General features: G+C 40.0%; 1 protein-coding gene across 1 annotated transcript; it reads right to left on the bottom strand.

The window, feature by feature from the left end:
• Positions 1-25999: 25999 nt before the first annotated feature.
• lgalsla (lectin, galactoside-binding-like a) lies at positions 26000-70485 on the bottom strand. The gene is made up of 5 exons (XM_028820568.2): positions 70111-70485; positions 69635-69718; positions 69441-69529; positions 62158-62335; positions 26000-37397 (listed from the first exon to the last, which is right to left on the bottom strand). Exons 1-5 carry the CDS (start codon positions 70141-70143, stop codon positions 37254-37256), a joined length of 528 nt encoding a protein of 175 aa, XP_028676401.2. The 5' UTR covers positions 70144-70485; the 3' UTR covers positions 26000-37253.
• Between the last annotated feature and the right edge of the window lie 1604 nt (positions 70486-72089).

The raw sequence follows: 72089 nt of genomic DNA, 5'->3' as shown, positions 1-72089 counted from the left end.
ATCATCTAGCATTATCCTTTATCACTGGGGCTTGTAATATATGGGGCAACCCATCTAGTCTCAGAATAATTGGAAGGACATCAAAGTTAAACACATATGGTAACTTATACACAGGGAAAACACAAGTCTTTGGCCATCAAGTGTTACATTTATAGGCAGACACTTCAGATGCAGACTGCTGAGAGAATGATGAATTTAGGGCTTTCTGGTTAAAAAAAAAAAGTTTTCTTTTCAAGATGTATTTCATATTTGGTGTGGAGTAACTAAAATAAATAAATGAACAAATAATTAAATAAATACTTAAAGAAATAAGCAACCAAAACATCTCACACTGCATTTAATTATTTATTCTCTCATATCATTATGCTTTTATTTATAAATTGTTAAATTTTTTTATTTGTGCATTCATTTATTTTATTTTGTCTGAAATATTCCTCCTTGTAAGAATTATAGCGGGGCAAATGACGAGGTGGAGCAAAAGCCAAATGCCTGGGGTACCAATTGGCAAAACCTTGCTTATTTCCAACAAAAAATCAAGATAATAACAAAAATGATGTGGTCGCAGGTGCTCTCTGTAAGGGACAATTCCCTTTAGTTAGTGCAGTCTTCAGTCACACTTTCTTTGTTTCTCAATATACTTGCTATTGTGGTCATGACCGAAATGTGATACCATCTTTCGTGAGCATCTTTATTTTATACCAGGAGAGGCGGTGTGAGGGGAAAAAGAAGACAAGACTGTTAGCAACAACACCCCTTCTCGTCCCCGGGTGGTACCAGATACCTTAGGTGAGCCTGGAAGGTGACAGCCTGGTGGGCATGAGTGACAGGGTATTAAGAAAGTATGAAAATGGATCAATGGATGTTAGACTGAACTAATATGGCTGAGAATTCTAATGTATAGTTTCTGATACATCCAATGATGCACTTGGGCACATTATCAGTGATGTTACGTGGGGGTTTTCAAACATTAGATGCCTTCTCCCAGGTAACCCATGCAGGTGTGATTTTGTTTTTAAAATATGAACTTAAATAATAAACTTTAATAATGATCAGTCCTGATGTTAACTATATAGTTGCCTTTGCCATTAAATTCTGATTTATTTGAATGCTATGCATACTAATTAAATATGTTTGAAGGGTTAATACTATTTGCCATTTTTATCTTTTCATATTCTTTTCCATGGACATCTTACTTTAATTTTTCTATTGTTTCTTATCCAAACAAAGTGCATTAGAGTGTCTGGTGATGTGATTAGCATTGAAATAAAAACGATCATGGTTATTATCATGAATTCTAGATTCAGCCCTGTTCATTACACAAATAAGAATGCCAGGCTGCCAATTAAAAATATCAGCACTAGATTTACTTTCTGATAAACAGAATACATGTGGTAAAGAATTTTATAAATTAATTACCGTCTGTCCAATAGAAGTATAGAAAAGTTTGAATGAAAGTATAAACAACAATGCATGCTTCCAGTGCATTTACCTTGTAATATTATTTAGATTTCAAATATTATAGTGCATAACAATACAAATAAAGAAATAAGACAAGAGAGGTTGTGTGGCTCATGTATGTGTACATAGCTGAGGTCTAGCCCCCTAGACTTAGTTGGTTTGTAATAGTAAGTGGGCTGGTACCTTGGCAAGAATAAAAGGAGGAATTCCTTACATAAAAGAAAAAAGTTTAAATTGTGGTAGGAAAAATAAGCCATGGGAGATGAATAATAGTAAGTCACTTCTTATCCCTTTTGAAAAGGCATCATAAATCCAAACACATCAGCTCTTCCAGTGTATCCTACAAATAAAAATATTACAATGCATATTCTGTGGAACTTTACTTCTTGTCTCTAAAATGTGTAAAGATTCTGTCTGTAATTACATATAATTCGCCGATCTTTAATTGCCAGCTCTTATAAAATTTTCTACTCAGCTATCCATGGTTCCTCAAAAAGAGTGTGAAACATTTTACCTTCTTCATGTCCCGTATATTTGTGTTTTTTATCAACTGTGTCATATCTTAGTTTAATTTTTCTGAAGTGTTTAAATGCTGCTTCTTTTGAAGTACAGTATTTCCTGTTGCTTTTGCCTTTCCTATCATGGTGTAATACATTACAACTCATTTATAGAATCATATAATGCCTATACCATGAGGTTTAATAAACTAAACCATGCTCATGTTTTATATTGATGAATACATTTCAAATCATTTTTTTAAATAGCTGATCTGCTGCTGCTCTTGCTGAATTTACACAAGAAAAATAGTGCAAAAGAACACATTACCATAGTTCCTTCTTTATGGTTTATTAATACCATTTGATTTTCACATTTACTGCGGTGGGCTGGCACCCTGCCCGGGGTTTGTTTCCTGCCTTGCACCCTGTGTTGGCTGGGATTGGCTCCAGCAGACCCCCGTGACCCTGTAGTTAGGATATTGCAGGTTGGCTAATGGATGGATGGATGGATTTTCACATTTATTCATTGTTAAGGATTTGTTGTCTCCAGGTTTCAAATATTGTGAAGAGAACATTCTCCTTGGCATTAAAGACTTAGGAAAGTTAAAATGTTCATTTCTGCTGTGATAAAGATTAGACATCATAAAGATTTGGGACAGCCACCCATATTTTGTTTTCCTGGCTGCAAAAGTGTAGTTTTATAGAAGTACGATGTGCATAGAACAGAGTCCAAAACAGAATTGACTATAGAAGACAAAGATGGAGGTTTTAAAGTCCCATAAAGGAAGTGACGTCATCAAAAGGGCCGGATTCGGAAGTGATGTCTTCTGGTCCGGATGTGACATCAGCGAAGGGGCTGGCACCGGAGGTGATGTCATCTGGTCCGCAAGTGACGTCAGAGAAAGGGCCTGCACCGGAATCGATGTCTTGTGGTCCGGAAGTGACGTCAGCGAAGGGCCCAACACCGGAAGTGATGTCTTCTGGTCCGGAAGTGATGTCAGCAAAGGGGTTGGCACCGGAAGTGATGTCTTCTGAGGCGTCGGAACCTTGCAGGATTTCCCAGGAAAGGTCTGTAGGGAGCTGAGAAAGACAGTCAGCACATTCTGCCGCCCCCTGGTCGGATGTTTTATTACAATTACTCAGGCCCTTTAGCTGCCTCCTACTCGCATGTGTGTGACACTGCATAATAAAGTTTGATGTAATGCTTGACTTTTCATCCCATGTTTAATCCGAAAGGATCCTGACAAACTAGGAAATGTGACACTACTCCATTTCTTTCAGTGTTCACTTTGCCTTAAATGACTTATAGTTACATTTTTATAGAGTCCTAAAATGCTAATTTTAAATTATAATGCTGTAGACTTACCTTACTGAATTTATTAAAATTGCTACAAAAACATGCACTGAACACAAGAGAAAAGCTACAATAGGGAGCAGTTCTTGGTAACTTTGTCCTAATGAAGGTCAGATCTTTGTTAGGTTCCTTATGTCAAAATTTCCAGATAGGTCGTTGGTGCAAAAGCAGTAGTAATTGGTTGTTAACGTTTTCCTTAATATAATGCTTTCGAATGCTGCAGTCAATTTTTGAAGACTCATGGAAAGCTGAGTGTCTCTGCTTGTCTGGCGAGCTTTGCAGTGATTCATCAAGAAAACAATTATGCAGTCTGAGAGGATTTTGAGATCGGACTGTCAAAAATGGTCTGAAGAACTGCACTCTTTAAACAGCTTCAAAAGGAGCCTTTGTCTTAGTTAAACAGAAATGTGCCTTTGCCAGTTGGGTCAGCGCCATCAGTCAATTGTGTAGGTTTACTAATGCCATCCTTCAACTTCATACAAACCAGGAATTCATAAAATTGCAGAACGTGTGCTCCTTTGCTAAATTGTTTTCTTTTATTGGGGTTTTATGAAGTTTGTAACCTCTATCACTGTCATACAGGCTTAGTTTATTCTGACATATTAAATACCCAACAGACTGTTCAGCGACCTCCGTATCCTCTTTGTGGAAATAGCATCGTGTGCTTGACAAGAGGAAAAATGAAATAACTCCTTCTGAATATGGAGGTCACTACTTAATGTAAGTAGTAAAGGTAGACTAGTTCAGCATTTTGTTTTTCTTCATCTTCCTCACTTCTGATTTTTTCTTCCTTTCTGGTATCTATCAGATCCCAAGTGGATTTGTTATCCATCATTCTTTGTGCGACCCTTGTTTCCATCCTGTTGCTGCCCCTGCACTGTCTACAATGTTGTTCTTGAGTATTAACCATAGTTGTTCTATGTAACCAGTTCTTTGCAGTCCATTTAATTTGTTATCGTTATCTTATAGTTTCTTGGAGTTTATTCAATTTTAAGATCTTGTGCTGAAACCATTTGCTTTAATGAATGTTTTTGATGTGTGGTGTAGAAAAACAAAATACTCAGAAAAACTAATCGAATGTAAAAGTGTTGCAGAAGAGCCAAAAGGTAACAGTTGGAAGACAAGTCTATTGAGGTACAGGCAGCAGTGCAACACAATGACTCCAAAACACTATTCAGAATAGTATCCATACACAAAAAAATAATCATAACAAAGAGAAAAAGCACATTGGATGAAAATCAACCCAAACCCAATACTATCTACATATACAGTATGTGAACAGCTGAAAGTCAGTGTTGAGCAGATCCCAAGTATAACAGGACTCCTATTTTAGACTAGGTAACCTTACACTTCTCAAAACACAGTGGTGACATTATAGTTAAATGGTTGATGCCAATAATCGACACATACTTGTGAAAAGAATCTGACAAAGGGCATCAAAGTGAAGTACTAAAAAAGGCATCATAAGTGACTACAATATAAGGAGAAGCAGACAGTAAATTCATCTATCAACCACAGGAAAAACATCTTACATTACACTGAGCCCTTCTTATTTTTTGTCTTTATGCAGGTGTACTTGTATGTGTATGCTTAACACCTAAAATGAAAGAATACAATATGGTAATTTAAGGCCTGAAACCTTGTAGATATTGTCAAGTGTGCGAACAAAAAAAAAATGAAACACTGTACAGGACAAGTGTATCCTCACACCAAGAAGGTAATAACTCTGTTCATTTCTGCATTAATAACAACATTGCTTACCTGGAGGAAGAACCCAGACATACTGCTTGACTCTGCCCTTGGTCTGCCACCAAATATTTTCCCACCTCAGAAGATATAAGTCTGAAGACCTAAGAGAGTGTGAATGTATGAGAACATCCAGCAGCACCAAAATCTAATCTTTATAATTATGCGTTTGTCATGAATACCATTATGAATTCTTATATTTTGTAATTTTTGGAACTGCAGCTCAATTCCTCAAAATATCTGAAGTGATGTAAAATTGAAATCACACAACTGTTAGGAAGATTGAAGGAGGCAGTGGCATCAGCAGATGGCACAAAATGGATCAGATGAAAAAGTCAAAGATGCAGGCAGGAGTCTTTTAACAGGGCGCAGGACAACATGAGCTGACTATCTAAAACACATACCAAAGTCATAGTGAATGAAACAGATAAACGTCCTAGCACTAAAGTCTTCTTCAAAGTGGCTTTTAGCTTTTCTTAACACTATGAAAGGTGCTAAAGGACACAACAGAGCCTGGACAAGGTCTGGGAAAGGCCAAATAGTCAGAATACCAGGAAGAAGTCAAATGTACCGATCATCAGAAACCCAATTAAAGTCGACAGAGAGTCAAATAAAATGCTCTTTAAACTATCTAGATCTGTTTCCCCTGACTAAACTGTTATGATCAGCCATAAAAAGCAATGCCTAGGGGTAGGGGGCAAACCATCAAATCCCTGACCCAGACAAACGCATTTTGTTGTTTAATTAATTGAATTTATTTATTAAATTAGATAAAGAAAATACAAAAAACAAACCAAAGAACCTGGCAGATATTCAAAATATCAAACATTTCCAAAAATAGAATAACCTAAATACAAAAATATTCAAAAGAAAACCAAAGTACTGAATAACAAAAATAGCAAAAGAAATACAAAAGAAGAGTAAAATTCAAAAATCCAGGAAAGTCAAACAGACAGGCAAAGGTAGAACACAGCAAGAAGTCAGCTGGTGCCTTACATTAGTCTTAGGAAACACATGAGTATGGGGAAAGGGACTGGGCTACATTTAGAGCTAATACGAAAGACATATACAAAGGGAAACAAAAGTGTGGAGACAAAAAATGACAAAGAAATGAAAAAGACCAAGAAACAAAAACAATGTTAACGACTACAAATCTTATTTCTTAAGTGAATGCAATTTACAATATACACTTCAACTGAGTCGCCTCTTTTACTTTAAATGAAAAAGACAGTTGTTTGGCCCAGAAACATGTAAACAAAAACAAAGTCTCTTCATACAGCCTTACTGAAGAATAAAGATATGTCAGAGCTCTGTCCGTCTCAAGCGTCCCCTCAGTCTAAGGTGCCACCTTCCAGAAGCTGCTCAATTTTATGGAGTCGGTGTTGGAAGGGGCGAGGCCTCCCCAGGTTGTTGTGGGCTGTGCTAGGCATTGTTAAAATGACTTTTTGGTGCTATGGGGTAAAGAGAAAATGCTGTTAGCATCAGTGCCCCCTCTCATCCTGGGGTGGAACTGCTTAGCTCTATAGTGCCCTGAAGATGTCCCCAGTGACAGTAGATGATTTGAATATGAATGAAATGGTCCTAGTTTGCAGTAATCCTGTATACCACACTCTTTGATTACAGATACTAATATAAGTTCCATGGTATTTAACCATTTGGAGAAAGTTTTTAGGACTTTAAATGATATGTTTTCTTTTCTTTATAGAGTTTACTTCAACCTCAGAACAGATTTGCACTTCACAGTGAGGTGAACTTTGGAAAGTGTAGGGTTGGATAAAGTGCCCTTAGAAAACCTGTGAAAGTTACATGTCTTGGATGAATTTAAGAGTAATTTCAGCTGTCGTTTCTGCTCCACAAAATTCCTATAATCTTAATGTGTAACAGGTAACACTTTTATACTTTTCTGCGTTCACATTGATTTGTGCAAGTGAATACAAAGTTCATCTCCACATTAAAGGATAAATTTGTTATTTTTCAAGTTGAACGTATTTCTTTACAATCATGATTGCCTCATAAAACTGTGTCCTAAAATAATTTAAAAAAACAACTAGCTTGTTCTAGCATTTTAAAATGGAGGTGATGGACCCGGTGTCCAAAGGTAATAACAAAGTTCTTACAACATTCATTTTTTAAGCCAATGGTGTTGTCAAGTATTGTGATTGCACACATAGTGCATAACAGCATATCCATGTTGTTTTAAAATGGGAAAAAAGAAAAATGCAAAACAATGAGAAGAAATAACAACTTTAAAAATACTAAATTTATCCTTTTAGTATAAATCAGCCATTTTTTGTCAAATGAGGTTTTTTCCTCTATTTCAAAAATTAAATGTTTCTTTACCTCATTAGACAAAACCATCCAAGCAAAATTACAAACAGCGTGTTCTTTAAAGTAACACATGAAGACAAGATATCAATCTGAAAGTCCTATATTGTTGCATGCTGTAATACGTCCCTGACTTGAGTCATTCATGATATTTTTGAATATTTATACTGTAACAGACTTTACAATATATTGTCACACACATGCGCATAGAGGACAGCTGAAAGACTCTAGTGACTGTAATTCTACTGCTGCTCCAGAGGTTAGCGTGGTGTCCTAATGCCTTTTTCTCTTCCTCCCTTTGCAGACTGGATGACTGATGGCTATCACACTTATGACATCACTTCCAGTGTCTGTCCACCTGGACCCGCCTCTTCCTGATGGATGGACTCAAAACCGAAAGGTCCGCCATTTTTTGTCAGTCCTGTTGTGAACTTGCATTTGTAAAGATGTCTCTACAATTATTGCATGTTTTTCCTTATTTTTGTAATCCAGTTATAGGGTGACAGGCTGGTACCCGAACTCTTCATCATTTCTGTCTCATTGTCTTACAATATACACACAACATTGGAAATGAGGGGGCTATTTGAATATGAGTGAGATGGTCCTAGTTTGCAGTGATCCAAAAAACTTGATGTTCATATTGCAAATTTCAGCTTATAGACGGCACGGTGGCACAGTGGGTAGCGCTGCTGCCTCGCAATTCCCTTCCCAGGTCCTCCCTGCGTGGAATTTGCATGTTCTCCCTGTGTCTGCATGGGTTTTCTCCAGGTACTTCTGTTTCCTCCCACAGTCCAAAGACATGCAGGTTAGGTGCATTGGCGATTCTAAATTGTCCCTAGTGTGTGTATGTGTTTCGTGTGTCTGAGTGCCCTGCGGTGGGCTGCGCCCTACCTGGGGTTTGTTTCCTGCCTTGCGCCCTGTGTTGGCTGGGATTGGCTCCAGCAGACCCCCGTTAAGATATAGCGGGATGGATAATGGATGGATGGATGGAAATTTCAGCTTACTATTCTCTGTAACATTGCAAAAAACAAATTAAACTCAATGTGGGCAGAGCATTTTGCACTGGAAACTCTTTAGCATGCTAAATAATTTACCATCACTGCTCTTGCAGAAGTATGGCATAGTTATTAGCAAGCTATTTCCATTCTTACAAGATAGAACTAAGGCAGTTTATAAGTAAATCTTTTGTTATTTGTGTTCTAAAATACATAAAAAATGGAAAACTATTTGCCCAGATAACCATCTTTCCTATATGGAAGATAGAGTTAGGTGAAAAATACTGCAACACAATACTGCATTTGATTTTTCCCCACTGCTAGTGCATTCAGTTTCACGTATTCAAGTGATGGAGTATTTGCTGTTGCTGTATGTCAGCAAATTCCGAACCAAATCACCAACCATGTCTAGTCTGCATGATCACACCGTGTTAAAGTGTGTTCACGTGGGAAATGCTTCAAACATATTGAAAATGTTACGTATTAAAGCTATCAAAATAAATGGAATAAAATCTCAACATGTGTAGAAAGTGTAGGCATTGAGCTAGAAAGTCATAAAAATGCATCCTTTACATAAATTGAGGCTCCTTTCGCAATGTGTGACAAAGAATGTGCCCACCCTCTTTATTTGGTTCACTAAACAAAAAATTGGCCTGGCTGACAAACTCTGATGAGTTCTTTAAAATCCGCCATCAAAAGGGACGTTACATTGTTCTGTAGTTGCACAGAAATTCTTGTGTCAGGGTTTATGAGAGTCTGAAACTATTGGTTGTTACCGCATTCTCACTAAATTCCACTTTTTCATGGTTGTGTTCCCGGTTGGACTGGTTTTTCAAGTTTCTCTGCCCAAAGACACAAACAGCTGGGGTGTGGGTTTGTTCCATGTGAGACAAGGCTTCTCCTTCTGTTGTAAAAGGCAAAGTTTCCTCCAATAGCAGAACGCCATGTATTCAGACTGGAGAATCTAAAGATGGCTGGTTTGTATGAATGAGTAAGTGAGTGAGGGTGTGATTACTGGGATGGAATGTAGAAGTTTAAGGCTACTCCCTGTCCCAGCAGCACCAGGTGTATGGAGGGAGCCAAGCTTAGATGACGTGCCAGGTAATCACAGGCCACATTCACACACACAGCCACCGTCACACATTAGGCCCAATTTAGCATCATTAGTTCACATAGTGTACATGCAGACTTCTTTTGGAAGTATAAAGAACACTTGAAGAATGATGCAGAAGATTTTTAAAAAACAAAAAAAAAACATTTTTGTTTGAATTTTGTCCCCAGAGTATTACCTGGATAAAAAAAGTCCTGTCTGACATAGCTTTTGTAATTTTTAATGACTACATTCATCCATCCCTTCATTTTTTTGAACTCGCCTTTTCAATTCAGGAAATTACGGATTATTTAAAGTGTGGGAATGGAGACAATGTGGAGTCACAAATTAACCTAACCTGCTTGAGTTTCTGGTGTGATGGTGGAAAACCAAAGTTCTCAGGGGAAAAAAAATTAAACAGAGGCAGAACACGAAACTTCCACAGGATTTGACTCTGGTGAGGCAGCAGCTCTAACCAATATGCTACCACACTGACTAATCTGTGACCACGGTTTAACTTTTTTGCTTCTATAAGTTGTCATGGAGAAACTGGCATCTCAGCTGAGATGGACCCTGCTCCACTACCTGGCCAGGAGACCAGTATAATGGATGGTCAGGAAGGGAGGTGTGACTCTGTCCTGGCCAAGAGGTGGGCATGAAAGGGCACTGTGGCAACTGGTACTCTGGACTGGCATCCCAGTAGCAATGGATGTAAATTCCTTACTGAGCTGAGAAGCCTGCATAGTGGATGGACTACTTAGATGGTGAAGCCTCCTGACTGGGATGGTTAGTGGTTCGTTTCCTGGTCAGGAGGTCAGAACAAATAAGGGACAGTGGGAGACTGCCTCTCAGGCTCAGGTCATCTCCCTATACATTGGGTAGCAGTATTCCTGGCGATGAGCTCCTATTTGGACCCCTATGGGGCAGCATGAGAATTGTGGTTCCATCAGGTTTCCCTGTTGGGTTCTGTGGGGGCCACCAGAAGTAACTGTCAGGAGATGAATCCCCTGTTCCAGGGTAGTTCCGCCTGAACCAACATTTCTTCCTGGAGACAATGGTTTGGGCACAGTAAGAACTCCTGGGGATGTTTTAAAGGGGAGCTCGTCGCTTTGCCCAGAGAATCAGAGTTGGGTGTGGAGGAGAGACAAAGCTCACTGGGAAGGAGTGAAGGAAAAGGAAAATTTAAAAAAAAGAAAACAAGAAAAAGAAAGGAAAAGTACACTGTAACAGTGTGTGACAGATGTATTTTCTGTTTAATAAAAAGGCCAATTTCAACCCGGGACTGTTGCCAGTGTAATTATGTCTCAGTTACACCCACTATTTCCATTTGCCTGAATTTTGGAAAAAAAGGTTTTATTTGGCTTCAAATTTCATTTCTTCAAGAGCCATTTCCAAGATCTAGTAGGCTTGGTTGCATCCCTCTTTTGCCTGCCATCTGGCATTGCATCTGACCCACACTCTTCATCTTGCAGATGGTAGCTGCTTTGGGACTGGCAGTCTGGAGTGATAGTCCACATTTTTAAAAAGGGGGACAAGAGGACATGTTTCAGTGGATCACACTCCTCAGCCTCCCGGAAAAAGCCTATGCAGGAGGCTGTAACAGAGACTTTGTCTGGTAGTTGAACCTCAGATCCAGGAGGAGCAATGAAGGTTCTTTTGTAGATATGGAACAGAGGACCAACCTCTTTGTCCTTGTACAATAGCCGAGGGAACATAGGAGATTGCCAATGCTGTCTACATACACGTTGTAGACTTGTAAAAAGCTTCTGTTATTTTCTTTGACATATATACAGTAAATGTTACTAATTTAACCCACTTAATTTGAAATGTTAATCCATCAGCCCATTTTGTGAATCCAGTCAGTAAAGCGCAGAGACGCAAAGTGCAGAGCAAGGTCCAGCTCCTGACAAGTGCCGGTCCACCTCAAAGGACACTTGCATGTGTAATAATTACATCTTCCGAGTCCTCACTTAACCTTCAAAGATCTGGTACTTTTCTGTTCATTTTCTTCTGTGTCTTTTTTCTTTGTCTTCTGTTCCCTTTATTATTTAATTGGTTTATTAAAGAATTTTAGTTTGGGATGTCTGCTGCCCTCAATTCAGATTAAGTGATTTAACTATGGTTTTTGAGATTTCAGGGTTTAGGTTGGATTTAATTAATTTGATCTCTTTTAGGTTGCCCTGGATTTCAGATCTTTACAGCTAGTCACCCTTTTAAAAAATACATACGCGGTAAAACCTGTAGAATATTTACACATATTGTATGCATTTCGTTTGCTGAGCTCTCATACTTTTTGCAGTTTTCTCACTTAAAGCCTCTGATCTGTTGTGTATATCAGAAATGCCCCCCTCAGACTCAAATCGTGCTTATTTCTTTCTTGCTGCTCCTTTAGTAAATATTTGATTTTGTCTGGGGTGGGAGTTGACTCATAATTCTAATAGCTCAACAGATCAGAATCAACAGCAGAATAAAAGCAGAGCAAGCAGCACCAAGGATAAAGTAGTGGAGATTAAAAGAGGAAGGGCTTAAGAACACATTTAGGAAGAATGTTTTAAATGAAGTGCAGTCATTTGAGAACATGGAGGAATGGTGGGAGAAGAATAGCAAAGTCTTACTAAGAGTAGCTGAAGAGGTGTTGGGTAGGATGACAGGAAGGAGCCCAAACAGAGACAAAGAGACATGGTGGTGGAACACAGAGGTGCAGGATGTGATAAAGGCTAAGAAGGAGGCCAAGGACTAAAGGTGCCAATTAGGGAAGGAGGAAAGCCAAGTAATGGCAGGAGCCATGGCACAAGCTTTGGAAGAAGTGTTTGAAAAATTGGAGACAAGACGGGGAGAAGTAACAACTTTAAGAAAAGAATTAGAATAGTGAGGACTAGGAACAAGACTGGAAAGGACATTAGTCAGATAAAGCAGATGAGCAAGGTGTGGTCTTAAATGAGCATGATAGGGTCTAGAATAGATGGAAGAGGAAATATGGAAAACTGTTGAATGAAGAGAATCCAAGAGTAGTATTTTGGGATGGAGCCCCAAATGAAGGGCTAGTGCCAAGAATAAGGAGGGAGGAAGTAAAGGAGACATTGAAAAGACTAACAAATTTAAAGGCAACAGAACGGATGTGTGGAAGAGTCCTGGAGAAGAGGGAGTAGATGTGTTGTGGGATCTAATGCAGATGGTCTATGAACAGGAGAGAATACCAGAGAAGTGGAAGAACAGTGTGATTGTACCCATTTATAAGGAGAAGGGAGATATTCAGGATTGTGGAATCTAGAGAAAGATAAAATTGATGTCACATGCAATGAAAATTTGGGAAAGGTTTATAGAGAGAAGGCTTAGGGAAGAGACCACCATAGAGGAGCAGTTTGGTTTTATGCCAGGGAGAGGAACAACTGATGCAGTCTTTGCATAGAGAAAGCTCATAGAGAAGCACTGAGAAAAACAGAAAAGATTGTATATGGTGTTTATTGATTTGGAGAAGGCTTATAACACAGTGCCTTGTCAAGAGGTCTGGAGGTGCATGACAGAGAAAGGAGGACCAGAAATGTATGTGAGGATTGGCCGGGATATGTATGAGGGAGTGAAGACTCGCGTTAAAAGCTGTGTCAGGGTAACAGACAAGATCCCAGTTAGAGGAGGTCTACACCAGGGACCTTCTTTAAGCTCTTACCTCTTTGATTTGGTTATGGATGTGTTGAGTTATGGCATAAAAGACAAATCCCCCTGGTGCACACTTTTTGCTGATGACATTGTGTTATGTAGAACCAGAAAAAAGGAAATGGAGAGGAATTTGGAATATGGAGAAGGACTTTGGGAGATACAGGATGGAAGATAAATAGGAAGAAAACAATACAGTTTAATAATGACCAGGATTCAGAAGTTAGCCTGCAGAGAGAGCTATTGAAAAGAGTGGATAAGTTTAAATATCTAGGATCAGTAGTAGCCTGAGATGAAAAACTAGAAGCAGAGATAACTCACAGAGCGCAGTGTGGACGGAACAATTGGAAGAAGGTATCAGGAGTGTTGTGTGATTGAAGAATTAAGGCAAAGGTTAACAGTAAGGTTTTTAAGACAGTAGTAAGACCAGCAATGATGTATGGAACTGAGACGTGGGCAGTAAAGGGAGTGCAGGAGAAGAAGTTAGAAGTGGCAGAAATGAGAATGTTGAGATGGATGTGTGGAGTTATAAAAAAGGATAGAATAAGAAATGAGACAATCAGAGGTACAGCAAAAGTGGGAGAGATATCTAAAAAAGTTGGGGTGAAGTGATATAGACATGTAATGAGGAGAATCGGTGAATACCGAGGCAAAACTGTGCTGGGAATGAAATTACAGGGGAAGAGAAAGCGAGGGAGGCCAAAGAGGAGGTGGATGGATAAAATAAAAGAAGATCTGAAAGAAAAGGGTCTGACTGGTGAAGAGGTGCAGGACAAAGCTGTTTGGATGAGGCTGAACAAGCACATCGAGCCCACATAGAAGTGGAAGAAGAAGAAGATTGTGTGTTGAATTTAGTATTTTTAAAGGCTTACAGCAGAAGTGTCAGTTGGACTGGCTGCAGTTTTTGTTTCAGCCAGTTTTCTAATTAGTGCTCTGTTACTGCTGTTACAGGCTATTCTTCCCATCATTTTCACTGACCTGCCTTTTAAGTTACAATTGTTTTATTGTTTCCTTAACCAGTAGCCAAACAATAATGAGATGCAAATAAGCCAAAAAAAAAAACAAAAAAAAAAAACAATTTAACTCCAGGCTTTCAAACTCTTCTGGACGGTCGCCATTTTCACTCCAGCCAGTTTCCTGTTCAGCTGTCAATGAAATGCACTTCATTCGATGTGTTCTTAGTGCCCTCATGGCACCACAGCACACGTCTGCAGCAATGTTGCTTTGCTTTTTCTTCAAGGACACCACCAAAATGTTTTTTGGAACAGAGCAGATCATTATTTCTCAGATCATTACTTTTTTATTTCCGTTTAAATATTTTCTTGTGACAGATGTTGTGTGATGGACACTTAGTTGCAAAGTTGTTCAAAGTTAGTTTGCTTATCTTTTGGATCGCTTTGTATCTCCTTATTTTTTGGCTGCTGGTTACAGAAGAAAGAGACAATTAAAAAGGCAGTTGAAATGAAAGCAAATATTGTAGTGGCCCACTTACTATTCTTTAGGAAGGAAATCTCTGGCTCCAGGTAGTGGGTTAAAAATGGCTCTTAGGCTGCATTATTGTCTGCTATGTATAACGCTCACTGTTAAGGGACTATTTGTTTTGTGTAGTGCTCTTCATGGAGTTCAGGAGCAGAGCGCAGTGACAAGACCTCATGAAAAAATTCAAATGCAATGTTTACAAATTACTAATGAATACACATAAAACATACATTTCCTTAAAAGGATAGCAAAACAAAATAGTTTAAAACCGATTAATATAAATGGAGACCAGCACTATCTGTTCATTAATTAATTCTTGAACTTTGTCCATTTGACAATGGAGGAGAAAAACAAAAACTCTAGTCAGCGTTCTCAATGGAGAAAGTAAACCTCTGGAGGGTCCATAGTCACTTATAACAAAAAAAGTCAAAGACAAAGTCAGACACAATTACAAGCCTGGAGACCTCGGTCAACTGGCCGCTCACATCCTCCTAGGCAGTCAACTGGCTGGGCCATCTAATCTGATGACAGAAAATGTAATCATCAATCTATATCCATTTATGTGCCTTGTCTATTGCTGGCATCACGGCCCTGGTGTGTTTTGTTTTTTCTCTTGCAACTTGCTTCAATTTGCAGTGCTAAAGCACATCTGCTGATGGCACTGTGATTGCTCCAGTGTTGTGACTTCGGAGTAGGCTGTAAAGAGATCCTGCTCTCAGATAAGCTTGAGTTGTACCTCTCGCAGCCAGCGTCGCCACTCACACAGGTTCCCGTGCCACTCACCTTCCAGCTGACTGCTGTCCTGATTCATTGTTCTGTGACTTGATCCACTGACTGCATGTTACCCACACATTCAGGGCCGGATTTTGCTATAGGCTAACTAGGCTTCAGCTAAGGGCCTCAAGATCAAGAGGGGCCTACATTCAAATTGTTAGCAAAATTAAAATTACACTATTCTAAAAACAGTGAACACTAAAACACTGAACCGAAAATAAGGAGAAATTCTACGCATATGACTAATAAACAAACATAAAAATGTATTGGTTAAGATGAACGAGTTCGGCTCATTGGGTCTGTTCGTTTGTATATACTAGATTGCACCAAAGTATAGTTCATACGTTCACTGATTGCTATGGCAAATATTGACGTGCCTTATGCTACTAAGCTCTGGTTTGTTCTTGCATAAATAAAGTGCAGATTGGTGCAGATTGGAACAGACAAACGAACAGACCTATTGATATCCCGACGTTCGGTTATATTCGTGTTACTTCGATAATATGAAACACGTGTTAATGTTATTAGAAAAGATTCTTATTTTAGGATTGCATACACGATCATTTGATTCTCGCCTTTTGAGTTCAGTAGGTTCAATACTTTAGTGAAGTGTTTATAGACTATTGAAAAATTTTTTGTGACAATATCTTCATTTCGTGGAATTCTAGGTAAGTTCTTAACATATGTTTTAATTTGTATAGTTTAAAATGTATATTACGTGCTTTATTTTATATTTTCATGATTATATATATATATAATTCATTATTCATAATTGCTATTTTTTTCAATGAGACAAAATAACAGTTCCATACAATCTTGATTGAAAAATGATAATTTAGTTTCATTATTGAATTAAAGATATTTTGGAAATATTTTTTAAATTGATTAGTGTTTGAAATTCAGAAATTATGAAATTAACATTTATTATTTTATAAACAATGACTATTATAAGAGACGCGCTATTCACAGAAATGAGTTTTTGTTTTACTTCAATTTATTATTCGAAAATGAATTGTTTATCGAAAATTTCGATAAACAAAAGAAAACTTACCACAGTTCAAATACGTAAAATGTTATTTTTTGTATTAATAATAAATAATTAACTTTTATTTATGCACAATAATTAATAACTCAAATATTTTGTTCTAGATTCTAATCTAAGAATGAGTAAAAGATTTGAAAGTGGCGCTTGCAAACGCAAGAAAAAGAAAATATGACCATTTTTATTGCGTATTTTATTTTCGTAGTCAAAGATTTTCATTATTTGAATTTTGTTTCTTTGTAAATGTTGTGTGTTATGTTTGATTAGTTATTGTTACAAGTACTATATATGGTGCTGAGAATAAATGTCCAAATAAGTGTTCTCGACTTTTTTTTATTTATTATCCGTGCCACATTTTTTATAAAGGTTAGTACCAATCACAACATGTTTCATTTAACATATTGATATATATCACAGTAATGATGTATTTTATTATCTCTCATGTAATTTACAAACTTAAAATTGGAAGGTGAAAGGGCCTCATAAGTGGAATAGCCTAGGGCCCTGCACACATTCATCAACCAACAACTCCCAAGTACCCCTTGCTGCAGCTCTCTTGTAAGGTTTGGCTCCCTGAAACTATCAGTAGCACAACTCTGGACACATCCATCAATTTGATTGGCTAAACTGAACTCCACCATTTATTGCATTTGACGGTCCAAATGTTTTGGTCTACAGCGCTCCAGCCTGGCAGGCTTGCTGAACCCCCCCCATGGACCTTAAGCCATAATCAGACTCCCCACACCCGCATTGTAAAGGATTACTGCCAGGCATTGGTGTTTTTCCCTTTACCGGCAGTAATTGGTTACTAATTACAAAAGTGGCTGGAATGAAACCTGCTACTACTGCATCCTTCAGGATCTGAGCTTTTCACCCTTGGCCTACAGAATGCTGAACCCACCAGTAGTCATTACTATATGTTACAGGGGGTGGTCAAACAGCTTTGAATCTGAAAGATTAGCTGTGGACTACACATTTCTACATTTGTGGTTTACAAAGTGTGTTTCTTAAATTACAACCAAATCAATATGGATACCAAAAGTAGGAAAGTTAAGTATTTTGGCACGACTGAACTTTTAACACTAGATAACTTTGGAGATTCATTCTATCTTAGTTAATGTGTACCAGAGCAAGTCCCTTCATATCCAACAGTCAGTGATACAAGGTATTTGATTCTGCACTTTTCACCACCTACATTGACTTATTTTGTAACAGGAAACATACAAACAAACAAACAAGTGATAGAAATATGCAGCTCACATATTTTAGTAGGCCGGAGCTAATCTTTGTCCACTTACACAATCAGCATCTTTTAGGTTCAAGTTCAAGACTTACATACGACGATTTGACCTACACCTAGTTCTGTGCAGTGCAGTGTGGTGGTGCGGTGGTTAGCAATGCTGTCTCATAGCTCTGGACGCTTGGGTTTAAATGTCACTGTCTGCATGGAGCCTGAGAATTCTTCTGGCTGTTGTAGCAGTAGAGGCGTGTGTCCACCTCTTGAACCCTCAGGTACCACTCCAAACACAAGGTAAAAGTACAATTCTTCTTTATTGTACAATAATCACGTGCACAAAGCACCCTCCACTCCACACTACTCATATAAACAATATACTCACTATAATACTCTCTCCTCCTCGCCCAGACACTTAGCCACCCGACCTCCCAGCTCAGCTCAGTGTACTGGGCTTTCCCAGAGTCTTTTATACCCCCTGACCCGGAGGTGTTCCTGTTCCATTACCCACAAGTCCTTATTCCTTCCGGGTCAGGTTAGAAGTCCTTTTCTTCAACCTGGAAGTACGTCATCTCTCCTGTTCACGTGACCAGGACGTACTTCCAGGTTATAGGGCACATAAGAGTCCACGGGCCTCCCGACAGCGACTCCCAGTGGTCCCCAAGGTATCCAGCAGGGCTGTGTATAAAAACTACTTAGTCCATGAGGCCCTGCTGGAATTCGGGGCACGTCCATGCTGTTGGGAGAGCTCCTCCTGGCGGCCTGGGGGTGAGGGCCGGAATATGAAGCCGGCAATCCATCACACTGTCTTTCAAAAAATGTGCAGTGTTGGCTTATTCCTGAGTCTAAATTGGCCCGCTATGAGTGACCATCCAGGGCTGATTTCTCATTTGCACCCAGTGTGGCTGGGAAACGGAATCGGCACACTTCAAAATAGAACTTTTTTTGTCCCCAGTGTGAAATTTGGCTTTTTATAGAAGCTCTTTAAACAAATAAATATATAAATAGGTAGATAAGTAAGTAAATAAATAAATAAATATAAACACAGACTTTAGTCTGAACACACCAGAATAGCTATAAAGCAAGAGAATTAAGAAAAAAGAAAACTTCTGACTTGGCTGTCCCAGTCACAGTGAGGCATTATGCAGGCATATTGTTGTTGGTATGAAGAACCCCCAGTAGTGTTTCTTGACACACTTCTGCTGAGTAATTTGTTGGCTGAAAGGCCTTAGCGTGTCAGAAAGGGGTTGTGTAGCATTGTTTATAATGGCAATCAGTTCTGTTTTAAGTTCCTCCTTTACTGCTACCTCCGGGGGTCTTGAGTGTGTGCCATAACTGAACCTACCCTTTTAATTAGCTTGTTGATTCGGTGGGCCTCTCTAGAAGTGACGTCACTAGCCCAGCACACCACAGTGTACAAAATTGCCCTGGCCATCACAGAGCGGTAGAAGATGTGAAGAATGCCACTTCTAACATTAAGGGAACGCAGTCTCCAAAGAAAAAAGCCTCTTCTATAATTCTGTTGTGTTGTGAGACCAGTCCAACCTGTCATTGATGTGGACCCCCAAGTACTTGTAGGAGTGGACCACCTCTACATCCACTCCCTGAATAGTGACGAGGCATGGAGTCTATTTGGTCAGGTGAAAGTCAATGACCAGTTCCTGGGTTTTGCTGATGTTAAGATGCAGACTCCTCTTCTTCCGTCTCATTTTCTTTATCAGTACAACCCCATAAGTGCAGAATCATCTGAGAACTTCTGCAAGTGACATGACCTGCTGTTGTATTTATGGTCTGTAAATCTTTAGAGTGCTCTAAGCAATATAAAAATGAAAATGCAGGATGACATATAATAAAGTACCCCCTATGCACAATAAGGAGCATTGTGCTGGTTCTAACAGCAGTAAATACGGTCAAGTGAGTCTAGTGTATGTGTACCTGCATGTACAGCCACTTTTAAAATGGCTTCTGTAACCCCCATGTTAAAAAAATCTGGTCTTGATGGTGATGATCTTTCCCACTTACCTTTTCTGTCAAAACTTCTTGAGCGTGTTGTAGCTTACCAGCTCACCAAATACTTAACCTCTAATAATTTGATGGAACCCTTTCAGTCTGGTTTCAGGGTGTGGCACAGCAGTGAAACTGCTCTGCTACGGGTAGCCAATGATTTTCTTATGGCAGCAGACTCTGGACAAACCAGCATATTAATTCTGTTAGACCTCAGTGCAGCATTTGACACTGTCAGACATGACATCCTACTGTCCAGAATGGAGAACATGCTGGGTATCTCTGGCACTGCCCTCCAGTGGTTCAAGTCCTTTCTGACTGATAGGCAAGAGTTTGTCAATCTTGGCAACAGTAGATCCAGCTCAGCGCCAGTCACACAAGGAGTTCCTCAGGGCTCTGTCCTCAGCCCTCTTCTCTTCTGTATTTATATGATTCCCCTTGGCCATATTATTCATAGCTATGGACTGGGTTATCATTTTATGCAGATGATACTCAACTCTATTTCAATGTCAAATGTGCAACTTCATCAGAGTTTTCTCAGCTCACAACTTGCCTCAGTGAAATTAAAATCTGGATGGAGCAGAACTCCTGCAAATTGGCACTAAAGCGCTACTTAAGAAAATGAGCTCCTTTTCAGTCACTCTTGACGGTGTTCTCATCAGACCTTCTTGTGATGCATGGAATCTTGGTGTCATTTTTGATTCCTCCCTTTCTTATTCCGCCCACATAAACCACATTAAGAAACTTTCTTACTTTCACCTCCATAACATATCCCGTGTTCGTTCCTTCCTCTCCTTTCCTAATGCTGAGAAACTTGTCCTTGCTTTTATCACATCCCACATCGATTATTGTAACTCGCTGCTGGCAGGTGCCCCTTCTAATCTTATATCACAGCTCCAGTTGATTCAAAACTCTGCTGCAAGAGTCCTTACTCGAACCAGCAACAGTGAGCACATCACACCCATCCTGCTTCGCCTTCACTGGCTCCCTGTGTCTTACAGGATTACATATAAAATTCTCTTAATAACCTACAGAGCTTTAAATGGCCTTGCACCGGACTACATCAGTGACCTTCTCCATCACTAGGCTCCTGTTCGCCTACTAAGGTCCTCTGATTCTGGTAATCTTGTTGTGCCTCAAACTAACCTGAGCTCTATGGGTGACATGGCCTTCAGCTCCATAGCACCCAGACTTTGGAATGACATCCAGAAATTAATGAGATCAGCTGACTCCATTCATTCTTTTAAAAAACAACTTAAAACTCATTTATTTAGGAAGGCTTTTAACTTAACTTAACATTCTGCCCTTTCTTTCAGTTTACCTCTCTGTCCAGGTGCTCAGGATAATTTGAGTGTCTGTTATATCACAAATTAAGTTATTTGTTAGGTTTTTCTTTTAGTATTGAATTCAGTATTTTACTCTGGTTTATTGTCCTTTATTCTATTTAATGCTTTGTTGTCTGTTTCATTGTTCTATTCAGGAAAACATTTGTATCCAATGTTACATACACCCTGCTGTTTTTTCTAAGACTCTGTGAAACGCCTTGAGCATGTGAAAGGCGCTATAAAAATAAAATGTATTATTATTATTATTATTAGTGGGAAGTCCCTGTGCCCGTTTTGTTTAATTTTGCTAGTTCTGTTATCTGTGTGTGTGTGCTGGAAAGGAGTCATGGGCATACTCTAGGATTTGTAGGCTGCTTGTTCATGCTCCGCACAGTATCTTCTGAATATAAGTGATTATGTGATACAGCAGAACATTCTGAGACCTGCTAAGTCCAATTTCACTGTCCTTTGATTGGCCCTGGCAGAATCAGACACATGGCAGGAACCAACCCTGAACATGATACTGGTCAAACTCACATTTTAGAATCATCAGCTTAAGTAAAACCCAACTTTTTCTTTTGGAAATAGAAACAAAATGGGAGTAACCTACAGAAAAATCCATAAGCACAAGTAGAATGTGAACACACATGATTCAAACCCCAGACATTAGATCTGTGTGGCATCAGCACTAATCAGTTCTGAACTCCATGGTGGGCTGTATAAAATGGCAAAGCAGCCCTGTTGTGTCCAATACGTAAACATAACGTTTCCCTAGTCTTCATTTTCTATTTGCTGGAAGGCCCCTTTTTCCTTTCTGTTGTAAAGGACAGCCGGGTCCCATGCCCGGCAGGGACGCCTCTGCTACATCTGTTCCGGGGGAGCAGCCATGGACTGTTCAATACCTCCCCCGGGACGCTTGGTGGCAGCCTCCCTGGCAGCCAATGATTCCCCAACCCGGCGCATGGCTCCATGGGAGATGGAGCCCTCCACAGCCTGGTTGGGGGCTCGGATGGCCGCCAGGGGGAGCTGCGTGGAGTCAGCAGCCTGGCTGGTCATACCTTCAGCCCCACCCGGAAGGGCAATTAGGACCAGGTGGCCAAGCACCTGGACCGCTTCCGGGTGGGATATAAAAAGGGCCAGCCACCACCACTCAGGGAGCCAGAGTTGGGAGGAAGGAGGACGAAGCTTGTGGTGGAGTGGTGGGAGAGAAAGAGTGAGTTATTGTGTGGTGGAGAAAGAGGTGCTTTTGAGACTGTGTATTACCTGTGGGTCACGGGGAAGACGTGCACCCACGGGTGAAGAAGAAAATAAAGCCCTTGTGTTTTATAGTGCCTCTGTGTCGTTCTGTGCCGGGTCGGGCGCTATATAGTGCTCTCTTTTATACTGTATAGTGTCACGTACAGTCCGACACAAACTGGTAAGCAAAGTGTACTTTCTGTGAGTTACTATGCAGGGTGGTCTCAGTTTGTAAAGTTCTGCCATGTCATACACGTATGCTGCTTGTTTCTTCTTACGTCAAACCTCCATGCCTGCCACTTCTGATATTGTTTGATTTTCCCAGCACCTTCTCATGCATCAAACAGTTAAATACGACTTCTTTAAAAGCTACTTGCTCCCTTTTCACATAATAAAAAACACATCCCACAAAATGTAAACACTTCTTTTATTAGGCTAAAATGACAAATATAAAACAAAACAAGAAATAAGTACATGAGGAACTTAGTGCAAAATACTCACTACTGTTCACAATTCCAGTTTATTCAGAAAGGCTGAGCACAATTATCATGACATTTGCATAATGCAAATAATTCAGCATATTAGTTCACAAATAAACACACACACACACACACATTTCTTTATTCCTTGGCATGCCCATTTCATTATAATTTCTGAAAGATCACACCGGACCTGTCACTTCTTACAATTAACAATCTGTTTACTCTCAGTGTAAAAAAATCCCACTAAATCCATTTGGAAGTAAAGACACAGAAAGTCACGTTTTGTTTACTTGGGGGGGTTCTACATTCTGAATGACTAAGGATGTCGAGAGATAAAGAGCTCTCCGGCTTATTAAAATAAAGTGCCAAATGAAGGAATTCAATGTTCTTTTCTGAAAAGTGAAGCCTCCAGGACAGTGTATGAGTGCTGATAGCAGGTCTTCGACTAACGGTGGAAGCTCAGAATCGAAGCTACATAACAGTCACTCTGTTCGCGTCACTTTCATTTTCAGTCAACATTATCCCAGAATTTCTTGCCACTTTAACCACACAACTAGGTCTTCAGGGTATGGTGCGGCTCTTTGGAGCCATTTGTTCTTTTGCTTTTCACTTCTCTATATAGATGGAAATTTTTCAGCTTTTTTTGCTCTTAAGGTACTGTTGTGTAGAGTACATGAAAATGTAAAGTTGGCTTTATTTAGTAAAGGGACAATCACTGGAAACTCCCTGCTTATGTTTATAGCCAAGTATGACTACAATCAGTTACACTGTGTCACACACGTGCGCATGGGAGGCAGCTAAAGGGCTTGAGTAAAGGCAATTCTGAGGCATGCTGGGATGTGGCAGAGTGCACTGACTCTTTTTCTCCCTTACCTGCAGACCATTCACGGGAGATACCACCTGGCCCTCTTGACGTCACTTCCGGGACCGAGCCTATGGAAAGAAACCTGGCCGGCTCCGGCCCCTGTGATGTCACGTCCGGGCTCGAACCAATGGCTGAAGAACATGAGCCCGATGCCTATGATCTCACTTCCTGTCTTCCCCTTTAAAAGCCTGCACCTTTTCCCTATTCCCTCAGTCTTGTTTTGGACTCGGTTGTGTGCGCATCAGTGCTGTATACTTTAAAAAGCAACTTTGCAGCCAGGAAACAAATTGTACGGGTGGCTGCCCCAAACCTGTATGTGACTCTGTCTCAACTTTGTGACAACTGACATTCAGTAATAAAATCAAGAGGAGGTGGACACACATTCACCTGGGTAATCGGCTCCAGCCCTGGAGGCCATCAGAAGAGACATACTCTGCCATAATTCAGTTTTCAGTAGAATTGTCAAATCGTTTTTTTTCTTGACGTTAGCATTAGTGGGTTTTTTTTGTAATTGGATTGTCAGTAAGTGCACTTGCTATAACACATTCTGAGTCTTTCCAAGATGCAACTTGTCTCTTTAGGTGAAAGAATTAAAATAATTTAGTCACATACTGATTAGTTTCTATGAAAACCAAAAATGGTTCTATTCTGAAAGGACTGGAGGTTGATCTCTTTGGGCAGTTGAGATTAATAAAAACAAGATTGTCAAGAGAACAAGCCTGCTGTATATAGGCATTCGATACATCTTGATAATTATGCAGTGGGGTACGAGTAGAAGCCCCCGCTCTATCTCACAGAAGCTCACTGATATTTCCTTAAATTTAGCAGATCGGAGCACTTGCTCAAAGGTGATTTATGGGTAGACTGCACACGGCTAGTAGTTTTCTTTTGCTTGAGCAGAGCTAACCAGAAATGTGACAACGCTGATAACTGTTAAAAAGGCCCTACTGCCATTTGTCTACAGTGTGATTAATTTCAATGCCCCCCACTAACTAAATAATTTAGAATCTTCTGCCCACTTGACATGTCAAGTGGGCAGTAATTGAAAAACTACACAGCAACAAGGAGAACTAAAAAACCCTACACATCAAGTACCGCAGGCTGTGACAATCAGATCTAAGATACTAGGAGCTGAGAGGTGGTGGCGCCCACCACTGTGCTCCCCAAAGGTTATTTTATTAGACTCCTATTTTGAACAGAGTCCTTCTGGAACGACAGGAATAAAGCTTCCTAGTCTTAACAACTAATGTACACAGTACATAAATGGCATTACTCTGTAATTATAATATAATTACATAGTAAAAAGTTTTTTTTTTATTCCTTGAAATGCAACTGTCTGGTTAGACAAAAAACAGCTTTAAACCCATCTGACACAAAATAAAGGAGCCTTAGCACGATGAACTACGCACAGCTTTCGCTTGCATTATATAGCGTAACTACACTTCCCTGTGCCCTCTTTAGCAAATTAAGGCATTTTGACAATTGTGCCAAAGAGTTGCAGAGATGCCAAACATGCAGCCGAGCTGCGCCTTACTGTTGCTGGTACAAGTAATACAGCTTCGTGCTTTTAAGTCAGCAGCATAGAGCCAAGCAGTGAGCAGCTGCAGCTGAAGTATACCAGACTAGCATTTTACGCAGGTTGTTGTACATCTACATAAATAAAGACGTAAGCGGTTTGAAAGTCTGTCCGTTTGTTTGCCAATCAGGAAAAAATGGCTTAACCAAATTTCATGACATTCTGCACGTGTGTTGCTATTGGGCTACATGTCATACCAGGGAGAAGGATTATAATGGTTGGGGGGGGGCAACCAAAAAACCAGCAACAACATCCATCCATCCATCCATTTTCCAACCCGCTGAATCCGAACACAGGGTCACAGGGGTCTGCTGGAGCCAATCCCAGCCAACACAGGGCACAAGGCAGGAACCAATCCCAGGCAGGGTGCCAACCCACCACAGGACACACACAAACACACCAAGCACACACTAGGGCCAATTTAGAATCGCCAATCCACCTAACCTGCATGTCTGTGGACAGTGGGAGGAAACCGGAGCGCCCGGAGGAAACCCGCGCAGACACGGGGAGAACATGCAAACTCCATGCAGGGGGAGGACCCGGGAAGCGAACCCAGGTCCCCAGATCTCCCAACTGCGAGGCAGCAGCGCTACCCACTGCGCCACCCAGCAACAACATGGGGACTACAATTCCTATCAGGCAGCAGATGTGTGTTGGGGTTGATGGGAAGACACTTTCAGCGTACACAGATGCTGTGTTCCATTTGAAGTGGGAAGTCAACTGGAATGCCCCTGTGAATTGGATTTCCAACTCAGAAGGCTGGTCTGAGATTGTCTGACTTCAGATCATGACATCGATCCAAAATGGCGATGTGCACTACCAAATATTTGTGAAAGCTGTAGTACTGTACTCTTTAGTAGCACTTCTGTCTATTTGTGTTTCATGAAATCAGTCGCACACGCAGTACTGTCCAACCTCTATCTGTGGGCATGTAGCTGCAGTGTTTGGACAAATAAAATATCACATAATGTATTGTAATTAACTGCTACACAACAGTTTTCTTGAACGCATCCATATTGGTTTTCGGAATCTTTACTGGAAGGCGACTAACTTGGGTGTGACGTCATTCCCAGCACCGACATTTGAGGTAAATGGAATGCAACAAGAGTTTTGTAGTGGTCAAAGCACAACCTCATCAATGACCGCAGGTATACGTACAACATTTGCCTATCAACTTATTTGGACAACAATTTCATTGTCTCGTTGGATTGCAGTTTTTGTGCAAGAGTACATCTTTTGTCTCATTATGGACTGCGTTTCCAAAACACAGTTTTTTTCCCCCCTTTAATTATACCTGGGCAACACTGCCAACGTGGGCTAATAAGAACATGAGAAGTGTGACAAACCACTCTGTCCATCAAGCTCATTTGTTCACATAAACCTTTCCCAATAACTCTTTCAAATATGTCTTCAAGCTTATCAAGGTTTCTGCTTCAACTACATATCCCAGTAGTCTCTTCCAGGCACTCACAACTTTTTGCTTATAGAAGTGCTTCCTGGCTTCAAGTCTTAAATGCAATTCCCAGTAAATTCCACTAGTGCTCGCGATGCCATTTAGTAGAAAGAATTCTGGTGGAGACTCTTTACTGCTGCCTTTAAGAGTTTTGAGGATCTAACCCTAACTCCACATGGCCTCCTCTGCTCAAGACTAACGAGGATTAACTCCCCGAGCTTTTCACCCTGGCATTTAAAGCTCCGCTTTCCCTCTCCTGTGCAAAGAAGGGCAATTTAATCTCCATGTATTTCTTTAACTCTTCATTTCTGTCCATTTCATAAGGTTGCATTGGTTCAACTATTGCTTTAAAGTGTAAGATGAATACTAGCAGGCCATCAGCCATCCCATGACATATACACTGCAGAATTTAATACATGACCAATTCTAATATTAAGAGTTTATACTGCAAATACTTTTTGTATTACTTAAGACTAGCCAACCCGCGGCGTAGCATACGCCGCATAATTATGTATTGATGGGTGAACACTTCCTGAACGACACAGTTGTCCAAATGGGGTGGGTTTGTGAATAGCACTGTGAGTGAATGAAAAGATGGACCTCTGGAGAGAGCAACATATAATTGTCCGTGACTGAAAGCAGGATCGTCTGTGACGAAGAAGGCCACGCTGGTGAAAGTTACTTTGTTGGTAGGGATAAGTGTCAGTACTTGTAGATTAAGGTGTAGCGAGTCTTCGTTGTTGACGCTTAATATAGCTTGCATACTGAGATGTTCCGGAGTCACAGTTGAGAAACACTTTTTTAATGTCTTTTAAGCACAGGGGAAAAAATGAACATGTGAAACATTCGTAATGTAATAAGCCACAAAGACAAGTAACATTGCAACAATGCTTTCTACGACCCGATCTCTGTAAACAGAAGTGAAAACAAAATCGAGCCCGGTGTATTCTTTAACTGCCTTGTGGCGCTGTAGTAGTGCTGCTGCTTTGCAGTAAGGAGACTGTGGAAGATTGTAGTTTCGCTTCCCGGTTCCTCCCTGTGTGGATAGCGCATTGAATATTGAGAACACCGCTATATCAATGTAACGAAGTATTAACAGGAAATTGTCTTTGTGTAATAGTAAAAGGCAAATTATCCGCGACAAACAAACTGTTTTACACGCTGCATACCAACCCGCGGCGTAGTATACGCCGCATAATCACGCCGCTTTTTAAATGTTTTTTAAGCAGAGGGAAAAAAATGAACATTTGCAAAATCCGTAACACTGCTTTCAGTAAGTACAATGCACACGCGTTTAATTTGTCGGCCACTTTTTGCCAGCCGTCTTTTCTGGTTTAAGCTGCTTTTGCAGTGTTACCGCTTGTGCATATTAAATCTTGAAATCCTTAGAGTACCTAATTAACTAACTAACACCCACCCACCCACACACACAGCTTGTGTGAAACAAATGCGCCCGTACTTTCATAATTTTGTTGCAGCCTGGAGTGGAGTCAGGCACAGAGAAGGTCAGCTGCTGAGAGAGCATCTCGACTGTTGCAGGGCCTACATCGGTGAAGCAGGTGAGACGCTAATGAAACAGAGGCGCAGGGCTTATTGGTTTTTAAAGACTGCTTCCTTCATTATGTTTTAACCTCAGTTTTAAAGGATTGTTTTAAGGATCCCATGGGATACCCCTCGCAAACTGTTTTAGACGCTGCATTCAGCAATTCACATCCGTGACAAACATGCCTCTTCTTACATGGTCCTGCTTTGGTGGGCTGGGAAACGTTTTCCGTGTTCCTGCAGGACCATCTAAGAAGATGCATGTTTGTCGCGGATGCGAATTGCTGTATGTAGCGTGTAAAACAGGTTGCGATGTTGCACGTGGTCATGCGTCGTAACCGAAAAGTCAACGTGGCTCAGAGCTGCATGTGGACTGTAGCACAGACACACAGAAATGACGGCATGTTTTTCGAGGCATCGCGTCCGAGTTGGTGGGCGTGGCTCTGCGAGTTTTCATCATATCCAATGGTCTTACAGTTGGTGGGCGCGGCTCCTTCCTGCGTGCTTTCATGGGTGTCTTGCCCGCTCTGGCGGCAGCTTAGAGAATTATATATATACAGTAGATGTATTATTCATTTAAAATGTTATTTTCTTAATATTTCTACCAGCAGATACTTTGCTGTATTGTTGATACCACAGCAAGTGCACACCAAACATTCCATCGGCTAAGTGGAGCTGCACTGGCAATTGCAGGTAAATTTCTTGTTTTACTGCCTGATGGCCAGGAATAATTAAGTCATGGTCACATGGTATAAACCTCCAAAGAGGGTGGTCATAGGTTTGGCGGGTGTGGTATCTGCCTACAGCAAAACAAATCTATCTCTGGTGCTTCACTTGGGGTTACAAAGACAGCAGGCCACCACTTATTACAGTTTCCTCCAATGTCCTAAACATGGGTCCAACAATCCTGTCCTTTTTGACTTAGTGAAGGCCGAATCCTATGCTCTACTATTTTCCTAGATTTAATCTGCATGTTTTTTTTTTTACCGGTTTCTGCCCTTCCGAAGAGGAATTATAGCTTCTTTATATCGTGTGAAAGAGACAATGGTCTGTGCAGAATCTGCGTTTCTCTCTACTGTAATGGGGATTGACTGTGTAATACAACTGAATTTGCACATCATAATTTATTTACTCCACACTTCCTTTTTTAGAACGGACTTTGTTAAAAAATAGACATGTCAGCATTGAATGAGTAGCTTAGATGTTCTTCTGTGTAACAAAGGGCTCAAAAATAATGTGCACATTGCTAAGCTGGATCCCTCAGATTAATTTGGCACATTAAAAAAGAAAAATGAGCAGCACAAAACTTCAGTTCACAAGATGATTTGGCTGATTAAGAAACTGACGGTGCTGAAATTGTCCATCACCATGATCTTCCAGAACAGACAGCGTGGACCACTGCTATCACAAGAGACAACACATCACGTTCTCAAAAATTAGCAATGGCCGTGCAGGCAGACAGGCTATGGTGAAATGGTTATTGCACCACTAGGCTTAAGGACAGTGAACAGGATGGTAAATGTGTTGTGAAATAAAAATAAATGGATGAGACACAAATACAATTTGAACAGCAGCAGGGCATGTTGGGTTATCTTGCGTTACTGTGTATTTGTGTTCTAGTCTGTCACTTCTTTTATGGGTTGCTAGGAATAAATGGCAGGGTGAAGTCTTCCTGAGAACAGCACTACCTTTCCAGCATCATAATGCCTGCCAGAAGAAAATCGAAAGTGGAATGTTAAGTAAAAAGGGCACACGAAAAGTCATGAAGGACAAGGAGAATATTCAGGGGATGTTAAAACAATTAGCAAGTTATGGTTTTGTTTTTAGTTTACTTTCAAGATAATATTCGACCATAATAAATAATAAAAGAAAGTGAAACAACAAAGCACGACCTTGTTTAAATAAAAATGTCAATATAATGTGCTTTTCTCTCTGTTTCACCTCTAATGGCTATCTAGTTATGATGAACTGCAATTAATGAGGTATGACTGAGCACTTCATGGGGCGCCAGTCCACTGCACTCTTCAACATAACAAGAACCAAAAAGCACCACAAATTCTAGGCATACTGTACATGTTCCCCTCAAACACAACTAAATGCAAAGGCTGTGAATATCGATTGTTTAAGGCTCACTCACCAAACTTTGTGTCATTTTGCCGACATTTAACGCACTGTCCTGCAACATGCATGACACTGCCAGGGATTCCTGGGCCATAAAAAGCAAAATTCCAGTTAACAAAACAGGCAGGGCATGCCAACCTTTGTTTAATTCTGACTTAACTATCTGATCAAATAAACGTTCGTCTCGGACTTCGTAGTATGGCTTGCTTGCTTTTAAGACACAACTTTGACATTACAGGTAAAATGACATTTTTAAAAATCATTCTAAACCATTAAATACCACTTCTGTGCCTAACTGCTTTTCAGAAGTGCAGTTCTGAAGCGGAAAAGTAAATTTAAAAAAGAATCAATACTTTTCAGAATGATTAATTCACTAAAAATAATGCCTGTAGATTTGATATTTTGTCTTAATGCAAATGCCACAGTTTTTTTAACTTTTAGGTTTGCAATATTATGTTGGAAAAACACCAAAATACCAAAATTAAGCCTTTAAAATTTTACAAGGCATCAAAGAGCACACATCTGTATCAGTTATAACTTTTTTTAATATGATAGCAGCTATAAATCATCTTTTCAGAAAATTCTACTCACTATGGCAAAATAATCTACATGCTAGTAACAAATTATTGATGACCTCCATTTCTAAATAGCTTCACTTTACATTGTCCACAGATTTGGGCACAAAGATCATTTATCCAATTATCTCCTGCAAATAAAACCACCGTATACCTCACTGCCTAATAATACAGTAAGTTAAAAGCAGATGGGGATGTGTCCTGTGTGACAGAGCTGTCTCCATGGCCCATGTTCAAAATCTGTAGAAATCAACAGGGTTAACCAACAATTAGCCCCAGAAATAGTACATTACTTACTGTTTTTTTCAACAGCCTCACAATGCTAAATAAACTGACTCTTGTTCACTAAATAAAGCAATACTGTTTGAACAACTAAATTAATTGGGTAAATTCAGTTTTACTGTTCTAATATTATAAAAATAACAAATCACATATCACACATCTGTTTAGAGCTGTGAGTACAGTTAGGGCTGATGATTGTGTACATGGTGCTACATTAATATCTGGACAAACATCTTAGTCATCAAAGCACCTACTGTTGTTGTCATATCTATCTATCTATCTATCTATCTATCTATCTATCTATCTATCTATCTATCTATCTATCTATCTATCTATCTATCTATCTATCTATCTATCTATCTATCTATCTATCTATCTATCTATCTATCTATCTAAAAGACCTCTGCTACCAGTGGAACAATCCTGTTGTAATCTGGTACTGTTATTCTTCAAGGACACGTGTCAAAAAAGTTCGATTTGCACTGTAAACAAAAAAAAAAAACATAAAAACTCCCATTTAAAAACTACTGGAAAATTTTTAAAAATCATCTGTGTTAAAACAGAGAAGCACTATGTGCGACCTGAATTACTGAATGATGTTCTATTTTAGATTTGCCTTGAAAATGGTAATTTCATTGTATTTTTCTAATGTATTTTATATTTGTCCATTTCTTGAATAAACAAAAATTACAAATACACTTACTTTGAAGACAGTGCACAGACTCCCTAAATGCAGCAGAACATTGCACTCTATGTCCACTTACAGAAAGAGTCAAACATGTTTCATTAAAACAAAGGTGGTACAGTGATCTTCTTGTTCCATTCTATATAATTTCACTTAATATTAAAATTTTCTATTTATTGTTATAGCAAATAGCAAATAAACAAATTTATGTTTGATTGTCATTAAAAGCTGAGAAATGCAGCACTTAAAGGATAAGTTTGGTATTTTTTAAGTCAAACTTCCTTTTTCACAAACATAGTATATGCAATTGCCACTCAAAAATGTGTGCCAAAGTCCAGGGTTTTCTATAAATTTAAAAAAATACAAAGCCACTCCTGCCATTTTATTGTGGAACAGGAGGCTCAGAAAACAAAAGCCTAAAACTTACGACAAATATGTCCACTGTCAGTCCAAGACAGTTGTCAAGTTTTTCAATCACACACATATTATAAAATAGGCTGTGATTGTGATTTTTGTACAAAAAAAAAACACAAGTATGACATTCAGCCATTTTAAAAGAAGACCAGCTGTGTGTGCCATCTCAGTGCTCGTCTTCTTCCACAATAACCTTCCAGCCACCTCCAGGGTGTGGTTTCCTCTTGAAAAACCAAATCACAGTAAACTCAAAGAAACAAATAGAAAACTCATCTTTACCTCAAGGAAAATATGACCAGGAATATGGGATAAAATGATTATTTGCAGATCCCTTTAGTTGTCATAAACATATAATCGGAAACACAGATGGGATATTTTCTTATATTGAAACTTTTGCCGTTTTATCTGTAAGTTTCTAGGCTTTTATTTTCTGGTGGTACATTGTGCTTCATAAGGTTACACTGTAAAACTCAATGACGAGTTATGTATCTTTTTATATTTACAGAAATCTTTAAACTTTAGAACACAATTTTGCGTGGCAAATACATACTGTATATACTTGCGTTTAAGTTCTCCCACGTATAAGTCAGGCCTTGATTTTACCGTATAATTTTCCGTATTTTACAATGTCTGTCGTATAAGTCGAATGCGGAAAACTCACGCTATTGGTCCAAGAGATTATGCTATGCTAACGCCCACCTGAGCGAGTGACCACGGAGCACACTGCCTTTTTTTTCTATATATTGTGCCTACGTGACCACATGGTAATACCCAAACTATTCCGAAGGGTCTTTTGCACTGTTTTGTGTTTTTTGTATCCCACATCCTCATACATCTTTATTGTAAGAGCATCCCTTATCTACAATGGAGCATTCAATCAGAAGAAAATATGAAGCTGGCTTTAAATTAAAAGTTGTTGAAGTGGCGAAAGAAATTGGTAACTGTGCTGCTGCAACAAAATTTGATGCGTTGGAGTAACTGATGCGAGATTGGAGGAAGTAAGAAGATGTAAAAAAAAAATTAAGTGTCGCATTTTTGAACGGGCGTATAAGCCAGGGTTTGATTTTATGATCGATTTATTGGGTTTCAAGGCCGACTTATATGCGAGTAAATACGGTATATACCATAGTTGGGAAGAAATAGGTTTGGCTTGAAAAAAACTTATCCTTTAATAAGCTAGCAATCTGAAAAATTTCTATTAATCAGTTTTTTCTGAATCTGTATTTTTTTTCCTTTAACAGTAGCATTGCTGGCTAAAGGTATAATATACATCTGTGGTCTTTTTTAAACAGATACTACATGATGAATTCACTGGAGTGTTAATGTGACTAAGTTAAGCCCTGTCACACTACAAAATTCTTCAGTGATTTTCAGTCACGTTTTATTTACTTAGAAAGTCAGGGACTGATCTCACCTCCAGTCAAATAGTCTGACATCCCCAAGGACTTAGTCTGACCAGTCTGTTATTTGTCAGAACAAAATCATACAGCTCCAATTTTATCTTAAGACATAGTGGCAGGCTTTTGTGTTCATGAAAGATGATGAGTAAGCGCTCACTTAGGAGTAAAATGCATACAATGCAGCTACGAGGAATAAGGAACATGTCTGTTTTAAACCTCAGTAACAGAACAGAGTCTTGTTTGTTTGATGCCTTGTGTATTATGCACCATGACAGATGAAAAAAGGGATAAAAAAACGTCTTGAGATTACAGCTGAACTCGCTGTACCTGGAAAGCATATATACGGCACTGCCATGGTCAAACAGCACACTACTGGATGTCAGAAAAGGGGGTGAGTTCACAATAGTTTGGAAATGTGAAGATGTGCTGGAAAATCTTTACAGAGTTGTGTAATTTGTAATCCCCTGCAATTCCTAGTGCTGTAATTTGACATTCTCAGATGACAAGAACAGCATCTACAATCATTTAATATGACATCCCCTTCAACTAGAAGCCGTGTAATGTGATGCCAGCTTTAGATAGTAACATTGCAGGCTTTGGTCATTTGCACCTTATTGTAAATGGACAGCTGAATAAGAAAAAAAGTCATTTAAAAACAACAATTAATGAAGCTGTTTAAGACTAAAAAATGCAATTAAGTAGTGTGAATCTTCATGAGCAAGATAAGAATTTGAATAAAAGCACAAAAATTTGATTGAGCAGTAATGACTTCAGCAGCTGTCATTAACTTCTAGTTAAAAATTGTGATGGAACAAAAACCTGAAGGTCTGAACCTGAAGACCCCAGCTCTAGATATTCCATTTGCTTTTGGCAGGCATCTAGCCCTACATTTTTATACCTTGACTGTCATACTGAAGTACAGACTCATGACATTAGCATTCATTTCTGAAAGCTTATTGCCATGTATTATGAGATGCAACATGCTAACAACGACACACGTTGCCAGGAACAGCAAACAAATCAACAAAGACACAATATTTTCCTTTGACTCAAATTTCCAAAATTTAATCCACAGCATTTGAGATATACACAAAATATGTGTACTCATTATGACTTTGGATATTGCTAAGTAGCTATTTAGGTCCTTGACACTAATTTTAACATTCTGCGAGACTTGCTAGTAATCATTATCTAGTAACTGTCATTTACTTGACTAATGAAGTAGTTAGTGATAGTAAGGAAAGCACTCAGGAGTAGAGAGAAGAGAGGAAAACATTTCCTTAGTGTTCATTCACTTCAAATGTATGCCTCTTTTAAAGTCAGATTTAAAGTAGCTTCAAGCACCTTCTGTGTGGTTTAGCTGCACCAATGTTTAGACAATTAGTCTTAGCAGTGGATACCTCCACCCTGGAATTGCATGTAATGTTTTCAGAGCACCAAAAATATAGGAATTAATGTGCTAGCGGAACAGGAAAATGTTTTGGTGCCCCCAAAGTTAACGTTTTTCATCTGGGAATCATGAGAGGGATAAACTTAAATCCATCCCTGTAACAGCACCTCATGATCATGGATGTTGACTGATTTGTGGTTACTAATCCCTTCCACTGAGCATCTGAAGACATTCTGTATCCTAAAATAATGGGGAAGACATGCATGAAACAGCCAGTGTTAACTTATTATATTATATGATTAAAGTCAAGTTTACTCTACCGTGAAAAATTTTACCCTATTTGATGATTGAAATGTTATACCGTTTTGCGTATGCTTATCATCACATAGATCTCAACATAGCTCATATCTGCACCATTTCAACATTCCTGTGCATAATGAAACAGCTGAGAACGAAAACATTCAACTATAATATAGAAGCGTTGACTCTTGAACATAATTCGTTACCATAGGCCTCTAAAATGAGGCTTATTGCTCAACTACTAAGCAGTCATTTATACAAAATGTAGAGGACAAATCAATTTTTCAGTCCTGATAAAAAAATATCCATCACCTACAAAGAATAGACTGTTCTGCTCAAATGACATATTTTATGCTGCATGCTCTAGAGATACCCTGCAATTTCCAAAAGAGTATGATTTATTACAAAAAAATATACCTGGAAAATGCAACAACAATGCTAGACATTTCACATTTCCTTCCCTATTATGAAGTATAATCACTTGAATTCTGAAGAGCTGCATTGTTCATGGACTGATGTGCTAGTGTGGGCAGCTCTCATTCTTGGTTAGTATACCTCTTTTTTTCTAGTCCTTGGCTATATTTAGTATTTTTATAGTAGTGGTGTTCTACATACATATTTTTGTAGTTGTCCTCATCCTCTTTGATTTAAGAAATCATGGCACCATGTTTCTGACTGGATTGTCTTCAGACAACAAGCAAAATGGTGCTATATTTACAGATGACGCATGCCATTGTAAGATTCTTGGGGAGGATGAAACAATAACATTCAGTTAGTTATTTTTTAAGTGAGACCAATTCTACTTAATTAAGCCAAAATATGTCTAAGTTAAAAAGCAAAAGCAAATTGCATGTCTTTAAAATATTTTCACTTTTTGAACATTGTGCATTTTAGGCTTACTGATTTAAGATCTGGCACCACATAGTGGCTGAATGCAGAATTGCTTGTTCTGAAATACCAGATTTGGGCAAACGTTCCTTTTTTTTAACCACTAAAATACAGAGTACATTCAAATACAGATCAGGTCTTATCTATTGACTGCTACTGTTACAAATGTTACACGTAAGCAGACGGACACTGCAAATACTCCAGTCAGTTTACATACACACACTCACTAAGAAGCCATCAAAAAATTCTCCATACTACACATAGCCCTAGCCAAAATATATTTTACTTGTTTTGTGCTGTTAAATTTCAGTGCATACAAATACTTGAGAAATAAAATGTCTGAACAGTTATTAATGTTATCACCCTCTGGTGATTAACAGTAGCCCCTATCTTCTCATTGGGGACATCACAATATAAAGTATGTCCAGAGGCTCAATGCAAAGACACATAGCAAATTCCGTCTTAATGATGTGGATTACACTGCTAGGCGAAAATGACCTCAGGGTACTGCTCTAGTTTTGGTTTCAATATTTTTAAAATCAAATTTGTGATTATCATCCAATAAGCATATTTAAAAACACTAGAATTACATTACCATTTATAACCAGATTATATTATAATCAGATTTTTATTATTATTAAACCTATTGAGACAAATAAATAAGTTTTTTTCCTGAGAGCATTTTAATGCTTAGAAAGATAAGAATAAATAGTTTTGATATTCTTATAAAATTCTAAGAGTAACCCCAGCCATTACCATAAACTAGTTGAACCATATTGTGACATCCCCATAAAAACATCTTATCACTTTTCAAATCTTATGCAACAGACAGAATTTTGTTGTCGTTTTCAGCATTAATCTGCATGCTGTCTTTAGAACTAAATGCCAACTTACTGTGTTGATTAAAGTCTGTCCACTGATTTGTTTTATAGCGCAACACACAAAGCTTATTGGAAGCCAGCTGGCAGTGCAGTATAAGCGGACCCCACCATTTGGATTTTAGCACTATGGCGAGTGCACAAAGTCACTTGCAGACATCGAGGTGTCCTCGGCTTCTGGAGATCAGCCTAGCCCAGTTTTGTAATTTGCAAGCTGCCGTTAATCTTTATTGTATCAATGGAAGGCAAAGAGTTAACACGGTGATAAAAGTCAAAGAGCTGATGCCCATCCACAAATATTCGGAATCGCTGGTGCTCACAATGAATTTCAACCTGTAAAATAAAAGGCAATATTTTAGTGACAATTGACATATGATTGTGGTTTATTAAGGATGAAACACTGCGATCAGAAGACTGTCCCTGTACAGTATATACACACGTGGATTCAGACCTCTTCACTTTCTGCACACTTCATTGTGTTGTAGATTTAATTTTAAATGAATAAACTTACCATTTTTATCAATCTACACTCAATAACCCATAATGACAATTCATATACTGTAAGTATTCAGTCCCTTATTTCAGCACTTTATTGAAGCACAGCCATTCCTGGTGCGCCTTTTACCAACAACCCGTTGACCTCCTTTGATGTCGATATTAAGGCATGTTTTACTGTTTTCATTTTTCCATTCTGTACTTTGTAATGACCCAGCATTCTGCCCAAAGTCAGTCCCTGTCTTGAGCCCAATGCTTCTGGCATAGGATCCCGCTTCCTTTGACTCCGCACTGAATTAACAGAGGGACAGGCGGATGGATTCAGAAAATTAAAGGATTCTGCCCATGCAGTATGTGAAACCATTAAATCAGCCTATAAGTAAGCCATGCATGCACACGAAGAGTTGCTTTTAAATTCCTTTTCAAAAAGCCAATCTGATATGCTGGTTTGTACTCTTGCTTATTTTCACTTGGCAAATTGCATTAAGAGTAGCTTTTTTGCAATTACACTTGTGTATACACGTGTATATTTGCTTTTGCTTACAATAAAAATATATGGGACTATGTGGTCAATATGACTAATTTCAATCACGATGGTCAGCTATTAATGTTTTTTAAGGTTGATACTTCAACAGTATCGATATAATGCTTTCTCATCAGTCAGACTGCAGTCCAAACGGACCCATTTATATATTATTTTGTTCTTGTACATGTTAATATGTGGGGAAAACTCAACATTTCATGTGCAGCTGGACTCTGGAACATAAAAGTAATATATGCAGACATGCTGAAAAAAATAGGCATCTAGACATTTTAATGTAACAATGCATACAGGAGCACAGTTATGGAGTTTGTGGGGAACAGCCCGGACACAGACAGGTAGACATGTTGGTTTCACCACACACACGTTTTGTTGTACATAATATTTACAGTAGAAGTGCACAATCCCAGTGCCGCAGCACCAATCACCCCTTAAGTCCTTGGCCACACTCACAATGCCTTTACAGTCTCTGGTCTGCCTCCACTCCTCTCCACCAAGCTTCGTCCTCTTCCACCCGACTCTTGCCCCTGACTGGAGGGAGGCGGCCCCTTTTATACACCCTGGAAGGACTCCAGGTGTATCCTAAGGGCTTCTGTAGCCACACCCCTGTGTGGCGGAAGCTCTGTTGGTGTATCCGGAAGTCCTCTGGGTGTCCCCAATACTCTTCCCCCCAGCACTTCCGGGTGTGGCAGAAGTACTGAGGTCCAGGGCTCCCAAGGCATCGGGGCGCCCCCTGGTGGTGACCACGGGCCCCTACAGGGTTGAGCTTCCAAGCTCTGTACCCGTGGTCCCCAAAGCAACCAGGGAGGACACCCCCTCGTGTCCTGGAGGAGGCACAAGCCCTCCTCCGTTCCTCCTGGGTATCCCGGCCGGGTCTGAACCCCCGCCGGATACCACAAGGCCAAGATTATAACAACATCTTTTAAGGAGAGGGGCAACCTCACTGGATTTACAAATCTAGCAGCCACCCCGACCACCCCCCATTAGCCCTGACCAGCCCCCCATTATTTGAGGTTGAATTTTTCCAGTAAGGGACACATACATTTTCATCCTCTGAACATATGTGTCTGAAAATAGAAAAACATTGCAAATTTGGTATTCAGTCAAAAAAGTAAAGATACAGAATTTTTTGGTTGAAGCTGTTTCTACTGCTCTCTTTCACTGGTTATGGATGATGCCTTCAAACAGTGCCTCTTGTTCTACAGGGGATGAGTAAAATAACACACTGCATTGCATTGTGGGGCACAGACAGCATCTTTGGAGGTTTGTATTGGTTTATTTACAATGGGAAATATGTGCAGCAGTGACATACTGCGAGAAACTACAGCATCTTTATGAAGTGGACAAAGCAAGGGAAAAGTAGACGGGACCACAACAGGATAAACCGAATGCGCCGCAAACAAATGCCATTTCAACAAGCAGAGTTTAATAAACAATATGAATTTTGTCACGCATTCACATCAGAGGATCTCCTTACAAGCTCTATCAAGGTATGAGATACTCTCTGGATGACAGGGGGTGCTATCGCTAATATCGTTTTTTCTTTCTTTCTCTGCAGCACTGTGGAACTGCCCAGGGAGGGAACCTGACTCCACAACTTCTTGTTGCCCGTACATAAGAATCCTGGACTCCTGGAAGGAGTCATCATTTAACTCCATTCTTTCTCTCCCCCCCCCCATTTTGCCTCCCCACTTGAGGCTGGACCACACTTCAAAGTCCCAGTCCTCTGACATACCTAGAGACAGAGCATGTCCAAAACAAAACAAGCCCCCCAGCAGTGGCGTATGAGGATTAAAATTGAGATATCTATTGCCAATACAGTCCAAATACTATAAGCATAAAATATAGTCTTTAACAGTCTTGAAACAGTAAAATAGTAAATCCAGGAAATGGTGTTAAAAAGTGGCGCTAGATAAGCATAGCAAGCCCTAATACAATAGTAACAATAACAATAAACCAAGGGTATGATGTTAAACAGTCTTCTTTAAAAAAAAAAAATTTAAAAGTTACTAATTTAATTTCTTCCACACATACATACATATATGCATATAACTGCAACCAAAACATAAACAGAAAGTGGCCAAGAAGGGAAAAAGGATGTATAATTACGGTACCAGTATCATTGCAAGTGGATCATACAGCCGGTAAGATCTTCTTTGTGCGACTCAAAATCGCATTTCAGAAGAGGGCTCAGTTTTCTTAGTTCTTTTTCTGCTTCCTCCATAGTGGTAAAGATGTAGTGCTTGCCTTGAATGTCCATTTTCAGTTTGGCAGGATACAAGAGGCTGTATCTGATCTCAGCTTTCCATAAGCACTGTTTAATGCTGTAAAAAGCGGCATGAACTCAAAGACAAGCTGCAGACAAAACTCCACTTTCAAAATACAGGTCAACCCCATCAACATGGGCGTTACTATTTTTTATTTTTCCATCATATTAAATGGGATGACCTGGGTGGTGCCCCAAATTCTGATCTGCCAGTCTGTCGTTCCCCCACCTGGCCAGAATCTGTACAACTAGCTAGCCAAGGAATGGACAACACACCCTGAAAAGTTAACTTCATTTGAATTTTATTGCTGTTTTATTTATAGTATTTATTTATTTTCAGTTTAGCTAGTTTAAATAAGCTACTGTCCTCAATAATAAAAGGATTTTTGATCAACTAGTCGTTTTGTTATTCATTTTCTCTGAAAAGAATGAATAAAAGTGGAATTGATTTAATTTATGCCTTATGCAGATGAAATGTCAAAGGCCAGGAGTTAGTGAGTTTTTGAGTGAGAGATAACCCTTAATGAGGGAAGGTTTTACTTTATACTGAAAAAGCATTAGTGACACAGGAGTTAATGGTGCTCTTTCATAGCCCCAGAGTCGTTTATTCAGATCTTTCATGGAACACTGACTGTGTAGAATTTACGCTGCCTTCCGTTGCATCTCAGGGTGTTCTCCAGTTTTCCTCCTTATCCCAAATACATGTGTGATTTTGTGACTTTAAGCTGCCCCTGTATGCATGCATAAAGGTGTATGTGGGAGTGTGCCCTGCAATGCACTGCTATCCCGTTCAGGGTTGGGTTCCACTTTGTCTTTGACTTAAACTTCATCACCCTGCAAACTGAGCTTGATAAGCAGTTAAGAAATGGATGGACGGACAGATAGGAAAAGCATTTCTTCTTAATGTAACAAATCTATATGAAATGACAAAGCTATATAAAATAAGATGAATTAAACAAAATATGGAAATACAGTGGAACCTCGGTTCACGACAATAATTCGTTCCAAAACTCTGGTCGTAAACCGAGTTGATCGTGAACCGAAGCAATTTCTTCCATAGGATTGTATGTAAATACAATTAATCCGTTCCAGACCGTAGAAACTGTATGTAAATATATACATTTTTTTAGTTTTTAAGCACAAATATAGTTAATTATACCATAGAATGCACAGCGTAATGGTAAACTAAATGTAAAAACATTGAATAACACTGAGAAAACCTTTAACAACAGAGAAAACTAACACTGCAATAGTTCGCGCTATAGTGCTAGGAACCGCTCTCGCTAAAAACACTTTTTTTAATGAGTTTTAAGCACAGGGGAAAAAAGGAACATTTGAAAAATCCGTAATTTAATAAACCACCAAGAAAAGTAACATTGCAACAATGCAGGCTACGAACCGATCACTGGAAACAGAACTGAAAACAAAAACAAGCCTTCTCTACCTTATGTGTCCCTCAATCGCTCTGTGTGTGTGTGCGTGCGTCTCTCTTTTGTGAGCCTGGAGCGCCTGTGTGTATCTCTCTAGCGCGCTCCTGTGTGTGTGTGTGTGCGTGCATCTCTCTTTTGCGAGCCTGGAGCGCCTGTGTGTGTTGTCACGCTTGGGTCACAGATTTGCACAGAGACACAGGAGGTTGTAGAAAAAAAGGAACTTTATTCAAAGCACTGCAAACAAACATTTGTCTCTTTTCAACAGTTTAAACGTGCTCCATGACAAGTCAGAGATGACAGCTCCGCCAGGAGCACAGATTGTCTGAGAGAGAAAGAAGGAGAAGCAAGCAACCAATTTAACAAACTGAAAGAAGCCCGTGCAGGCTTTTTAAGAAGGCGGAGCACCGCACGAGAGGCATATTACGCGACAGAGCTGGCAAGAAGGGAAAGGAGGAATGTGAAGGTAGTCTGTCCATGTTTCTTAGGGGTTTTCCCAGGGGCGTCTGTATTCTCTGGGGGTGCGATCAGCTTTGCAGCTCACAGTGTGTCTGTCTAGAGCGCTCCTGTGTGTGTGCGCACACGCCTCTCTCGCGCGTGCTCCTGTGTGTGTGTGTGTACAGCCCTCTGTCTCTTGCGCTGCCTCTCTGTGTGTGTGTGTGTGTGCGCGTTTGCGCGCGCGCGCGCTCTCTCTCGCTGCACAGGAAATGCACAGGGAGAGAATGAACATCAACAAACCGAAAGGGAACCTGGCTTGTTCGTATACCGAGTGTTTGGTCGTGAACCGAGGCAAAAGTTTGGCGAACTTTTTGGTCGTAAACCGAGTTGTACGTGTGCCGAGACGTTTGTGAACCGAGGTTCCACTGTACTAAAAAAATGTTAACTTGCAATATTCATACAAATTGTTTTATAAAGCCAGAATGCAGCAGAATGTTCTATTTATGAGACATTTACAGAATTAGACAAATTTTGTATTCAAATGTTGAAAAAGGTGTTAAAATTAAAAACTAAAATACCTTGCTGCTGACATTTTAAAATCTAACTGCCATCCTCTCAACGCCTATCAATGCTTTTAGGATATAATATCACTACCTAACCCATAAGGTTGCTGGTCCACTTCCCTACAATACAATAAAGCATTCCTGCTCGCCTCTCAATCACCACTCTAGCCTTACATCTTCTTGCCAGTTAAGCCCTTCACCAAATTCTAGCACCCAACTCCAAACTTACAGGACTAGTAAACGGAAAGGGATTTTAAGCCATAACTCAAGACTGCCCCGATAGATCATAGTAATCAATTGTAGGGTGACATAACAAAGGCCTGGGGCCACATAAGCACAACTCCACAGACAGAACCGGGTACTCCTGATATCCCCAGATCCATACCACTATAGTAGTGAAGGCCATAATGGCTGCCTTCACCAGCATCCTTGAGGAGCTATCATGTAATGCCTCTAATGGCTTGGAGGATGTCATACAGCATACATATACACACATACATGTATATAATTACAGTGGAACCTCGGGTCACGACCGTAATTCGTTCCAAAACTCTGGTTGCAACCCGATTTGGTCGTGACCCGAAGTAATTTCCCCCATAGGACTATATGTAAATACAATTAATCCGTTCCGGACCGTATGAGCTATATGTAAATATATATTTTTTAAAAGATTTTTAAGCACAAAAATAGTTAATTATACCATAGAATGCACAGTGTAATAGTAAACTAAATGGTTACTTACTACTTTTGGTCACTCCAGCTCCTTGATCGCTCAGCTGGAGCGACCGCTTCCTTCTCCCCCACTGAGTGTTGGCCAAAACACCCCTGCTTGGGCTCTCTCTCTCGCGCTCTCTCTCTCGCTCGCTCGCACTCTCTCTCTCACTTGTGCTCTCTCTCTCTCCCTTGCGCTCTCTCTCTCTCTCGCTTGCTCACTGTACAGGGAATGCACAGGGAGAGACTGAACACGTGCGGAAATCATCAGCGCGTACAAACCGAAAGGGAAACTGGCTTGTTCATCACCTTAGTGTGTGGTCATGAACAGATGCAAAAGTTTGCCGAACTTTTTGGTCGTAACCCGATATGTACGTGGTCCGAGATGTTCGTGACCCAAGGTTCCACTGCATTACATATATATACACACACATACTGTATCTATGTCTGTCACAAGAAATTAATGAACTTTCATTTCTATTAGTAGGAAATCATGTGTTTATCTTTCTAAGGTGCTTCACAATCAGTTTTCAACATTGTGTGTGAACATTTCAACACTGCCTTGACTTGATGTTGTTACTTTAAAAAACTTCACAAAAATGAGTATTAAGAATGCAGTTGCCTGAACTACATCTATGCAGTATCCCACCTTTTCTTCCTTACTGTTGTGATTTTGCAGGGACAAAGCCCTGCCAAATGGAGCAGCAGTCACTTTTAAAGACTGCAGTTACCACAGTCGTGTTTGCTTTGGCATTAGAGAACTTCTGCTGCTGCGTTTTTAGCTTCCTTTTGCACTTACTGTACTTTGGCTTTGTTTTAGCCATTGAGTGTACTGCCAGTAAACTAAGCAGTGCAAAAAAATTGAAAACACGAGATCAGGAAATGATTCAAGATTCAGGAGTCTTTCAACAAAAATCAGAACGCTAACCCAGAAATCAAAGTCAAAAAGAAAGAGCAAGAATTTTGTATCCAGAATAACCAAGAGACACATGCACAAAGGTTTTCAGTTGTTAGTTCATCCAAATCACAGATGGTGAATGAAGTGTTGCGCTTGCATTTAAAATGAAATGGCGGCACCAATGAATAAATAAGACAGCATCATAGAAATGTAAGTAGAAATGCAAAGTTGTATTTTGTTACAAAAACAGAGATAACAACAGCTAGAATTATTCTATCTCAAAAAGTTTTTGCAGAAAGCATTACCTCCATCTTTCTAGAAAAAAAATCAGTGCATATAGGACAATTAAATGTTTGAATAAAGCCATTAGTTTTTTCCGAATCATCTATGGCTCGAGTTTCTGGTTGAGTAAAAGCATAAACATTTTCCTACAGCTACGGGGTCCCAGGGAGATGGTCAATAGGACAATCATAATTATCTATGTGGAGGAAGTTCATTAGACCTTTGCTAACTGAATATATCAGACAAATCTTCACAGTATTGAGGCCAAACATTTACAGAATTCAACTGTATAGATGGCGGTTTTATACTTTTTGGACAGGATGGTAAGCAGTGAGCTCTCCAATAAGTCCTGTCTTTACTTTTCCAGTTAACTACTGGATTGTGTTTCTCCAACCACGAATATCCTAATATTATAAAGGACTGGGGACTTGAAGTTAAAAAGTGAATTACTACAGAATCTAACATTCCTATTTTTAGACATAAAAAAGGCTTTCCATCTATAGGCACTATTCAAGGCTTTTAATTTTTTGCTAGGTTTCTTTATTTTGTCGACTCCCTGGTATGTACTACAGATTTGAGTGTGTCAAGTATCTGATCTGTAATCTTAAAAGTGATGAAAAACTGGAATATGAGATCCACAGCCAATGAACTCTGTAAGACAGGTGGTGCAGCAGTAGTGCTGTTGCCAATGAGATCATGGGTTCGTGTCTCGGGTCCACCCTGGATGAAGACCACTTTGAGTACTGAGAATTACAATTAGATAGATAGATAGATAGATAGATACTTTATTAATCCCAATGGGAAATTCACATTCTTCAGCAGCAGCATACTGATACAGTAAATAATATTAAATTAAAGAATGATAATAATACAGGTGAAAAAAAAAAAAAAAAAACAGACAATAACTTTGTATAATGTTAAATGTTAACGTTTACCCCCCCTGGTGGAATTAAAGAGTCGCATAGTTTGGGGGAGGAACGATCTCCTCAGTCTGTCAGTGGAGCAGGACAGTGACAGCAGTCTGTCGCTGAAGCTGCTCTTCTGTCTGGAGATGACATTATTTAGTGGATGCAGTGGATTCTCCATAATTGATAGGAGCCTGCTGAGCGCCCTTCGCTCTGCCACAGATGTTAAACTGTCCAGCTCCATGCCAACAATAGAGCCTGCCTTCCTCACCAGTTTGTCCAGGCGTGAGGCGTCTTTCCTCTTAATGCTGCCTCCCCAGCACACCACTGCGTAGAAGAGGGCGCTCGCCACAACTGTTTGATAGAACATCTGCAGCATCTTATTGCAGATGTTGAAGGAAGCCAGCCTTCTAAGGAAGTATAACCGGCTTTGTCCTTTCTTGCACAGCGCATCAGTATTGGCAGTCCAGTCTAATTTATCATCCAGCTGCACTCCCAGATATTTATAGGTCTGCACCATCTGCACACAGTCACCTTTGATGATCACTGGGTCTATGAGGGGTCTGGGCCTCCTAAAATCCACCACCAGCTCCTTGGTTTTGCTGGTGTTCAGGTGTAGGTGGTTTGAGTCGGACCATTTAACAAAGTCATTGATTAGGTCCCTATACTCCTCCTCCAGCCCGTTCCTGATACAGCCCACGATAGCAGTGTCATCAGCGAACTTTTGCACATGGCAGGACTCCGAGTTGTATTGGAAGTCCGATGTATATAGGCTGAACAGGACCGGAGAAAGTACAGTCCCTTGTGGCGCTCCTGTGTTGCTGACCACAATGTCAGACGTGCAGTTCCCAAGACGCACATACTGAGGTCTGTCTTTAAGATATTATTTAAGATATTATTATTACATCCATCATCCATCCCACTACAGGGTCACGGGGGTCTGCTGGAGCCAATCCCAGCCAACACAGGGCGCAAGGCAGGAAACAAACCCGGGGCAGGATGCCAGCCCACTGCAGGGCACATACACACCCACACACACCAAGCACACACTAGGGACAATTTAGAATCGCCAGTCCACCTAATCTGCATGTCTTTGGACTGTGGGAGGAAACCGGACCACCCGGAGGAAACCCACGCAGACACGGGGAGAACATGCAAACTCCACGCAGGGAGGACCCGGGAAGCGAACCCGGGTCTCCTAACTGCGAGGCAGCAGCGCTACCCACGGTGCCACCGTGCTGCCCTATTATTATTACAACTGCTGCTATATTGAGAATAGAAATGCCCCCCTATAGAATATTTTTTCTCAGCTTAGCAGACAAGGAACACATGCTGTTTTGCAGGCAGAAAGGTGGGGTAATGGAATATTAGAAATCTCTCCATATAGAATTAATATCTGCATGTTCCCTGCACAGTCCTGCTCCTCTTGGCCAACCTGGACCAAATTATGCATAGATGCTCTCTAGGACCACACAGACAAGACTGATTACTTTAGAACCCAAAATTTGGACCCTGGGGACCCAGTGAGTTTTTTTCCTGTGTGCTACATTTTGCTCACCAGTGCCACCTGCTGTCTCAGAATAAGTGAAACATCCAAACAGACTAACAGACAAAATGACCAGAGCACACTGCCTCGATCTACTGTAATACAAAAATGAGTATCGTGTGCTTTTGCAGGGAGGTATTGGGTGAGGCTTGATTGAGAGTGGAAGTACAATACAACACAAAGGAAAATCAAAGGGTTGTTGTTTAGCCCCTACTTTGTCGGCTTTTCTTTGTAATTTACACACTATCAACTGTTCACCTTGAACTAAGAGGACGGTTCAGACACGACAGCATTCATGGTTACAACCCAGCAAGGAGTTCCTACAATTTTGGAATCCAGTCAGACCCAAAAAGAACAAACTCTCAACTCACAAGAGCAGAGGCATTGATAGAAAGGCAGTGTGATTAATGGATGGGGACAGCTATCAATAACAACAGGGTCACCGTTTAAAAAACACATAAACCTTTGGTTTCTTTCCTTAACCAATTCTACAAATATACCTGGGCAATGACTGGTACTGCATCTAGTATTATATAAATGTGACATGAATAATAATCAAATTAATGCAACAAAATTTTAAGACTAGTGCTTTCTAGAACTGAAGGTTTTACTTTGTTAATTTATTCAAAGTTTAAAACTGTAGTAGATTTATAGCCCACATCTGTGTGCCTTACGGAATGTAGGCTACTATTTTATTTGAACTTTCAAGCAAAAAAAATAGTAAAATATCTGTATTAAATTGAACCGAAATAATTAAGCATAGCCTATACTTAACTCTGTAGTACTAGTGTGTTCAGCCAATGCTAAACAATGACAAAACGCTGAAAAATGTATTTCCAGAACCTCCCCTCCTGACATACAGACAACCGCCAAACCTTCAGCAACTAACTGTCCAAATCTCCCTAAGTGAACGAACAGAAAATGGCACATTTCCCTGCCTACAGAAAACATGTAAAATGTGTGCTCACATTTATAATACAGACCATGTAATTATACCACACTGCCAACTAGAACATCGCATAAAGGGATCATTTTCCTGCAGATCATCTAATTTGGTCTTCCCTCATTATTTGTATGAAATGTCCTAACACTGCACTCTAAGTGGGAGAAACTGGACAAACACTCCACCAAAGAATGAGTTTACACAGGTTCCACATCAAGCATGGCAACACAGATGTTCCTGTAGCAGCCCACTTCAACAGCCATGGACACTGTGAGAGGGACTTTAAAGCCACAGTGCTTATGGGCAACTTCAGAACACAGCAAGAGAGAAAAGAATGGGAAGTTAAACTCATGCTAAAATTTAACACATTACAACATGGTTTGAATAGACACAAGAGTTTTATGGCCAGATATGAGGATTGTTTGCATCTCTAGGACTGACCCAGACAACCTGTCTACAGACCCACATTGAAAAACTCATCCGAAACTTCAAAAGACTTTGTTGGACAGTTATCTTATCCAAAGATCTTGACTATCTTGACTAGTTCTCCTCTCTTGCTAAATGAATCTTAGCCTGAGGAGGTTTATTAATTTTTTACATTTAAGATGTCTCACTTAAAGGTTTTCCAATGTTGTTATTTGTCCTAGAGTCTATATAAACACAGGTAACTCCAGTTTCTGTACTACATCTTGCCTGAAGAAGAGGCCTGAGTTGCCTCGAAAGCTTGCATATTGTAATCGTTTTAGTTAGCCAATAAAAGGTGTAATTTTACTTGACCTGTCTATACTTAAGTCATATGAATTCACTGAAATTAGTGAGACACAAATGTGTATTTATAAGTTTATTGAAATCTTATTTCTCTTGTAAGGGATGGCCACTAGCTCAACCCGGCCGGAATGCCCAGAGACTGGAAGGCTGGAAGGCTACTTTGGGACACTGCCTCCCCCAAGACACTAAATGGCAGCTTCCCTGGACTGTAGCGGTGCCCTGAATTCCCGCAGTTCAGTGACACAACCCTGCTGGGTACCGCCATGGGAAACTGTGGAAGGACATTGGGAGACAAGGTTCTCACCTAGCCTGGAAGTACTAGCAGGTCACAGGAACGGAAGCCCAGAAGTACTTCCGAGCTGATTAAAAACTTAAGTTCTCCATCTGACCCAGATATGCTGGCAGGTCATGTGGATGGAAGAGAAGCACTTCCAGCTTCATACCCAGGAGGGGAGCCTGAGTTGGGAGGAGGTGGACAATGCTTGTTGGGAGGTACAGAGAAGAGAAGAAAAGAAAAAAGAAAAGAAGGAATAATTGTGGTTGATTACCTGTTTATTTGTGGCTTTAATGAGTTTATTCAGCAGTTTGCTGAAGTGGGACATGTGACCTGCCCCAAAGAATTCTTGGACAGAGAAGATCAATATCGACCTGTCTGCTACTTCGCCTGTATCCAGATGGATTCAGATTCCCAGTAAGGGAAGCGGAGGCGAGTGATGCACTGCCTGCCACAATCAAGGTAAGGAGGTTTGGGACGTGACTGAACGACCTGCCAATAAATTGAAACAGGCGGATCCAGTCGGCCACCGTTCTCATCCAGAAACTCCAACTCCCAGGAGCCCATTCGATACCCAACGGTGCATGTGCCTGGAATTAGCATGCTTGCCGGCTCACAGCCGGGAGACGGGGCTGATGATTGTCTGAGTTTGTCTCTGGCCGATCGATTAAATGATTTCAATGTGCGGGAAATGGAAAGGTTGCTCCAGTCCATACAAGACTTCATACAGGTTGTGTCAACAATGAAGAAGCTACTCGAGGAACTGGAGTCGATGGATGAGGTGCCTTTGAGATGGGTGAAAGAGAAAATGTGGCGACTTGGTCAAGAGCTTCCCCATATGGAGAATGTGCCAGTTACAGATGAGTTATACCAGTACCGTGCAGGAAATAGGGACGCAGAGTGAAGGGGCAGCAAGATGTATTGATATTGGCTTTCAAGTACCCTCGCGTCCTACAGTTGAGAGAGGGATGAATCGCAGACAGAAGGGTTGGATGAGCCAGAACAGCTGGGTAGAGCCTCCAGTGTCCATACTCTTCAGATGTTGTTTAGCAACAACAAACAGTGCATTTCCAACCTTTTTTCATTATTTTTTAACAGATAATTATAAATGACGTTGGTGAAACTGTGATACAATTACAATGATACACTCGAAGAAGTGATATAACGTATGATATTTGCACTTCTATGCTGCAGTCCCAGGTGTAGCTCATGATATAGCACTCTGTCTTGCAAATTATTGTTTAATAACACAACAAAGTGTGTTGTTTTTGCTTGCTGTAACCCATTCAGGTGTGCATTTCTCGATAATGATTAATCTTAACGAATAACAATTGTGATAACGAATGATGCAAATAAAGAATGAGTAAGATTTGCAAGTCTTTCTCTATCTGACATTTAACAAACAAGTTTAAAGTATTTCTTTGTTGGGCTCCTTCCCAAAATCAGACCATTGATAACAGGAACATCGATGTATTCCAGTTGTCAAATATATATTTTATTGTCACATCAGACATGTGCAAAAGTAAAAAAGTAAGAAAATAATCAATTAACATGCAAAAAAGCCCCAAATAAAGAAACAAACATTTCGTCTAATAGGTAAAATTAATTTAACATGACACGTTTTCTTGCAAAAAGTAACAACAGCAAGCAAAAAGTAATTAAAAAAGCAGTAAAAAAAGACAAAAAAAGCAGCAATTCTCAAAACAGACAACTTATAGAAGAGGTGCAAACAATTAGGAAATGTTGTTTTCTTGTGCTCATTGAAGCCCCTGTGGACTTCTATGCACAGCATCTTTCACGTGCCTACAGCGCACTCTGTAACAACTCATGTGCTTTGATGTTTGGTGTTCTACCTTTCTTCAGGCACTCTTTGGGAATTCAACATTGGAGTTATCAGGTATTCACAAAGAGGATACCGAGTGTCTCCCAGTATTCAGCCACCAGCAAACGTACCACCCTTTGCCATTTGACAAACTCCAGAACTGGACCAGATATAATGTGTCATGTGATTTCCCGAGCCATTGGCCACAGTTCCTGTAGAAAGTCCACGATGATCAATTGCATCACTTGGACATTAGCATTGAGAGCCCTTTTCAACAGGTATGGATGGAATTCAAGGAGGCTGAGAGTGTGAAAAGGGATGAGCATTCCAAACACTGCACCTACAATATCAGGAATGCCTGCAAAGGTATGAAACCCAATTTAAGTTTCATGCAAGGTATGTTACTAGCCCGCTATAATTGTTTATTTGTATTTGAAACTTCAACCTATTATTATTGTTGTTTCTGTTATTATGTTGTCCAAACAAGATTGTCACTGTGTTTTGCTGTGATCTACTTAAGGTGACATCTGTCTCACTGTGACAGAATCACAGGCAAAAGACCAAATAAAGAATTATATTAACAATGACAATTGGATCGGTTTACTCATAAATTTAAAAAAAAAGTACTACTTTAATTACGGAGGTTTTCAGGAAGCACTTGCTAATTAACAAATGGTCTTAAGTATGAGATAACAATGCGCTTAGCATGACAAAGCTTTCGAGAAATGCACTCCTGAATGGCTCCATGACTCTGCCTTCCTTTTTAAATATTGGTCAGGCAATTGGCTTAAGTAGAAAATAATGGAAAAGTTACCCCCGTTGGTGAATTGCTGAATTAAAAAGTGATTGACAGAAAATTCTAATAAATCATTGACTGAAAAAGAGAGTGACAGCAAAAATCAAATATGATTGACAGATGATCTTGCCCATATATTACGTCCATTTTTCTCCAGTCTGCAGTAATATCTACTAGTGTATTTAAGGGATCGGGCTGATGATGTAACATGCAGCATTGTCCGAAACCATGTTCCTTTTCAACTGGGAGTAACAGGAATCATAAAATAATCACTATGATCAGGAAACATTATAATGGAAGAGTAATTGCACGGAAATGTTCCAGAAATAAAGAAACCCATATAACCACATATAGGTTTGCTTGGAAAAATGTATTCTAAGAGAAGTAAGTTTTTAAAGTGAACATTTTATAAAATTTTGTAACAATGGTCTCCTCTCATTTGTCAAATTTCTTATGTTCTGATGACCCAGCCCTTAATGGGTTGCCAGCCCATAACAGGGCACACTTCATGGTCCATAAAAAACCTTAGCAAAAATCTGGAGAACCATAAGAAAGCCCACATGAACTGGAAGAATCAACCAGGAGAATTCCAGAGTTAAGTTCTGAACCCAAGACTCTAATTCTGAAGCTTTGAGATAGCATCAACACCTTCCTATTAACAAATGGTCTCTTAATATCAAAAAAAATGCACCACTGCATTTATCTATAAAGGAATATACTTTTTTCTGTTTTCAAAATCTGATTTTCTAAACAGGCATCTGAACTCGCCATAATTAGCATATAAATAAAAATGTCTTTATTGTCTTGTATTGTGCAAATTTACTTTCTGTAAATTGTATCTGCATAACAACTGCCTGTAATGTACTGTTGTACATGTTGTACTGTTGTAATGTACTAATGTACATATTTTTATACTAAATATGTTACACTACCAGCTTTGAATTCAAGGTAACCTGTCTCTAGAGGGGATCAGAAGCACATCCTTTTATTCCTGGCATACACATCGTACTATGCCAGGCAGTGAGAAGTACAACACACGCCAACACCAGCAATCAAACCGTCTGCACTTTTCAAAAAGCCTCAACTTATTTCCAACATATTTTACAGAACTGTTGGTGTTCCCACACACTTGGGCTATGCAAGCTGCTAATGTAAATTGAAGCACAACAGTATTTAAAATTAATTGAACTGTTATTAGGTTGAGTATTACATAATGTGGGATTTTAACTTCCCTTGTTAGATGTATTTTTAATTTAGAAAGAGACAAAAATGGAAACAAAAATTATTTTCCTTCTTGACCACCTATTGTATCATGTGGTCAAGCCCCAGTGATGACTTAAAGTCACATTCATCATGAATGCTTAGAGAAACATAATGCTACAAAATTTAACAAATAAAACATAAAAAGATAACAAACTCAGAGTAACTCAACCACATTCACCAACAGAGCATGAAGGTGCACTCAACCAGCTCATATACCAGGCAGTCCACTAGTTTTCAGCACAAGCTGAAGGACAGAAAGACTGAGAAATGTCATATCACCCACTCACTAGATATAATTACTTTTACAACTTGATTGAAACCATTTTTCCTCTCAATAATTGGCTAATAACCCCCATTTCTTCAATGTGATCTGATTAGTTTGATGACTTCACAGGGGACCAAGTCCTCCCCAACTTACCCCTTATTGCTGCAATGCAAGTGGGACTTGATGGCTAACAAGAGGGAAGTAGAATGTAGTGAGGTGCGATGGTGTGGTGCACTAGTGTCTCGAACAATTGTCTGGAGCATCAGGGTGGCTAGTACCGTTTTTGGTACCAGTACTAAGGTTTGAATGATTGTATCAATATGGAAATCTAAATATTAGTACTGATCTGGGATTAATAGGCACACTAACAAAATAAGTGCCAGAACCTTCTTGAATTCAGAACACAGTACTGCGAGTACAATAAGCAGTGTTTATCATCGGTGATGGATGGCCGGGACGCCCCTAGAATGAAAGGATTGGGGAAGGCAGCTACTTTTGGACACTGCCTCATCCAAGACGCTAGATGGCAGCTCCCCTGGAGTATAGCGGTGCCCGGGATTCCCACAGGGCATCCTGGGACTTGGAGTTTTCTATCTCAGCCCTGTTGGGTGCTGAGGGTGCTGCAAGGGGGTGCTATGGAAGGAATGGGAGAGTCATGCTTCCCTTATAGCCCGGAAGTACTGTCGAGTCATGATGATGGAAATCCAGAAGTACTTCTGGGCTGACGAAAAACTTGAATTCTCCATCTGACCTGGAAGTGCTGGTAAATCATGTGGGAGGAAAAACAGAAGCACTTCCGGGTCAAGGACTATTTAAAGGACTGCTGGGAACCCAGCAAGTGAGCCTGAGTTGGGCAGAGGTGGACAACGCTTGCTGGGAGGTGTGGAGGAGAAAGAGTATTGTGTATTTGTGATTTACTTGCCTGTTTATTGTGGCTGAGGTGCTTGAAGGGCACTATTTAACACTAGAATTACCAGATCCTATGAAAAAACTTGTTGATCTGGCCCACCTTAAATCCTTTTGCACCTCTCCACCAGTGTCTTTTGTCTTGTAAATGTGCTGATAAAGACAACCAGCAAGCAGCCGGCTACTCCATCCCCCCACCAACTTAGAACATGCACGAATTTCTCCCAGCTCATGCCTTGATTGATTATGTGGGAGTGGAGTTTTAGAGTGGAAATAATAGTTCGTTATTTGGAACACACGCATTTCATGTGCGTTCTGTTTCTACAATAATCTGTGTAAACACATTTTTAAAACAGAAACGTTTTTCATATTTTAGTAGTAAATGACAAAATGTAGGCATAAACTAAATAATGTATGAAGCATGAAGTCCAAAGATCAAATAAACACTTTCACAAAAGGTTCAAGGAAAAGACAACAGCTTCCGTCGCGTGGCGGTAAGAACTGCTCACTTGTAATCAAGAGTTCCCGGTTCGATCCCAACTCAATCCTATATTTGCCATTTTGAGTAGTGAGCTGCTCTTATTGTTAATATTATACAGTACACACATACACTTGGTTTGCGTCCGTAACAGATGGTGTACATTTATAGGACTTGTAAAAATTACCTTTTTTTTCACTTTTATTCTCTCTAAATCACGATTACGATACATACTACTGCCCCCCCCCACCCAGATTTCTGACACTGTTAGTTTTTATTTGAAACTGGGAATAACTGGAGATGTGAGTGGTGTTTTGAGACAATGGAACTGGACATTCTCTCATCTGGAGGGATAAAAGCTGACACACAAACTCTGGCGAATCTGCCTTCTTCGTATTTCACTGTCACTTGATTTTTTTTTTATTCAGTTTTATTGAGTATTCCTGCTCAAGCAGAATTAGTATGCACCTTATGGTCTATGATATCAAAAAAACAAAAACAAAACAGAGACATAGGTATATATGATATTTGGAATTATTCATTTTAAGACCTGTATAGTACATTTCGGAAAACTTTGTGGCATGGATACAACATTATTCATATTATACATATTCATTCGCATAACATCTTGCGGTTTGTAATCAGTGGCCACGTGTTTTTTTCCCCGATCTTGCCAGTAACAGCGCCAGCATAAATTCACACCCGATCTGACGCTGTTCGTTTTCAAATAATATTGCATTAGTGAGATGATGTTATCACATATATTGTCTCTTTCTTTCAGGTGTGTAATAGAAACCACAGCATAGAGAGAAGCGTGTACATTGTAACAGGTACACACGTTGTAAATGCAGAAAAGACAATCCTTGCGTGTGTGTGAACAGTTAACATTTGAATCTGATGATTGCATATAGCGCTGAACTTACTGCTCTGTACTATTTTTTCCTCTGCATGTCCTGGAGTACAAAAGAAACAGCATACAGCAACATGTGGGGACTGGCAAGATCGGGGAAAAAAAACACACGGTCACTGATTACAAACCACAAGATGTTACGCGAATGAATATGAATAATATGAATAATGTTGCATCCGTGCCACAAAGTTTTCCGAAATGTACTATACAGGTCATAAAACAAATAATTCCAAATATCATATATACCTATGTCTCTGTTTTTTTTTTTTTCTGACATCATAGACCATAAGATGCACACTAATTCAGCATGAGCAGGAACACTCAATAAAACTGAATAAAAAAAAAATCAAGTGACGGTGAGATACGAAGAAGGCAGATTCACCAGCGTTTGTGTGTCAGCTTTTATCCCTCCAGATGAGAGAATGTCCAGTTCCATTGTCTCAAAACACCACTCACATCTCCAGTTATTCCCAGTTTCAAATAAAAACTAACAGCGTCAGATCCCTGGGTGGGGGGGGCGGTAGTATGTATCGTGATCATGAATTACAGAGAATAAAAGTGAAAAAAAAGGTAACTTTTACAAGTCCTATACAGTAATCCCTCCTCCATCGCGGGGGTTGCGTTCCAGAGCCACCCGCGAAATAAGAAAATCCGCGAAGTAGAAACCATATGTTTATATGGTTATTTTTATATTGTCATGCTTGGGTCACAGATTTGCGCAGAAACACAGGAGGTTGTTGAGAGACAGGAACGTTATTCAAACACTGCAAACAAACATTTGTCTCTTTTTCAAAAGTTTAAACTGTGCTCCATGACAAGACAGAGATGACAGTTCCGTCTCACAATTAAAAGAATGGAAACATATCTTCCTCTTCAAAGGAGTCAGGAGCAGAGACTGTCATAAAGGCAGAGGAAAATCAATAGGGCTGTTTAGCTTTTAAGTATGCGAAGCACCGAGGCACAAAGCTGTTGAAGGCAGCAGCTCACACCCCCTCCTTCAAGAGCACAGAAAGAGAGAGAGAGACAGAGTTTGTTTTTCAAGCAAAAATCAATACGTGCCCTTCGAGCTTTTAAGTATGCGAAGCACTGTGCAGCATGTCGTTTCAGGAAGCAGCTGCACAAAAGATAGCAACGTGAAGATAATCTTTCAGCATTTTTAGACGAGCGTCCGTATCGTCTAGGTGTGCGAACAGCCCCCCTGCTCAATCCCCCTACGTCAGGATCAGAGAAAGCGCAAGAGAGAGAAAGAGAAAAGTAAGTTGGGTAGCTTCTCAGCCATCTGCCAATAGCGTCCCTTGTATGAACTCAACTGGGCAAACCAACTGAGGAAGCATGTACCAGAAATTAAAAGACCCATTGTCCGCAGAAACCCGCGAAGCAGCGGAAAATCCGCGATATATATTTAAATATGCTTACATATAAAATCCGCGATGGAGTGAAGCCGTGAAAGGCGAAGTGCGATATAGCGAGGGATTACTGTAAATGTACACCGTGTGTTACAGACGCAAACCAAGTGTATGTGTGTACTGTATAATATTAACAATATGAGCAGCTCACTACTGAAAACGGCAAATATAGGAGTGAGTCAGGATTGAACCGGGGACCAGGGGTGGCTCTAGGCTCGTGGCAGCCCTGGGCAGAGAAAGAATCGGTGGCCCCTTCAACCGCCAATGTCAATATGGTATCTTATGCATGGTATCTTATTAACTTGTAAGACGACTCGCCCACTTGCACTAGCTTTGCTTCTATATGCGCGTGTCTGTAACTTGAAAACCAAGCGGTGGCCCATGATATTCTCATTACGGCAGAACGTTATAACAGTACATATAGCTTACTGCTCCGACTCTAGCAACATTAGTAAATACAGCGTACTAATTAACAAGAAACACAATGTTTTTCAGCCACATTGCCGTCAGCTGTGTTGTTATTTTTCTCTTTCTGTTTTATATTCAATATATATTGGCGTGGCGGCCCCTGGGATTTGGCGGCCTTGTGCAGGTGCACAGTTTGCACATGCCTAAGGCCGCCCCTGCGGAGACTCTTGATTACAAGTCAGCAAATCATTACCGCTACGCACCGCTGTCTTTTCCTTGAAACTTTTATGAAAGTGTTTATTTGATCTTTGGACTTCAGGCTTCATACATTATATAGTTTATGCCTACATTTTGTCATTTACTACTAAAATATGAAAAACGTTTCTGTTTTACAAATGTGTTTACACAGATTATTGTAGAAACGGAACACACATGAAATGCGTGTGTTCCAAATAACGATCTATTATTTCCACTCTAAAACTCCACTTCACTCCCAGATAATCAATCAAGGCATGAGCAGGGAGAGGTTCGTGCACGTTCTAAGTCGGTGGGGGGATGGAAGAGCCAGCTGCTTGTTGCTTGTCTTTATCAGCACATTTACAGGACAAAAGACGCTGGTGGAGAGATGCAAACGGATTTAAGGTGGGCCGGATCTACGAGTTTTTTCGTAGGTTCTGGTAATTCTAGTGTTAAAGAAGAGAATTATTAAAATACTTCTTAGTGCTTTTACCTTGTGTCCTGAGCATCTGTCTTTTAGGGTTAAAGGGGAAACAACGGCCCCTAGTGTGTTACACATCATATACTCTATGTTTGTTGCTGATATCAGTAAGTTCCTACTACTTTAATAATTATAACCACTGAGGGCTTGGCTTGAAGTTGGGCTCATTTATCTGCATACAGGTAGGCTGGTGGTGTGCAGAGCAGCATGTTGATCTATGCCATTAAGACCTTTTAAAATAAAACTGTACAAACTTAAAAATGTTGTGTCAAAAACCAAAGGGTTTGTGCTTTTAACGGTTTCCCTTTCTCTTTGTTCCTGGCGGTACTGCAACATTATCACACTTATCGCACTGTACCCTTCTAGTAGCCCATTACAGTTTGTTGTTTAAGTACTTTCATTTTATACAATAATGTGAATCTACACTTAATTTGGTTGCATTCAAAACCTTTGTGTTTTACTTACTTAAAAATGCACTGGTGTTGTGCTTTGGGTAGTGAATTAAGAAAAGTATGTTAAGCGAGTTGTTTTTTTTCACAGGTTTGATTTAATGTCTTGCGTTTTTTATGAATGGTTTCCATCACTTATGGCTCCTCAGTTTTTCTGGACAGTATTAAATTTTTATGAACATTAGTCTTTTCATTCCTATATTAAATAAGCAAATCTCACATTTGGGGACTGTGCATTTTTGTTCCTGGAGTCTTGGAGTGATAAATGTTTGTTAAGTGTGGCTGTCTCTTACGTAGGCCATTTACTTCTTAGCATTTGCTCTAATGTGAAATGACAGCACATGTACGTAACCTAAAAACTGGTATACTCTGCAATGTGTGAACAGGTTTTATCTAGTTTAAAATTTATCCCAAAACACGGTTCACATTCCTTTTTACTTTATTCCCTTTTTAACAAACATAAACCATCAGAATCTGCAAGCAACTTGCAAGTGAACTACAAGATGCCACCTTCATGCTTGATTTGCTGCTGCTTTCTGCACAGAGTGAGTGAGCAACAGAGAAAGATAGCAAGAAATGGTGTAAGAGCCAAAGCCTTTAAGTCATGTTAATGGTAAATTTAGCTTTGTTTTTGCTTAGTTTGAACTTGAATATAATGCAACTTTACCATAGATAATGGAAGATTCTGTTCCATCCTTATAAGTTAAAGGTAATGGAATGTTCATATTAACTCTGTGTGACAATAGTATAGCTCTTAGGTTGAAGTTAGACAACTAGAAAGAAACAGGAACTGGTAGTCAAATACTTATCTGACCGTATATTCGGTGAATGAGATAACATATAGAAACCCTAAGAAATGTAATCTGTATTCTTAATCCTCAAGCGGAATATCATAAACAAGATGTTTCCTTTTTTCCTCTTTTTTGGCATGCATTATCATTTTTTCCTTATTATTTGTGAACAGTTTGCTTTGAACTTCACTAAAATCTTTCAAACAAAGACTGTGGAACTGTGGAGTTTTTTTTTTTTTGCACAATAAGTCATACTATTGCTGATATATTTTTCTGGTAGCTGAATTTGAACTATTTTGAGCTACTTGGAAACCCTTGACAAATGCTGTTACAAGCAGTAAAAAGAGAAAGGTACCATAGTAACAAAATGAGAATGCATGCTGCACATTTAAAATCCTACCTTCCAGTATTTAAACATTAAACAGTGTGATGGACGGCCGGCAGTTTATCCCGGCTGACACATCCAAGACGCTAGATAGAGTCCTCCCTGCAGCATAGAGGTGCCCCGGATTCCGGCAGGGCATCATGGGAGACGGAGTTTGGATTCACAACCCTGCTGGGTACCGTGGGCACCACCGTGTGACACTGCAGGGAGACACGGGGATTTTATTTTCCCTATAGCCCGGAAGTACTCCCAAGTTACGGAAACGGAAGAACAGAAATACTTCCAGGCTGAAGAAAAATATAAGTCTTCATCTGGCCTGGAAGTGCTATTGAATCACATGGACAGAAGGACAAGGTCAAGGACTATATAAAGGACTGTGCGAGACCCAGCAAGCTGAGCCGGAGTTGGGTGGTAGTGTGACGGAACTGCTGGGAGGAGAGGAGGATTTATTGTATTATTGTGATTATTGATTTGTTTATTGTGGTGGTTGTGGTGCTTTGTAGCACAATACTGGGAGAAGAAATAATAAAAAGAATTTCTAGTGCTTTTACTTGGTGTCCTGGACGTTTGTCTGCGGGGTTTGTGGAGCGACAGCGTCCTCTAGAGTCACAACAGCTACATAAGCATAAAACATAAAATAACTAGTGGAGCCTTCCTATGCTCAAGCATAATTTTTAAAAATATGCTGAAAACTAAACATGCAAATTTAGAGCTGCTGTACTTTGAATGTAAGACTTCGGTGTAAATGTTTACATGTTTCTCATTCCTTATGCTAAATGTTCATCAAGCTCAGATTTTAACATCCCTAATGGAAACTATCTACTACACCATCACATCACTCCCGTCCCCCCAACAACAAACGAAATTATTAACACTTTCAGGTCATGTTTTCACAAAAGACAATGTCAAAGGACAGAAGGCTAAATGTCAAGAAATGATGCAGAGTATGTATGGTTTGGTTTTACTTATTAGACAGAACCAAAGAACATTAGATAAACTGAGCCCCACACGTTTCAAGATCTCAATTTCTTTATTGCATAGCATCAAAGGCTGACTGTTGCTCTAATAAAAAATCACTTTGCAGCTATTTTGTATACTGCTGATGACTCGGATTCTGTAATATCAGAGGAGGACTTTTAGCTGTCAAAAAGAATGTTGCAATGAGAATGCTGCTGAAATTTCCCCAAGTGTGAGAGAGAAATTTCACTGTACAGATTCTTGAAACTGTTAATTGGAAAGACTATCCAGAGATTGCTTCCCTGGGTGCCCTCTTAGTTGCCAGATTAGAAACAAAACAAAACAAAACAAAAAAAGATAAATCCTGGAGGACACTGCTGAGTATGAGCCAGTTAATTATTTCAAATTGTTTTTTTCTGGGAAGTGCTTTTGAACTGATGAGTGTGGAGACAATGCAGTGCAGTCTATGGTTCTCCCCTTGAGTTATCAATATATTAGCATTTCACCCTTTTCCAGCCATCTATGCAAACAACAAGTATAAGCTGGACTATGTAGTGTGTAGCAACAGGCAGAAAGAACAGTATTTGTAGTGCAACAAAATTGCAAAAGAATGTGAATTATAAATGCATGCAACTGGTTGCTCTAAACTATACACACACTTCAAAATGATCAAGTATAGAGAGTTTTCATACACTTGGTAGTTATATGTTTTCTATGGAAGCCGAGAGAGGACGTACAATATCGTTATTTTTTTAAATTGTTTCCTCGAGGTAATGGACTAAATTTTATCGAGATCAAAGTTCGTTTTCTTGAGATAATGGAATAAGTTTATCGAGATCTCGGTAAAACAAAAGATCTTGTTTTCTGGAAAATTTTGAAATAATTGCATCCAACGTTTAATGATTAGCTAATTTGAAACCATGTCCTGTTTGAAATGGCTGAAGAGCAGAACTGTATTGATCAACGCGTCACATTTTTGTTCAATCAAGGGCTGACGCAGGCTGAAATATGTTTATACCTTAGTTTAGAAAATAATAACGTTAGTGTCTGTCATTTAAGAAGATGGTTAGCAAGGCTTCAGCTGTAGGTGTCGCAATCTAAGTGAGCCTGATGCCAGGAGCAAAGGTTAAGTTTCATTTTCTCGAGATCGTGATAAAATTATTCCGTTATCTCAAGAAAACAAATTTTCGTTTTCTCGAGATCTCGATAAAATTAGTATGTTATCTCAAAAAAACCAGCCTTCAGTGACTCAGCCTGAAAAGAGTTATATTGTTATTACACCTATAAGTACCCGAAGACCCACAATGTTATGCTCCATTCAACACTCTGTTTGCACATATCCATTTTAACCTGTTTATGTGGTCCAAAACTAATTCATGTGTTTAAAATGTTATTATTGTATAGCTACCTAGTGTCCCTATTTACCCACAAGCAAGACTAATAATCCCAATTACAAATCTGTAGTATTTGTTGCATAATTACCCTAAATGGTTGGTCCTGAATGAATGGGAAGTAAGGGATGGGAGTTTCTTCATCACTCCATTCTCCGGAGACACAGGCCTTTCTGATAAACTGTCGCTCTGCAAATCTGGCACTAAGCAAAATGGCCACATCAGCAGGAGGCGCCTCTAAGTTGCCACAAGTCAAGCTGATATCCAAACTGTTAGGAGAACAAGAAATCATCACAAGTGAAAACACTCAGACAAGATTTGAATCATAACAAACAGCAGGTCTGAATACATTATAAAAGGAAAATACACCGATCAGCCACAACATTAAAACCACCTGCCTAATACTGTATAGGTCCCCCTTGTGGTGCCAAATAAGCTCTGACCCATTGAGGGTGAACCCCACAAGACCTTTAAGTCCTGTAAGTTGCAAGGTGGGGCCTCCACAAATCGGACTTGTTTGCCATGTTCCTCAAACCATCTTTGAACAGTTTTTGTAGTGTGGAAGGATGCATCATTCTGCTGAAAGAGGCCATTGCCATCAGGTAATACCTTTGCCAAGAAGGGGTGTATGTGGTCTGCAGCAATCTTTAGTTTTGTAGTATGTCTCAAAGTATTATTCATATGAATGCCAGGATCCAAGCTTTCCCATCAGAATATTGCCAGGAGTATCACACTGCATCCACCAGGTTGCCTTCTTCCCATAGAGCATCTTGGTGCCATCTCTCCCCCTGGTGCACACACATCAGGCCGCCGACATGATCTAAAAGAAAATGTAATTCATCAAACCAGGCCACCTTGTTCCATTGCTCCATGACATCAGTAGCAGATACCTTTAAGTCCTGTAAGTTACAAGGTCGGGGCTCCATAGATCAGATTTGTTTTTCTGAACAACCAACAGATGTTCAATCAGATTATGATCTTGGGAATCTGGAGGCCAAGTCAACACCTTGAACAACCATTTCTGAACAACTTCTGCAATGAGGCAGGGAGTGTTATCCTGTTGAAAGAGGCCACTGCCATCAGGTAATACTGCTGCCATGAAGGGGTGTACATGGTCTTCAACAATCTTTAGGTAGGTGGTACATGTGAAATTAACATCCACATCATTGCCAGGACCCAAGGATTCCCAGCAGAACATTTCCCATTACTGCCTCCAAAGCCTTGTGATCTTCCCATAGCGCATCCTGCTGGCATTGCACTTCCAAGTAAATGATGCTGTCCACATGATATAAAAAAAATGTGATTCATCAGACCAGATCACCTACTTCCATTACTCTATGGTCCAATTCTGATGCTCACATGCACATTGTAGGCACTTTTGGTGGAGGACAGGGGTCAGCATAGGCACTCTGACTGTTCTGTCGCTACGCAGCCCCATGCATACAAGCTGTGATGCACTGTATGTTCTGACACCTTTCTCTCAGGGTCAGCATTAACTTTTTCAGCAATGTGTGCTACAATAGCACTTCTGTGGGATCAGATAAGACAGGCTAGCCTTCACTCCCCATTCACATCAATGAGCCTTCGAGGCCCACGACAATGTAGCTGGTTCACCATATGTCCTTCCTTGGACCACTTTTGCTAGGTACTAATCAATGAATACTGGGAACACCCCATAAGACATGCCATTTTAGAGTTGCTTTGACCCACTTGTTTAGCCCTCACAATTTGGCCCTGGTCAGAGTTGCTCAGATCCTTAAGCTTGCCCATTTTTCCTGCTTCCAACACCTCACCATCAAGAACTGACTGTTCACTTGCTGCCTAATATATGTTACCCTTTGACAGGTGTCATTGTAACAACATAATCAACATGGCTCACTTAATGTTGAGGTTAATCGGTGTATAATGCAGCACAGTTGCTTGCAAAGAGAATCCATATACTAGCTCCTAAAATTCACATTTAGATTTTTAACAAGACTAGCAGTTGAATTTTAGTTTGCAGTCTTCCCATGGATTTAAGACAAGTGTACACAAACAAGAGTTTTCTATGATTTAGCTTTTTTCTTTTCATTCTGTAAAAAGTCCACAGAGAATGCAGGTAAAATTAGGAGGAACTTCAATTTAGAAAACAGAAAAATTCTACCAAACAGCTTTAAAGTTCTCATAAATAAACAGTTAATTCTCGGGTGGAAAATTATTTGCAAAAGGTATCATTATGGCAATTCATGAAAATATTTATTATGTACAAGAAAGCATCTGAAAGGAGAACATGCAAAGAACCTCTCATTTAATCCAAAACTTCATACTAGACATATACAGTTAAACATGAAAACAAAAGTAGGCTGTCATGGTCCTCCTATAGTGACAGCCTTCAAGATGAGTGTGGCCAGGTATGACAAGGTTTTAGAGAACCTACAAATTTCTAGAGCCCTAGTGGAGACAAAACATTTAAAGCAAGGGTGTCCAGCTCTGGTCCTGGTGAGCCATAGTGGCTGCAGGTTTTCATTCTAACCCTTTTCCTAATCAGTGAGCAGTTTTCACTGCTAATTTAACTCCATTTCCCTTCATTTTAATAGCCCTGTTTTTAAGGATTCAATCATCTGAATTGATTTGTTTCTTCATTAAATGGCAGCCAAACAGAAGTGAGATGTGAAACGAGCCAACAGATGACCAGCTAAATTGGAGCGTCAAACTCCAGCCAATTTCACTCCAACCAGTTCCTTAATGAGAAGCTGATTCTTGCTGTTAATTAAAGCCGTTATTGAATATCATTACTTGTTGTTACTCTCATTCTGCCACAGCAGACTGTTTTCTGTTTTTTCTAAGACCACCGTCAAGATGTTTTGGTGACATGAGCAGACCAACATGACCGAGACCTACACCTTTCTTTGTTTTCAGGTTAGCTGGTCATGTGGAGGTGTGTTTTGTGTCTCCTTATTGTTTGGCTGCTCATTAAGGAAAAACAAACAACTAAGGGGTCTGAGTCACGTCAATTAAAACTACAGCAAAACAAGTTAATCAGCAGCAAAAATGGCTCCCTAATTAAAAAGATGTTTAGAATGAAAACCTTCTAGCCACTGTGGCCCAACAGGACCGGAGTTGGACGCCCTTGATTTAAAGACTAAAGACAACAACTGGTCAGGCACTAATAAAAAGAAAGTGGATAGTGGAAGGAAAAAGTTGAAGGAAAGGCTTGGTGTGGGATGGAGATGTCAAACTCAGATGCTGGAGAGTTGCAGTGGCTGTGGGTCTTCATTCCTGCCATTTCCTAAGTAGTAACCCAATACTGCTGCTAAGTAGCCATACTAATTCTGTCTTAATTTTAAATTAATCGCTTTTTGAGATTTGGAACACTTGACTTATTTTACTCAGCTGCAAGAATCTGAATTCACCTTCCATAACTCAAACAGAAAGAGATGTTCTATATTGTGTCAAACAGCAATCTACTGTACATCTCATTCCATGGATTTCTTTTGATTTTTTTCTGAACTTGGCAAGAATTAATTTATGTAAATCCAAAGCAAAATGATGTCTTGTACTCAACCTTTTTGTTTTATTTGCCATTTTTTTCTATACAATGAACAATTTCAAACAGGGCTTCCTAGTTGTAAAGTTGCTTGTTCATGGATTGTTTTTTAAGCATACTATTGTACTATAACATTATTTTCATTTGCTGGAATTGTTTTCTGTTATAATGTTTTGTTTCCAAATAAAGATAATTCAGTTTAGAAAATGATGCATGTTATATAAGCTGACATCTATATCCAAGGTGACTTAAGATATCATAGCAGGTTTAGTGATCTCATCAGGGTCACACACTGACACATAGGCTGGAAATGAGCCAGTAAAACCAGTGGTGTAAAAGTCAATACATGTTGTTAAGCAGTATTCATTATTCAGTTACCAAATCAGAAAATGAAGAAATCTGATATGTACACATTAAGATTCTCAGGGATGGCCCCAGTCCTTCCTTTTAGATTTCATTTTTCCTGACAACTCCCATCTGCGGCTGTTGCTAAGCAACACCACTATGGAGCAGTCACGTGAGGGTGAATGGGCCATATCGTGGAGAAGCCCTGGTGGAATTTACTCAAGCATTGTGTTGAAGACTTTTTAATTTTTTTACTGCTTTTTATATTTGGCCACATGCCCAGTCTTCTGTCCTGCATATGACAGCCTGTCTGTCTCATTTCTGGCCTGTACATTTGGAATTTGGGTTGGTATAATTAAACTTTTATCATTTTATCAACACATTTACGGTCTTTACCCAATATACACTCAAGCATGTGGACAATGGCGCTTCACGTACTACTGCATTCCTCCAACTTGATCTTGCTTGTCAAAGAGCTGACACCTGGAGATCATGCTATGCTCTCACACTTTTGATGCAGCAAGCCAGTGCCCACCTGGCAAACATAAATCAAAACAGCTGAAGCCAATGTCACATTACATGACTTCTAGTTGGAGGAGATATCAAACTTAATGAGTATGTAACTGATTCTCATCGCCAGAGTATGTCATATTACATAACTATAATTCCCAGGGTATGACAAATTAGATAACTGCATATTTTTCAACATAGTTCTTCAAAGTATCTCAAGCTCACCCTTTTTTCTGATAGCCAATAACATGCTGCCTGACATTGCTGGTATCTGAGTGATCTTGGCCCTGTTTTTTCTTTATTCCATTCTGTTCTGGTATTTAAAACATGTGACATCACACAGACAAGCCACTATCCTGTTTGTGAGGTCTAAAACACAACTGTTCCTTATTCATCACTGATTCATTATATGCAATGTACTTCTAACTGAACACTCGTTGGTTGTCAGATCTTAATTATGCACACACATACATAAGCTCACTCCCGTGACTTAAGACAAAATCAAAAACGTCAAGGGCAAGTCTCAAACTAGAGGGACTGATGGTCATGGGAGTGCACTGCAACTTCCCGACTTACTAAGATTTTGTAAATGGGGTCTACAACCAAAACTCCCAGGTGAAGTCATAAAATGTGACATGGCCCAAAGTCTCTGCCATCCGCACAAAAAGCAACTGAAGATCTGCTTTCATAAAAATAAGGGAAAATTTAAGTATAAGTATGTATCACATCACTCCACATTCAATGAGGCTAAAACAATGCCATTTCCAACTGACCTTCCTACACGTTTTATAATTTTACTAGCCAACCCGCCACATAATTATGTACTGATGGGTGAACACTTCCTGAAAGACACAGTTGTCCAAATGGGGTGGATTTGAGGATACTACTGTGAGTGAATGAAAAGATGGAACTCTGGAGAAAGCAACATACAATTGTCCGTGACTGAAAACTGGGTTTGGCAGATACAGGCATATCGTTTTGAAAGTTTGTCCCTGCGCCTTATTAATTGTCATTGCAAAGGCCAATCTAACAGGAAATTGTCTGTGTGTAAACGTAAAAGGCAAATTTGAATCTGATAGGGTCAGGGATTCTCTCTCTCGCGCCTGTGTGTGTGTGTGTGTGTGTCTCTCTCTCTCTCGTGTGTGTGTGTGTGTTTCTCTCGCGTGCCTGTGTGTGTGTGTCTCTCTCACGCGTGCCTGTGTGCTGTAAGTGAATGAAAAGATGGAACTTTGGAGAGAGCAACATATAATTGTCATTGACTGAAAACTGTTTTTGGCAGATACAGGAATATCTTTTTGAAAGTTAGTCCCTACGCCTTATTAATTGTCATTGCAAAGGCCAATCTAACAGGAAATTGCGTGTAAAAGTAAAAGGCAAATTTGAATCTGATGGGGTCAGGGAAATCTGGGGAATAAGGACAGTTTGTGAGGTAGGAGCTGCGATTGTTTTACACTCTAGTACATTGCGGTGAATGCTGGTAACAGTCAGACTAGTGCCTTTACAGAGACTTCTTGCTGGCATGAGGTTTCTGAGAAGCATGACGACTGAACCAATTTTAAGTTTGACTTTATGCGGAGGCATGCCAGTGGGAGTAATGGCTGCCCGGCGGGTCATGGGAATAACGCCGCCGGATCGCCAGTCGGCATCGTTTATGGTCTGAACTACGACGGTATGTGATCTTCTTCGAACCTCCGACTTTCGTTCTTGATTAATGAAAACATTCTTGGCAAATGCTTTCGCTCTCGCGCGAATTGTTGGCTGTGTAGTGCGTGTGCCATGGTCGGCTGCTTAGTGAATTGTTGGTGGGCGGGGCTCGGTCTTGCGTGCGTCTTGCTTGCCATGGACTTAGTGAATTATATATATAGATATTACTGAGTGAGGAGACGGGTCAACATTATGTCACAATTCCGGTTGCATTATCTTCTCCGAATTGTCCCAATAGGGGATAAAATTTCTAAGGTGTTTTTCCACCCAGAAGCTTATATTTCCCATGTGCTCCTTACCATGTGACTGCAGTGTAAGAAAAGAGGAAATGGAAATGCTTCTTGAGAAGAAGTCTTCTGGGAAATGGAATCCTGCATTGACACATACCAAACTGATTCATTTAAACTTTGGTGGTTCAATTGATGGTGCCATTTTATTAATCAAACTACCTCATCAGTCCACCTCAGCAGCAGAGGGCACACGCGATGGACATTATTCTTGTTTTTACTCCTTACAAATTTTGCATTTCTTGACATTGTGTGTGCAATTAAATACAATCCTGGCCTTTGTTAAACGTAAATACAAATTGTAAATGTAATGTATCATTAGTTTCCATATAACATTTAATTTTAAACTGCATGGCCCCAATCAGATCACTCTCAAGTATTAAGTGGTCTTTTATTCTACACACACTGTTATTTTCCTAGATTACTAGACTACAGTCTTAATGCTCGAAGGCCTATGTTCTTAATGCCTCTGTCATCTTGGAGGCTGTCAAATTAGATGACTTGCCAGGAAGGACACAATTTAATTTAGGGGATTACAGATTACTCACTAAAATGCACAACTCTTGCATCAGTCTGCAGAATTTCATGAAACTACAAAATCAGCATATTTAGTGATGGACTACTGATTTAGAAGCACAGAGAACGAACATCCACTTGAAAGTTAATCCTCCTAAATTGATTCTATAGGAAGGGTTGGAAATTATAGCATTAGCATCAAATTTAAGCCATTTGTATATTATTTGACATGCTTGGAAGCTCCGGGGTGACTGTGTAATAAATCCCTGAAAAAATACACAAAAACTAGAATCAAAGGGTTAAGCCAGGAGTGGCACTCTTTTTATGAGAGTGTACCAGCAGCCGGAAATGCAGCCTGAAGTGGTGCTGGCTGTGCCAGTCATTTTTTTTGAGTAAAATATTTTTAGGGATGCCCTGACAGCGGAGTACAAAAGGAGGCCTTGCAGCGGTCTTCATGGGAATAATCTGATTTTGTGCAGTTGGTACCTCTCAGGTTCAGGATCCACAATCCCCATCACAATGATTTTCTTCCCTGGTTTCATTCCTCCCTTGATTCTGCCACTGAAAGGCACAGTCTTGACAAGAGCAAAAAAGAAAGAAAGAAAGAAAAAAAAGAGTGATTTTAATTCCCTGAAGGAATAACCGTTCGAATGTAACTCAAACGTGTGTCGTCGGATTACCAGTATCCGCGCAATGTCCTCTCGATCCGGAGAGCCGAGCCCAGTGGTTCCAAACCAATTGTTCAGGTGGTCGTCATCTGTAATCTGAAGAGAGACAGGCGTTTACAGGCACGAACGTGCATTCATCTACCCGCACCGAAAGGTGGGCGCGTTATCTTCATACGTATCGGCGTGCGCGTGGATATCTGCCGCGGGACTCTGTGTCTCCTACACACACACACACACACACACACACACACGACACACACCGCGGTCACCTGCGCCCCGCCGCCGGTCCCGTGCAAAGGGCATCACACTGCGATGCCCCTACACACACTGGGTTTGCCATTCAGTGCCAACATCTCACTCGCCGCACCCGCTCCAGTAACTCAGCGCCCCTCGCTTCGTGCGTGCAGGCCAAACCCCCCTCATGCAACTGAAGAACCCGTGCGTGGAAGGGCAAACAGCCGCCGTGGCAGCGCATCTCCAGTACTTACGCTCCTGTCCTTTTCTGTGCCCGATCCCGCCATCTTGTAAAGTGCAACATATGAGATGAGGACTGGCCGATCAGACGGGATAGGAGGCGTGCTTCCCCCGCCCGTAGCAAGGGATTATCCCGCAGTTTCAAGAGCAGAATGCCACCGGTGCCGAGAATTGTGCAGCGTGGCCCTTTAGCTGACGGCAAGCCAAGTGCTTACGTGTCATAAAGGGGGTTGTTTACTCTCCGCCTGCCCGCCCATAACAAACAGTCAGTTCATCTTATCTCTGCTTCAAGTGGAATCGCGACCTCAGCGTGGGGCTTCGGGACCTTTAAACGGGGCGAGGCTTCACCTACGAATACAAACGGAGGATCTCAAAGAAAGAATAAGACAAATGGTACGAGTGTCACACTTTTGTCATCTTCACGGGAGCGAATCTGGAAGACGCCTGGAGTGCCAATGTGGGAATTTCGAGCATCTGCAAGGAGGAGGCTGGCGTCATCACTGCGGGGCGACGGAGTGGAGTTGCGCGAAAACACACATTTTAGGTAAAACAAAATATCTGAAAAGGAGTCCGTGCCTAGTGAAGCAAAATGGGACAAATCTGTAGAAATGAAACCTTAAAGACTGGACCTCTTCATAAAACTAACAGTATGTGCACGGTGCGGCACTGTGGCGCAGTGGTTAGCGAGGCCGCCACGCAGCTCAGGAATCCTTGGTTCGAATGTGGAAGTCTGCAGTTTCTACGGTTCTCCTGTCATTTCCCAACTACGTGCTTATTAGATTAGTTAACCAGTGCTTCTGAAATGGCCCAGTGTCAATGAGATCAGGTGCCCAGCGATGGACTGGCACACCTCCAGTGTTTGGGCATACCATGCACTGAGTTCTTATACTTACATATAGAGATTTTTCAGGTGAGGAAGACAAAAGCTTCAAGGTGAAGAAGACAGTCATTTTAAGGTAATGCTGAATTGACCCCAGTGTGTGTTTCTGTGCGAGTGTTAACACCCTACAATGGACTGGTGTCCTGTCCAGGAATTGTTACTGCCTTGAACCCAATGTTTGACAGGATAGGCTTCAGCTTCCCTGCATCCCTGCCCAGGATAATAAGATTTGAAAGACAGAAGGGTGTATGATAGTCATATTTATTGATCATGGCATCAGTTAGTGGTGATGTACTGCATGTTGATTAGCATATGTCAGAAAGAATGTCACTGTGTTCAGCACCCGTGACAACAATGGCCCTACAAACCCATGCCTTGCATCCAGTTTTGCAGAGATGGGCACTCGCTCCCCAACTGAATAAACAGATATGAAAACGAAAGGAGGGAAAAATGATATGAAGGGGCGTCTATGAATGTATGACCATTGTTAGAAGATGTTGGCAAGCTGCTACTGTGTGTGGACATGATCAAAAAATGGTACTGCTGTTTAAAATCACTGAAAACTTTTGATAAGAGATTTGTTTTTAAAGCCAATAAAATATATGGCTTCTCTATCCCATTAATTGACTTTTTTATTTTTAATGCAAAATATGTAATATAGAAGTGAATAATGCTCTATATACAAATCATGATCCATGATAAATAAGTCTGATGCCAAATGAGTAATTCAAAAGATACTCAACAAGAACAGTTTGATACATTTAATGATAGACCACTGACAATAGCTGGGTGCATAGTGGTTGGTGCTTCTGCCTCACAGATCCAATTACTGGGTTTAATTCCCATGGATGGTCATTATATATGTGAAGTCTGGATGTTTTCCCAGTTTTCTCCAACATTCCTTAGTTAGTGATACTAAATTGACCTGGTTGTAGGTGTGTGTGTGTGAGATGTAACTCAAATATGTTACTTGATCCTTCTTGTTTGTAGTGATGGGTGAGCAAAATTTTTAATCAAATGGTTTCATAGAGAACAGCAATAACAAAACTACTGAAATAGTGGGCTTCAAAGGGGTACAAAAACAAACTATCAAACTGTCATGAAAAAATCCAA

The sequence above is a fragment of the Erpetoichthys calabaricus genome, chromosome 15, assembly GCF_900747795.2.
Source record: "Erpetoichthys calabaricus chromosome 15, fErpCal1.3, whole genome shotgun sequence".
Taxonomy (NCBI): Eukaryota; Metazoa; Chordata; class Cladistia; order Polypteriformes; family Polypteridae; genus Erpetoichthys; species Erpetoichthys calabaricus.
This window is presented reverse-complemented; position numbering and strand designations above follow the sequence as displayed.

What these genes read in the sequence shown, in the direction of transcription:
- lgalsla (XM_028820568.2), bottom strand. Translation starts at nt 70,143, where the DNA reads ATGGCGGGATCGGGCACAGAAAAGGACAGGAGC. An exon ending in AGGACATTGCGCGGATACTG is followed by an intron (nt 69,530 to 69,634) that starts GTAATCCGACGA and finishes GCTCTTGTCAAG; the next exon opens with ACTGTGCCTTTCAGTGGCAG. An exon ending in GTGGATCCTGAACCTGAGAG is followed by an intron (nt 62,336 to 69,440) that starts GTACCAACTGCA and finishes TTCTCCTAACAG; the next exon opens with TTTGGATATCAGCTTGACTT.